Source organism: Vigna unguiculata, chromosome 10 (assembly GCF_037176805.1).
Source record: "Vigna unguiculata cultivar grain cowpea cultivar isolate G323 ecotype 2 chromosome 10, ASM3717680v1, whole genome shotgun sequence".
In the NCBI taxonomy this organism is placed as follows: domain Eukaryota; kingdom Viridiplantae; phylum Streptophyta; class Magnoliopsida; order Fabales; family Fabaceae; genus Vigna; species Vigna unguiculata.
This window is the reverse complement of record NC_140801.1, coordinates 38,460,298-38,532,386: the sequence shown is the minus strand read 5'-3', so window position 1 is coordinate 38,532,386 and position 72,089 is coordinate 38,460,298. Positions and strand designations below refer to the sequence as shown.

The window sequence follows — 72,089 nt, the reverse complement described above, 5'->3', positions numbered from 1 at the left end:
TTAATCGTTATATTTTTTATGTTGATAATGAATTTTACATAACCTTTATGATAAAGTTGAATAAAATTTTAAAATTACCATCTATATGAACTTGTGTGTTTCTTCGTTGAACTAGTATATATGAATTTGCACACTTAATTGAATCCAGGAATGCTTGTGTGTTTCTTACATAACTTAAATATGTCTTTATCCGTTACTAAAATTTATTCTTATTTATTATTATTATCAATACACTTTATTGTCAAACTTTTACAACTAAACTATAGCTAATACTATACTGTTTGTACAAGTATTGCTATAATTTACTCAAATAAGACGGTCAACGCAAACTAACCTTTTTCCTAACTCGAGTACCCCTTTAAAAAAATATTTGCCTCGTTACATTATTGGTTGGCATTATACGACAATAGTAGATAGTAACAAGTTCCTTTAACATAATTTTCAATTATGCAATCCTAATCTTTCACACTCCAACATGTATTTGGTCCATCATAAAGTGTCCTTCTCATAGAATTATGAATGATATTCCTTTTTTGCACTTCGTCCTTTTCACATACAGCAATCATTCTACACTCTGCATGTTCAAGAAGTAACAATAATCAATGATGTATTAAGCTAAGAAAAACTGATTAATAAGACACAACAAAATTAGCCACGATTAACTTTTATAAAAGGAAACTCGTATATATACATATATAATAATACTATTTACATGTTAATTATAGCAGTTTTCTTTCAATTGTTTTGTGAACAAAAATAGTATTATTAATATTTAACAACATTTTTAGGAGCACTTAATTAAGGATCAGCCTACCTCTGAATCACCTTTATTCTTGACAAATAAAATATTATAAACCCATAGACGTTATAAGGACGTTACACACATGTTGGACATAGCTGTGCAGCATATAAATATTTTTTAATTATTAATTTCTGTTACAAAGACTTTTGCTCTTACCAGTTCTTGCAAATAACATTCTTTTATAAGGTGTAGAGTATTCAAACTTGGTTAGTATCTCGGTTTATGCTCAAACAATTGAAATAAGGCGTGAATGATATTATCTTATAATTTTTCTATAAACACTTCTAAAAAATTTTTAAAAATCACAACTAGTTTCTTAGAAACTAAATTTAGCTTATATTTAAAATAAAAATTCGTTCAAATAAATTTATTAAATGTGTCAAAACTACAAGAAGTACACAAATACTCTTATTGCTTAGTTTTTGCATTAATTTCAATTTTGGTAATAAAAAAAATTTACTTCTTATATCCGTTATTCATATATACCGTATCCAAACTATAACCACTATGAATTGTATTTCATGCATATCAGGATTCTTGAACTTGCTCAAACATGATTTTATTCCATGGTACCTCAAAAGAGGAAACATAAATAGAAACAGAGTGGCACACTAAAGCCTTTTTCAAGAACAACAAGAACAACAATGATCAAACTCCTCAACATCCTTCAAAACACAACAATTAGTGGTAAACATAGACGTTGTACTCAATTGTGTTGTTCCTCGTTTGAGGATCAAAGGTGATGGTCGAGGACTCAACATAGCCCCTGGCAAATCTGAAAACACCGGTGCCACCAATTACAGGCATCTCTCTCACCTTTTGAGCGATGGGGCTTCTCCCCACGAACGTGATGGTGCTACCATTGTACTTCCCTTCGGTCAACGCGAAGTTCATAATGACCAAAAGGGCAAACTCCTTTTGTGAAGCAGAGGAGTACAACCCTTCGGCACTTCCCACAACCTTTGAGTACAACTCGGGTCCTAGGGTCAACACGTTGTCGAATACTCCCACAGAACCGAAGGTGGTGGTTGTGCTGTACTTTGGTTGTGGTGGAACGATTCTAACAGAGGAGGGGTTGCTTCCACTGAAGATTTCGTGCCAATAGAACCTGAAGTGGCTAAATGTGTGCTTCTTCTTGTAGCTTACGGACTTAGGATCAACTGGGCCCACGAAACCTGTTTCTTTGTCTGCTGAGATGGAGAGGACATAGCAGGAGATGAAAAGGAACGATAAGAGGAATTTGGTAGCCATGATTATGGTGGTTAGAGCAAGTGGAGTACGTGAAGAGAGCAATGAATGCAAGAATTTATAATGTGGGAAGAAATGGAGTAGGTGTGTGCGCTTCAGCTTCTCTTGCATGAGAGATTAATTCAACCTAACACCTTAGTTGTAGGAGACTTGATATGATATATTTTGGAGTTTGCATTAATAACAATAATATAGAAAGTTGTTAAAGGATAAAAAAAATTAATTTAAAATTTTGTTTACACAAATTTACGATATATATATATATATATATATATATATATATATATATATATATATATATATATCACCAGTGCAGGAAACACTTTCCACCACGGTTATTTTGGTCATTTGGCCTCGGTTTAAGACCTGAGACATATGCAGCCGAGGCAAAAGGGGTCATCTTTCTGTCTCGGTTTTCAACTGAGGCATATCCCATCATTACTGCCTCGGTTCTGATGGCAACCGAGGCATAATATACGTTAAAAATTACAAAAAAAGAAGTTGCAGAAATGATCTTTCTCTCATCTTCTCCGACCTTCCACTTCAGCCTTCCACACCATCTTCACCACACGAATGACGTCAGAACAATGCTGACGGAGCAAATCGAGAAGCGTGACCATGGGCAGATCGAGAATGACACAATACCTTCGAACCACCATTGGCGTAGCTTCGTTCACGTTCCTGCACTCACAAAATGAACCAATTCTTCGCCAAAATCCCGTTGCAGTAAGACGAAACGAACCCAGCAATCCAGAACACGCCATGGATTTTTCCACGCAGACAAACCACTACGAACCTAGCTAACACACGTCCACCACGCTAGAAAACTCAATGCTGCAACATCTGAACTAAACCGTCACGAACCCTAATCGTGAGATTCACTACATAGCAATGCCTCCATCAGATCTTCATAACCACCGCAACCAAAGTCACGAACACATCAAAGTCACGAACACATCAACGTCACGAACCCATTTAGAATGCAACGCTTTAGCCACGCCATTGCTACACTTCTCTGATAAAACTTACGCAAAGGATCGAAGAGGGAAATATGAGGGTTAGGGTTTTTGCACACCAAAGGAAGGAGATGGGTTGTTTATGGTTTTGAAGATTTTTATCCCACCTTCTACCTCGATTCAATTGAAAACCGAGGCATATCACCATCTTTTGCCTGGGTCCTAACACTGAAACCATAGAGCTGAAAAAAGAAAGAAAAAAACAATTGCTGACACTTTACTGCCTCGAGTCAGTAGCAACCAAGACATAAATTGGCTTACTGCCTTAGGTCAATAACAACCGAGGCATAAACTGACTTTACTACCTCAGGTCAATAACAACAGAGGCATAAAACATTGTATAAATTACAAAATTGCCACCGCGTGTTTATATGCCTCGTCTCGAGTTAGAAAGTCCAAAATGTACCGGTATATATATATATATATATATATATATATATATATATATATATATATATATATATATATATATATATATATATATATATATATATAAGTAGGTGTTAAGGTATTAAAATCTCATTTCATAAACAAATTTTATAAAATTAAATTTAGACTTAAAATTTATATTTTAAAATGGTATAAACATTTTTCGAAATCTATTATTGTAATCTCCATTACATAAATTATTAATACATAGTTTCAGCAAACAATCGATATACCCTTCTATTAAGAAATGTGTGGATTAATCCACAAGCAAGTTTCATCTTCTTTAATGAATAAGCTCGTAAAAGTAGAAAAAGACTAGTTCCTTACCAAACTCTTTAAATTTTGACCGGCTACAATGTGATTGATTTCTCTAATAGTATAAACTTTAATGACTTGTTGTAATAAAATATATTTTCCAAAAGATATAAACTTTATTTATTTTGCCTTTTTTGTATGTGACATCGTGGTCAGAGAAACTATAAAAGAGGTGATCTTTGTCTAGCATATGAAGTCGTGGAGATAACAATTGACAAACATATGTTTGGTTAGTGTCATTGTTTTCCATTTCTTCTAAAGAAATAAGAAATACTCTATATGATCAACATGGACAATGTCGTGTTTGGTTGTTGTTGCAATGTAATTATTTAATGGATTTGCGCTTCTATATGTAAGTTGGATTATTATAATAACCGACCACGCCAGTTGCCACCACGATATTATCGAAAATTATGTACATGTTGAAGAGAGTTTGAAGTTTTTGGGGGAGGGAAAGAGAATGAGAGGGAGATAATGGAAGAAGAAAAGAATTGAAAATTGTAGATTTAGTGTAGAAATAACAGGATTAAAAATTTAAATTTTCATTTTCATTTTAGTTCTTAAATTTGTAAATGTGTGATTGTTTATGTAAGAGCAAGAAGGTTGAAGAGTAAATTATTATTTTAGTTTTTTAAAGGGTAATGACAGTTCTTCCAAATAAGAAAATAATATTAAAGAAACTCTTGAAATTAAATTATTGTCTTGTACATGTACAACTCACACTCGTTATAGTTTCTAAATTTTAAAGTTCATCGCCGTTAAGGGACCTAGTGACAAGTAACCAAAAGGTTTCAGTTTCAATCATTTATTTGACATTCTTCTATAGTCAGAAAGTACTTTGGCAATACCTCACTCTTTAGAAACTAAAAGTTGTTTACTTTAGAATAAATAAAAAGTAATTATATCATATAGAATAATGAACATTTTTTTTATCCGCAAAGTGTATATATATATATATATATATATATATATATATATATATATATATATATATATATATATATATATATATATATATATATATATATATATAATGGAACATTTAAAATGCTCCAATAATTTTAAGAATGACTTAGCACTTTGTCTAATAGAAAAAGCATTCTGATTTAAGGAAAAAACTTGAAACTCATCACTTCCATCGTAGAAGGCTTTTGATAAAGCACACTAGTACAAAATTCACGTTTTACATCGGTTATTTACATGTTATTACATCGGTCTTGAACCCGATGTACATAATAACGATGTAATAAGGTTAACAATATTTAAATCGGTTCTACAACAACCGATGTAACCTATTGTATTACAGAAAAAAAAAATACATATATTCATTAATTACACTATGCTAGCAATCTTAACCGAAAACATCTGCAATGTCTATATTAACAAACCAATCTAGCTTTGAGGCAGGATCAATATAACCAAATATTGTCAATATAAATTTACAATTAAGCACTCACAGACGGGTATTCTTTAGCACAAGAAAATCAAATCAAAGATGTAAATTTTAATACATTAATCTCACCAACAACTCTCACTCTCTGTGACATTGGAAACTAGTCTAGCCAAGCCTTTTAACATGGCAAACCAGCATTGACGATGAATGGAACAATAGTAGCAGTGAACAGATCAACACTGACAACGACTAGAGTAGATCCGACGATGAGCATAATAGATCCAACGATGGCGGCGACGAACGAAGTAGATCTAGCAGTGGCGACGATAAGCGGAGCAGATCTAGCAGTGACAACTACACATGGAGCAGATTCAGGGACAACGACAAGGAGTGGAGTAGATCCAGCAGTGACGATGACGAACGAGGCAAATCCAGCAACCGTGACATCGAGTGAAGTAGATCTCGCACCTCCGATGACGAACAGAGTAGATCCAGCAACCGGAGCACCATCGACACCAAGCGGAACAACACCCGTGACGAGTGTAGTATAATCGGCAATGATCAGACCACAATCAACGTGAAGAGCAACGAGGGGCACACCAACCGTGTTAAACAAAGGTCTGACAGTAAAACAAAAATGAAAGATGAAAATGAAGATGAATAGGAAAGAAGGAAGTTACGGGAGAGCATTTAGAGCTTCGAAAATGAGAGAAAAATTTGAAGATGAAGAAAGAAGTGAGGCTTGCGTTGGTGTGGGAGAGTCTTTTGGAATTTTAATCAATTACTACATCGGTTCTAATATCAACCGTTCTAATATATGTTTTTAATTACAAAATTGCCACCGCGTATTTTATTACATCGTTTTTAATTAAACTGATGTAAAATATTGATGTAAAAGGATCATTTTGCACTAGTGGCACTACATATTTCATGGGTAATGGGTAAGCGTATGTAACACTTCATTATCTATGGGCTCATGGACATCATCAACCAGCGCTTGACTTTTTAATTTTTGGCATATCATTTGTCATATCCTACATCTGCCTTTGCAGGGGACTCACATGGTAGCTAAGATATGAGCTTTTTTTTCCCGCTCTGGAATATGCATATCCATTAGTTATGACCAAACATCATAGTTTGACTTTGTGAGTGTGATTTCAGCATTAAAAATGTCTTCTACTTGAACCACTATAGGGGTTGATTTTCTAGACATATTTTGAGAAGAAAAAAAAAAGGTTTTTCCTTCTCATACAATTTTGTACGGAAAAAATTACAAATCCCTTCTCGTACAATTTTTTATGGACAAAACTGCAAACCCTTCAACACTTCTTTCAAAGGGAGACTCTTGATACCATATTATAACACAATAACAGAGGCATAGTTGTAAGGTTTGGAAATTCCCCTTATGATAAGGAATCTTCAAGTGAGACAAATTTGAGGATAAATTCTCTTTAAGAAGGAGGGTATGATAGAAGACTATCTCCTAAATTTTAAGTAGTATGAATTTGAGGACAAATTCTCTCTTCAAGAAGGAAGGAATGATAGAGGACTGTCCCAAGATTCCATACAAGAAGAACTTGAAGATGAACCTTTACAATTTAAAGGACCTGTGATGTAAGACTCATGAAATTTAATTAATTAAATAAATAATTAATAAATAAATGCGGTTAGTGGAAGCCTTTAAGGCATTTAATTTTGACATGTATGATGTGAAAAAGTACAAGCTCAAGTAGTTGAAAGTATTGGATTGTGTGATAAGGCTTGGGTTAGAGTCCTATATATGTCATTTATATGTTATTTAATTTATAATTATTTTTAATAATTATGCTTGATGAGTGGTAATATAATTATAGAATTATAAGAATTATTGCAAAACATGAATTGGTTGAATGGTGGCTCATTGAATTGAACATTGGAATGGTTATGGGTTTGAACCTTGGTGGAACCAAATTAAACTTTTTTTGCCAAAATTTCCTTTGGCATGAAGGTGAAAGGGCAAGGAAGCCCTAGCAGCCAAGGGGGCTGGAAAACTATCATAGAAGGGTGCCATTGAATGATAATTAAACCCAATGTAATGATAATTTTCGTTTTGGGTCATTAAACCACCATTAAGGCTTGGTAATTAACCAATTAAGGACATTATGAGAGGGGAGAAATGGTTCCTCAAGCTACCAAACCATGAGTTTTGTAGAGAGGGTGTTTGAGTGCGTGCAAGGAGAGAAAAGTGAGAGTGAGAAGGTGTCTTAAAGGAGGAATCAAGATATAAGGCCTATTAGGATCAATGACTCAAAACTTTGCACACTTTTGGAGCAAGGAATCCAGGTTAGGGGAGTTGAACCCGTAACTTTAATTGGTTGTGATATATTGCAATTGTGTTTGTATAAAAATGCATGTTTTTCCTCTGTTAAACTCATAATTCTGGGTTTCTGGAAATTTTCCAGAAACTTCCTGGCGGGCCTTCAAAGCCGCCAGGCGACACACAGTTTTGCAAAATTTCTGGGTTCCTGAAGAGGAACTACCTGGCGGCATGACCCTGGCCGTCAGGCGACGCAAGCATAAAAACCCAGTTTCTGGGTTTCTGATGAACTGCCTGGCGGTTATGAAAACCCGCCAGGCGACGCGAACCAATTTTGGTTCAATTTTGATGCTCTAGATGTTTTGGGATGATTTTGATAGGGAAAAATGCTACTCTAACTGTGAGAATGATTATATATCATAGTCATTGGATTAAACGTAGTTTGGGGTCAAATTGGACAAAAATCTCATAGACGTCTTGTTAGGGTTGTGAATTTGAGATTTATAGTTGGATTAAATTGAATGGGTTAAATTAATGGAATTTCGGGTGATTGGAAGTTGTATGAAATGAATTACAAACCTAAACACTTGAGCTATGAGTACGGAGTCTAAAATCGAAGGGAATCAGAATTGTAGGGGTTGGAATAAGGTTCGCAGGTGTTGAGGAAATTTTTGGGTTCTTGGAACAGTAGGAACCGCCTAGCGGCACCCAATTGGCCGTCAGGCGCCATGCCAGTGATGCGTGGTGCTCTGATTCACGAAAAACGTTGTTTTTTGTCTTTTTCACAGAACAGGAACCGCCCGGCGCTAGTATAGTCCCGCCAAGCGCCACCTTCCTCACTTTTAGGCGCTAGGCGCCACCATTTTTTTTTTGTTTGCGTAGTTTTAGTAAAATTGCATTTCTCGGTTCGTTAATTGCCCGATTTAGATGAAATTTTGACAGATGGTCCACAACATGTAGTTCTTCACTTAGAACAGTGGAGATTTCATTTGGAGGTCAGTAGTTAGGGATATACGTTACTCAATAATGCTGATTTTGGAGTCTTTAGAATACATGAATAAGCTCTTGATAATTTCGAGTAACTTATAATAAAGCATGATTGAGTTATGTGGTAAGTCTCTATCAATTTGAATGTCCCTTTGGGTTAATCACATGTTGAGAATTGGTTATTGGTGAATGCATGTGTGTCAATATTAATTTGCATGGGTGCATGGGATCATATGCTTAAATTTATAGAGTGTTGTTGGTTATATTTGTTTGAGCATGCATTATTCATAAGTTCGAATTGAATGCTAGCATGGTTCAAAAGGGGGAAAATATATATATTAATATATATATATATATATATATATGAAATGTGAATGGAATTTTTTTACTTGTTTTGGGTGCTGAAAAACCAGTATTGCATAAGTACTGGCGTAGCGCCTGGCAGTGGTGTTTGACCGCCAGGCGATGGCTACAAAAATAGTAGAGAATTGAAGCATGTTGCACCTGGCGATAAGGGTTGTCCCATCAGGCGATACTTGTGGTCCCCCGCCAAGCGGTCTAGAAGCCTTTTGCGCCTGGCGACTCGTGTGGAGCACCATGCGATTTTTGATGAAGCAGACATTGTGTTTTTCTTTCTTTGGATGTGTGTGGTCTATGAGGCTTTAGGCGTTATCGCAAGGGTCAGATGCTGGAGTGTTCCTGGAGTTGTGGCTCAGGATGGAGGGTAATACAAGCATTCTTTGAGTTATGACTCGGAATAGCGAGTGTTCTCGCATGTGTTCTACAAGTGGTGGCTTGTAGGTTGGAAAACAACGATGGCTTAAGATTATCAACCAAAGACTTAGAACATGGATTACATGGTGGTGGCCATGGGTGATGAGACCAAAGGATGGAGTTCCTTTAATGTGTGTGTTTTGTTATATAAATTGTTTCATATGTTTATATTCCTTTAGCTCACCCTATCTACGTGTGTTTGGCGATGATCTTATACGCGGTAGACAGGAGCAGATGATGTTGCAAGTGGTTCTGTTGGAGCTTAAAGCCAGAGTGTGGGCTAGTTGAGAAACTTTGTGGCAACGTTTTATGATTTGATGAGTTTTAAGGATTTTATTGTAATCACTTGAATTATAGAACTTGACTTATAAGGAGACTTTTTTTTATAATGTATTGTGTTTATAAAAGTTGGTTTTATCAGTGTAATAAAGATTTAAATTCCCGCGGTTTTTGAGAAACAATTTATAATAAATGAAGTATTATTATTATGTTTTTGTTTTATTATTTAAATTCGTAATATTTGGACGTGATGTTACATTTGGTATTAGAGCAATGGTTTTCAAAAGATTTTTGGGGTCTTTGAGGAGTGAGTTTATCGTGTTCCGCTTACGAGCCAGTATGTTAATTCTTTTGTGTTAAACCTCTTGTTGCATAGTCATGACTTAAGTTGTGTGGTTTAATCCAGCTAAAATGTGGCGTGCACAAGCTTTGGCGATCAGGAGAAGAAGGGATAATACTGGGGCAGATGAGATTGCACATGCGATTCATCGAATGGTGAACGCGATGCAGCCTAATGCAGCGCAATCCAGAACCAGAGTCGTACCTACTCGTGTTGTGACTATGGAAGACTTCATGAGGCACATGCCATCTAATTTCACTGGTAAGGCCACTCCAGACGAAGCGGATGCATGGCTGAAGGAGCGTGAGAAGATATGCCGAGCGATTGGGTGCACTGATACACAGAAGTTGACCTTTGTCACATTTCTTCTTGTGGCGGACGTTGAGTACTGGTGGATGGGGATGCAGCAGCTAATGCAGACCCGCGAAGAGCAGATGAATTGGGCTAACTTCAGGACACGATTCTTAGAGAAATACTTTCCTGACAATGCCAAATATGAGAGGGAAGCGAAATTCCTTACCTTGCAACAGGGGACTATGACGGTGTAAGTATATACTGATTGGTTTGAGTACTTGGCGAGGTTCTACTCGCAGGCTGTCACTGAAGAATGGCGCTGTAGAAAATTTGAGGGTGGTCTAAACCATGAGTTGCGTCGATTCCTCGTATCTCTGAGGATTCGAGAGTTCCCTGTATTGGTGGAATAGGCCAAGATGGTGGAACGACTGGAGAGGGACCTAAGTAGGGTCATGAGGGCACATCCTAACAACAGTAGTATCAACGAGAAACGATAAGAGAAACCCTACACCACACCTCAATGTGAAGGACGAGGGACAATGGAGTGTTTCGAGTGTGGGGGAAACAATTTTCGGCGAGTTTGTCTAGAACTTTCGGGAGCAAAGCCGGATGAGAAAAAATGTTACATTTGTCGCAAGCCGGGTCATTACGCGAAATCTTGCCCATAACGAGGAAAGTCTGGAGTGTCGCGACAACAAGGTAAAATCTGAATTGAATTTTTGCCTTTTGCAGTAGTGAAGCATGTTATGTTAGTTGGTATGATGTATGCTCGAAATTCGTTCATACCATGAAACCAGGTTGTACTTTTACTCAAAAGACTTAGGGAAGTCGGGTAAAAGGGAGTTTTGGTTTACTGTAAGACTTTGATCTAAGCTTAGTAACAATGTCCTTGCTGTGTTTTGTTGAGTAGACAAGGAATATTGCTTGTGAGGCTTAGGAAAAGTTGTGCTCTTACCGGGTTTTGGTGAACAGGTAAGGGTGGGACTCTTGTTGGGTTTTGTTGAACAAACAAGAGTTGTGTTTGTGAGACTCAGGGGAAGCAACACTCTTACCAGGTTTTGGTGAGCAGGTAAGTGGTGGGCTCTTGCTGGGTTTCGATGAGCAGGCAAGGGTTGTTGTTGTGAGTCTCAGGGTAAGCAATGTCCTTATCGGGTTTTGGTGAGCAAGTAAGGGTGATACTCTTGCTAAGTTTTGGTGAGCAGGCAAGAGTTGTTGCTTATGGGTCTTAGTGGAAGCAACACTCTTATCGGGTTTTGGTGAGCAAGTAAGGGTGGTACTCTTGCTGGGTTTTGGTGAACATGCAAGAGTGGTTGCACGTAAGACCTAAGGAAAAGTAGTACTCCTACCAAGTTTTGGTGAACACGTAAGGGTTATGGCTCTTGTCGGGTTTTGTTGAGCAGACAAGAGTTGTTGTTTGTAAACCTCAAGGAAGCAATGCTCTTACCGGGTTTTGGTGAACAGGTAAGGGCGGGACTCTTGTCGGGTTTTGTTGAATAGACAAGAGTTGTGTTTGTTAATCGTGCTATTTAGGTGAAATTTTGACAGGTGGTCCATAACATGTAGTTCTTCACTTTGAACGGTGGAAATTTGATTTGAAGGTCAGTAGCTAGGGATATAAGTTACTCAATATTGCTTATTTTGGAGTCTTTAGAATGCATGAATAAACTTTTGATAATTTCAAGTAACTTATAATGAAGCATGATTGGGTTATGTGGTAAGTCTCTATCAATTTGAATGTCCCTTTGGGTTAGTCACATGTTGAGAATTAGTTATTGGTGAATGCATGTGTGTCAATATTAATTTGCATGGGTGCAAGGGATCATATGCTTAAATTTATAGAGTGTTGTTGCTTATATTTGTTTGAGCATGCATTATTCATAAGTTAGAATTGAATGCATGCTAGCATGGTTTAAAAGGGGGAGAATATATATATATATATATATATATATATATATATACACGAAATGTGAATGGATTGTTTTTACTTGTTTTGGGTGCTGAAAAACCAGTACTGCATAAGTACTGGTGTAGCGCCTGGCGGTGGTGTTTGACCGTCAGGCGATGGCTACAAAACCAGTAGAGAATTGAAGCATGTTGCGCCTGGCGATAAGGGTTGTCCCGCAGGGCGATATGTTTGGAAACATTAGCATCAGAGATGCTTGGCACATAGCGACACGTGTCCCCTGCTAGGCGGTTTGGAAGCCTTTTGTGCCTGGCGACTCGTGTGGAGTGCCAAGCGATTTTTGATGAAGCAGACATTGTGTTTTGCTTGCTTTGGATGTCCGTGGTCTACGAGGCTTTGGGCGATATCTCAAGGGTCAGATACTGGAGTATTCCAGAAGTTGTGGCTGAGGATGAAGGGTAATACAAGCATTCTTTGAGTTGGGGCTCGGAATAATAAGTGTTCCCGTATGTGTGCTACAAGTGGTGGCTTGCAGGTTGGACATCAACGATGGCTAAAGATTATCAACCAAAGATGTAGAACAGGGATTACATGGTGGTGGCCATGGGTGATGAGACCAAAGGATGGATTTCCTTTAATGTGTGTGTTTTGTTATATAAATTGTTGCATATGTTTATATTCCTTTAGCCTGCGTGTGTTTGGCGATGATCGTGTACACGGTACACAGGAGCAAATGATGTTGCAAGTGGTTCTGGTGGAGCTTAAAGCCAGAGCGTGGGCTAGTTGGGAAATTTTGTGGCAGCATTTTATCATTTGATGAGTTTTAAGGATTTTATTGTAATCACTTGAATTATAGAACTTGACTTATAAGGAGACTATTTTTTCATAATGTATTGTGTTTATAAAAGTTGGTTTGATCAGTGTAATAAAGATTTAAATTTCCGCGGTTTTTGGGAAATGATTTATAATAAATGAAGTATTATTATTATGTTTTTGTCTTATTATTTAAATTCATAATATCCGGACGAGATGTTACATATGATAAGGGCAATGAGTAAGAGATTGGAAGATCAAATCTATTCAAGGCTCCTAATGCTACAAGCAATCTAAAATTCAAAGAATATGAAGATCATGGGTTTTCTTTTAGAAATTAGTTATGTTATATGTTTTTGAGCTTTGGGATTTCTTTTATAAATTAGTTTATGTTTTTATGTTTTGAGCTTGGGTCTTCTTGTAAGGTTCTCAGATTTTCTTAAACTTACATGCCTATATATAGAGGTACCAAAAATATATGGACACTTTTAGTCATATATAGAATTTGATTTCATTAAAGATAGGATTCTCTTTGTTCTTGGCTTAGGTCTCCGGTTCTTATCAAAGATTAACATCTTTGTGGCGAATCTTCAATTGACTTATCAATCTATTAGATTGTGGCATCCTCCATCTCTGTCTAATTCTGCGTACTTCTCTGATTTATTCGTGTCATGCCTCTTGAGGATTCAAATTCATAAATGATCATACTCTTTCCTAGATAGGATGGTATCACCTTACATTTCCATATCACAGAATAATAAATATATAGTTAATATATGAGGATTTTCAATCCTAAACCTACATTTTCTTATTAATCTAGTGACATGTTGTCTATGACTAATTTACAGGAAACATATTATTAAGAAATCCTAAAAAATAAAAGGGATTTATACTATTGACAATCAAACTAATCGTTATTTCTAGTTTACATTTTGTGTGTTTAAATATATTTTTCATTTCTACTTTGAGAATTATTTTTTTAGTCCTTCAATTTTTTTTTCACAAAAAGCTAATCCTCTGAAAAAATAAATGCTCTTTACTTTTTCAGAAAAAAAATATTAAAATCCATTATTTTTATTAGAAAGAAATAAGACTTAATTACGTTTTAAGTTCCTACTAAATTTAGAAACTTTAATAAATTTTTACAGTTTAATGAGTATTCAATAAATTTAATTTTTTAAACTAGCTTCCTACCATTAACTTTTTATGTTAATGGAGTGATGTGGTCATCAAGAGATTGATGAAGTTATTATCTTGCCATGTCTTCTTGTTAACTTGTCGCCACATGTCATTTTATTATTTTATTATTTTAAAATTTTACAATTTTACAATTTTATAATTTTATAATTTTATAATTTTATATTTTTATAATTTTAATATTTTAATTCAAAATTGTATAATTATAAAATTATTATTTTATGAAATATAAAAGTTATGATATATTTTAAAATTTTATTCAAATCATAAATCATAATTTTATAATTATATAATTTTGAATTATAATAATTAAATTATAAAATTATACAATTATACAATTATAAATTTATATAATTTAAAAATTATAAAATTATAAAACAATAATATTATAAAATGATACGTAATGACAACTTGAGAATGTGACATGTAAAATAATAATCACATAAGTCTCTCAACTCACTTATCACTTTATTAACCTAAAAAATTAATAGTAGTGACTTAATTAAAAAAATATAAATTGATATAATTATATAATTTTGAATTATAATAAAAAGATTATGAAAATATAAAATCATACAACTATAAAATTTTAAACTTATAACTATAAAATTTTAAACTTATAAAATTTAAAAATTATAAAATTATAAAATGATACTTAGTGACAACTTGAGAATGTGACATGTAAGATAATAATAGTCTCTTAACTCACACATCACCTTATTAACATAAAAAATTAACACTAGGGTACTTAATTAAAAAAATATAAATTGATTAAATTTTTTAATTTATCAAAAACTCAATTGAAAGTTTTTTAATTTATTATAAACTTAAAACATAATTAAACAAATCAATAAAAACACAAACATATTTGAACATAATGTAATTGTTTGTTATAAACCAATTTGAGCATCTAATGTATTTTATATATTTTTGTTTGTTGTTGATAAAAAAATGTGAACATAGTCCAACAAATGGGGAAGATGATTTTTGCGGTCTTCACTCGTCCAAACAATTTCATTTTACAGAAAAGATACACGTAGTCCATTTTCTCATCTATGTTATGCTTTAATAGAAAATTATGAAAATAAATTAAAAATATATATATATATATATATATATATATATATATATATATATATATATATAATATTTTGTTTTATACTAAATTCATTAATGTCAGTGCCGTGTCGAGTATATATAATAGTCAAATTCATTCTTATTCTTTTTGTTTTTTTACATTTTTATTTTTTTATGTGTCAATAGTGTCATTATTGTATGTGAGTATTACTCTCCTGTACTAATGTCAATGTTATGTTTTAGTTTAGTTGCATCATTATTAGTATTAGTATCACGTGTCAATGTTTTTATTAAATTCAGATTTTATATTTATTATTTAACTCAATTGAATTCCAAAAATATAAATATAGGTTAAATTTAGTTTATTATTGATAAACTTATCAATAAAAATAAATAAATTATAAATCTTGTTTTATTTTATGAAAAATTTTAAAAAGGTAATTATTCAAAAGATGTAAAATACATTATTTAAAATTTCAAAAATATTTTATAAAAAGTTAAGTTAAAATATTTAAAATATATTAATAATTTAGTTTAACTTTGACGTGAATATTAACATTTTTTTTCTTTAATTAATGTCATATGAATTAAATTAAATATGTAAAATATATTAATAATTTAGTTTAACTTTTACGTTAATATTAACTGTATTTTCTGTAATTAATATCATATGAATCAAATTTATAAATAAGCTAAAAAAAGAAAATACATTTTTTTTAAACATTAACATTTCATCATAACTTTACATTTACAATTACAATTTTATAAAATGAATAATACTTTTTTAACTTAATTTGTCTACTTAAATCAATTTATAAATTAAATATTTTTCTTTCAATTTCTCATAAAATAGAGCAATTTTTGTTATTTGTTTATTTTTATCGGTAAGTAAACCTGATTCAAGTTATTTTTAAGTGAGTTAGTTCTAGTTAATTTGAACCAACGGGTAGGGATAACATTGTCTGATTTTAAACAAAATTGGGACTTAATTAAGTCACAAAATAAGTATAGAGATTGAATTCAATACAAGACATTGACATTACATACTAAAGAGTTAGTATTATTAGTGCAGAAAACACATGAAATCGTCTAATAGGCTTTGATTTAAAAAAAAAAGGAAGTCTTTCAAATTGCGATGACATTTTTAGAATTATGTGCACAACTATCGACTTTAGTTCTTTAAACAATCAAAGCTTATACTAATATAAGTTTCGATTGATTAAAAAATCGAGGCCTATAGTTGTGCACATAATTTAAAAAATGTTAATGGTGGCATTTTTATAATTATTTGTACAACTATAAGATGCAATTTTAGGAAGAACTGAAACCTATTCTTTTGCCTAGGGTTAAAGTTTTAGAAAAGTTATTTCTCTGTCACAACATTGCGTCGATGTCCATTGCAACTACGTAGGTCTTTTGCCATTTTTGAAAGTTACTTCTCCATTGTTGGTCTCCAATGCGAAGTATCTTATTCTGTTCTCCTCTCCTCGAGAAGTATCTTGTTATCCTCTCTTCTCCATTTCCATTCTTGGTCACCACAAACCATCTCTTGTTGCTTGAATGCTCATTTTTCTCTTTCTCATATTTGTTTTGATCTGTTTAATGTTTAATTTTTCTTTTATATTGCATGTAGGCTTTGGTTTTGAGAACTAAAACCTATATTTGAAGGATATGCTTCAGTTAGAACCGAAGCCTAAAGCCTCCTTTTTTACCTTGCCTTGATATGCTTCAGTTGTAGAAATCAAAGTAAAACCCTAAATATAACAAGGTGGGTCAAATTGCACTAAATATAACCTTCTACTAGTTTGACAATATAACCTTTGAACTAAATAATTTGGATAGTAGAATTTGATATAGGAGTGAGAAAATGAGTTATTGTCAACAGGTCAACGCGTTAGCCCACCAAAACAAGGTGGGTCAAATTGCAATTTTCAACTTGTTAATCCATTTGGCCTAGCTTGCCTAGCCTGCTTAATTGGTGGGCCAAGGATAAGGCAGCTCGTCCTTGCCCGTTGGTTCATTTTTTTTATTTTTTTTAAATTAAAAAAGAATTTAAAAAATTAAGTTTTGTATATTATATTTTTTTAAAGATGTAAATATGCAATAATATTATTATTTAAATCATTAACACTTACAAATAAAATTCAAATTATTGGTTATAATAAAATAATTTAACATATAAATATAATAATTATTTTATTTTATCTAATTAAAAATATTAATTAATTAATTAAAAACTTAAAAAATATTCAATATATATATATATATATATATATATAAATTATAAAAATTAAAAATTAAAAAACAAAGTGGCGACCCCATGTCACTAGTTCGCTAGTCTGCTAGCTTGCTATGTGATAGGACATGTTACAATCTCTAGTCCTTTTTTAGTGACAAATTAGCCCTATCCAACTTGTTTTCTACAAACCAAGAACGGGTTAGGAAAAAATATGTGGAACTTTGACCCATTTTGTCACTCTAATGTGATATATTGTTTAGAAAATTACTTGAGTGAAATAAAGTTAAATTTATCATTACATTTATGAATAAAGATTAAAAATTAATTAACATTGTATGAAATTTAAAATCTACCGGACATATTAAAAATTTCGTTTGATTTTCTAATATTTAGTAGTTATACCACTAATATTGGATAATAAAAGTTTACTTTCTCTTATTAAAGCAATGTCCCCACCAAAGATTGATTTTAATAAACAAAACGTGCCTTGGCAACAATCAAAGACTTGCCAACAAAATAGAGTAGTCAACCTTACGTGACAATTTCTTATCAAGTGATTTTTTTTTTTGAAGAGAATCATAATAAATTAATAAATTTATCCGCATGCAGATTAAAAATAAAAATTAAAAAAGAAATGAAAAATATTTTGCACTCCTTCACTTGGGGCAATGACTAACTATGAAAAAATATTTCTTTTTTATTCTGCCGACAGAGAAACTCATAATTGAGAGATATATGTTAATTATCCTTTCGTAATATTCAAATAGTCTCTAATCTAAAGTAGTCAGAATTGCCACCTTGGTCTTGATTAATTATTTAGAAAAACCAGCTTTACTTTTTCCTTTTTTAATCATCAATTATTCAGTCTCACGTTCTCTGTGTCTTTACATGTTATTACGTTAAGATTTTCAAATCAGAGGTAGTTGGTTAATGTTAAATAACTTGTTTGCATGTTTAAAAAATTAAGATTAAAATATTAAATATAAATGAGAGTAAAGTTAGATTCAAAATTGTATCATTTTAATATAATATTAGAATTTATCATATAAAAATTAGTTTTATTATTATGATATCATTTCTGGCACACTCAATAATTTTACATTGTTTAAGAGTCAAATTTAGTAAAACTTTAAATATTTCTTTTTTCTTCCATTACGTAAAAAAAAAATAACGGTGTTAGAGCTTTAGACTTTAAAACAAAAATATAATGATGAATTTGACACACTTGATGTTAAATATTCCACTTATATATATTAGAAATAAAATTAATTTATAAAATAATCTTACCTTATTAACTATTTTTATAATATATCGTGATAGGGTGTGTTATATATTTTACATATATTAAAGATAAAATTATTTTTTAGAGAAAATAATGTTATTTAGCTAACCAGTTTTATCAGCATTATAGAATTAAATTAAACTTAAATTTCTATTAATTTATTCATTGATTAAGTTTCCACTGTTAGGCAAACCTACCAACCAATATTCCTTACGTCTTATTTCTTTGAAAACAAAGGTGTTTATCTTTTTTTATTGGCACCACATTCATTCCCATTATTCTAGAAGCATACGTTTCCACGAAATTAATAAACAGGTTACAGCAAGACCAACAAACAATGACACATATCTAAAGTTGACTTGGATTCTTTTTTTCTTATTATAATACCTATTAAACTTTATTTGTTCATTGTCTAAACTAAGCCAATTGCATCAGAAAGTAAAATTTAACGATGGTGGCAAATTTATATTTTGTTCAAGTTTATGGTCACCACTAAACGATAAATGCTTAACGACTGTTACAAAATTGTTATTATAACTATTTCATAATTTATTTATCTATTTTAATTTAAAATTTTTAGAAATTGCGAGTAATGATTGTTTGTTTTAGGAAAAAAAATGTAAAGACACTTTAGAAACCAACATTTCAATAATTTGGTATTAAAAATAATTTATTATAATAAAACTATAGAGCTTTACTAGCATTTTCATATCATGTAATATTATTAATTGGAATATTAGTTTAATATAATATTTATAATGTTTATTTTTTTAACTTTGAAGCAATTATAATATTAAAATTTGTAATTGTTTCAGAAATTTAGTATTTATATTAAAAATGTAGGTAAGAATTTAATTATATGTATTACTTTATAGTTTTATAAAAAAAAACTTTAAATTCGAAGAAAAACGGGTTTCAGCTAGAAAAGATAATAATTACAGTGTATATTAAAAATTAATTTAATTTTCTTGACTAAAAAACAATATTGCTAATAAATGCACACAATTCAAAACAATGTAAAAATATGAAGCAAAACGATAAAACTTCATGAAAATAAATTAATGAAATAATAAAGGTTGAATTATATATTTAGTCCCTATTTTTATCTAATTATGTCAATTTAGTCCTAATATGTTTTTTTTAATTAGGTCCTAATTTTTGTCAATTTTATTCAATTTGCTCTTTTTTACTAACTACATTTAAATAATTAACTAATTCAGATTCAATTCATTTCTTTTGTGGTTGTTTTTTAATATTTTAAACTTTTTTAATGTTTGAAAAAATATCCACGTGTCAACTTAGCAACCTACCACGTGTTAGAATCAATGTTTTATATTCAATTTGATCTCTATATTTGTTATTTTTGTTCAATTTATTCCTAATATTTTTTAAATAGAGCAATTTTGTCTCTCTCCAAATTTAGACCAAATTTAATTTTTCTATACATGTTATATAATGTTTTTATTAAAATTCACAATTTTATTAAAAAAAAAATTGGTTAGGATTACAATTAGTTTAAAATTAGAATGAAAATTTTAAGGATGAAGACTAATATCATTAATATAAAATTTTAAGAGATTAAAAATTACATAATGCCATAAAATAATTGTGTTACACACACACACATACACAAGCACATAGACACACACAAAGACACACATACACATACACACAAACATAAACACACACACACACACATATACACAGACACAAATAAACACAAACACACACATACATACACAAACAGACACAAACACACACACACACACACACACACACACATAAAGACACACACATAAAGTTACTATTGTAGGTAAGCTCTACTAGAGGTAACACTTTGTCTTACACTCCTAAGTGGTATAACATACACATCTTCAACAAATCTTCTAGACATAAAAGTATTCTCTCGCTTTAACCATCAGTTTGAGGATGATAAACATAACTCATCTTGAACATAACTCATCTTAAACCTACTAGAGGTAACACTTTGTCTTACACCCCTAAGTGGTCTAACATGCACGTCTTCAACAAATCTTCCAGACATGAAAGTATTCTCTTGCTTTAACCATCAGTTTGAGGATGATAAATATAACTCATCTTGAACCTACTCTTCAAAGCTTCATGCAACGTTTCCATAATCTTAAAGTAAACCTTGGGTCCTAATCTGACACAATATTGTTTGGCACTCCATGCAATCTTACCCCATCATTGGTATACAATTATGATAACTTGGATACAAACATCTTTTGGTTCAATGGTAGAAAGTAAGTACCTTTTGTCAATTTGTCTACTATAACCCACACAAGATCGTGTACTTGCACCATCCTTAGAAAATGAGTAAAAAAAATCCATCAAAAAGCTATTCCACTTACATTTCAAAATATCCAATTGTTACAACATACCACCTGGTCTTTGATACTCCACCTTAACTTTTTGACATGTTAAACATAAAGCAACAAACTTAGCCACATCCCTCTTCTTATCGGCCCACCAAAATAGTTGTTTTAGATACTTATACAACTTAGTCATGCCTAGATGCACACTAAGACAACTCTTATGCCCTTCCTCGAAAATCATCCTTTTTATCTCTTTCTTCTCTAGAATACATCCTTTACCTAATAATCTCAAAACCCCATCACCGCCTACCCTAAAATCCACGTGAATAAGGGAGTTATTCACTCCTATACATTTTGAACACTAGAAAATAATATTGAGCAATGCCTCCAGCCTCTAGAATAAGTCTCTGCCGTATCTTTCTCAGAGTTAGTTTCATATGCTCTAAGGGCGTGTCTTGCTAACTATGTATGTAACATCCCTACCGGATATTACGGATTTAAATAAAAGAATAAGAAAATAAAAAATACGTTGCATTTAATAAAACCTCATTTCCCAAAAACGCGAGAAATTTAAATACTTTTATTCATATAAGCCAATATCCATAGTTTATAAAAGGAATGGAAAATAGTCTAAAACATCTCATAAGAGTTTACATCTAATTTCAAAATCATAAAATAAATAAACTCCCATGATATGCCCACTCCGGCACTAAGCCTCACCAGAACCACCTGCAACAACATCATCTACTCACGTGAACCGCGTACACGATCATCGCCAAACACAAGCAGATAGGGTGAGCTTAATAGATAAAACATACAATTATATACTCACACACACATATATATATATATATATATATATATATATATATATATAATACACTCATATATATATATATATATATATATATATATATATATATATATATATATATATATATATATATATAACACATCATTCTCATCAAGGAAAATTAATTTCGTTAATTTCATACCACATGGCCACCACCATGTGAATCATGTTCTACATCTTCTAGTGATTACCCCAAGGTGACTTGCTGCCATACCTATCGGCCACAACCAATAGAACACATGCGGAAAATCATTGCTACGGATCACACACCGTAACGCCAGGTGGAGTTCCCAAATATGAATATAGTTCGCATTGTCCCAAGACTACCAAACTCGTCAGTCAACTACTAAGAAGGGCAATCTATTTGGACCCATCCGTACTGGCCACAACCAGGACACTCACACCGGCAACACTCGCCAACCCGAGCTCAACTCAAGGGTTCCTCGTGTTCATCCGCCATCCCGAGCTAAACTCGAGGGATGCCATTTCAAGCTCAACTCGAGGAATGCCACATGCTTAACCCCTATCCCGAGCTCAACTCAAGGGATACGTTCTGAGGTCAACTCAAGGAACACCAGCAATCTCATGCATAGATGAAACATATATAGTTATGGTTCATGAATAAAATGGAAATGCCAATGAAACCAAAATTTATATAGAAGAAATAGAAATATATAACAAAATGTGAAAGAAAAGGAATTCATGTGAAGAAGCATCAAGCAAAAATCATATGTGGTAGGATTTGTTTAAGAACAAAACAAAAATATATAGCAATGCTCTTACGTGATCTGCACCTAGAAGACTTTTAAGCAGGAGAAAAGTAAATTGATATATGGTAAAAAAAATAACAAAGTTGCAGTGTTGAATCAATGAAACAAAACTGTAAAGCACCCTAGCACTATATTACCATGGAAACTAATTTGCACCTTTAACAATTAGGGATAAGGGTTTTGACCCATTAAATGCATGGCCAATCAATTTGTGAGTGAAAGTAGCACCTAGAAAACCCCAACATGATATTAAAATCTTATACTACCGAAGGAAGACTCTACACTCCTAACCATCAACGCATGCCACCCAAATATCAAAGATAAATGTGTAAAACAGAAAAAAAAAAAAAAAACTAGCTTCCCCTACACTACACATGCATGCTTTTCAAGTTTCATTCATCAAGCAAACAAAACAGAAAGTAAAGTCAGCTTCAAAAATAGAAACAATGTCAATTTTCCCTACCTTTTGTAGTTGTGCTCTCTCTTGGCTCCACGCCTTACTCACGATTTCTCTCCTCTTCATCTCCCTTTTTTCCTCCCGTTATAGAACCCCAAATAACCTAGAGTGGTTTTATCAAAAACCCTAGCCTTCACATAATACTAATACCCTCCCGTTTTGGGTTTTTGAATATTTGGTTAAGATTCTATAAATTAAAAATCTCTCCCTTTTCATTATCTTCACGTAGCATCAAAGATTTGAAAACAAAAACAAAATGTAAATGTTGTAGGTTGCAGCAACTGAAAAAAAAAGGAACTAAAAATTAAAAAATATAATATAAAATGCACTTTCATTTTCAATCAACCAATGTTCGAACACAGTCCCCTATGCACAAAACAAATACAATCAACCACCAAACTATAAGCTTTCTCATAGTATATTACGCACCAATAAATTATAAACGCATAAGTTGCACATGCTATAAATAAAATAAACAAAACACAATTCTAATTAATCAATTATGTATTCCATATGTCATATAATTAAATTACATAATCAATTAAATTCATCAACAATATTAATCAAACTATTAATTTTTCCTACAATTTTCTCTTTCTTCTATTTTTTTCCCAGGTCTTACAACGAGCCTGACCTTGTGCCTCACGATTTCTCCATCAACATTTACCTTGACCTTATAGATCCATTTGAGAGCAATAAGCTTCTTGTTTAGTGGTAGCTCTACCAACTCCCAAGTGTTGTTCCTCTTAATAGAGTCAATCTCCTCCTCCATAGCTCTCCACCAATGTCCATCCCTGGTTGCCTCCTCAAATGTGATCGGTTCTGATTCAGCAATTAGTGCAAAATGCATTAAATTCCCGTCAGATGTTACGATAGTATCATGAGTAACATTATAGTCTCGAAGATATGACGGAAGTCGTGATCTTCGTCCTGATTTTCTCAAGGCCAAATCAATTGTGTCTTGCTTTACTGAATCATCTTCTAAGACTATTTTCGAAGTGTTGTTGGCTTATGTGCTTGCCACCGTCCAATCCCAGCTAGATGACTCATCAACATACACATCTCTGCTAGTGGACACGTGCTCTGAATTAGGGTCATACAGTTTGTAGCCACCTATCTCATGGTAGCCAATCAACACCTGGGGTGTGCTCTTATCATCTAACTTCCTTCTCAAAGGATCATGAACGTGTTTGTAGCATAGGGACCCAAAAATCCTGTGGTGTGAAATGTCAGGTTTGAAACTTGTCCAGGCTTCCTCAGGTGTCATCAACTTCAGTCTTCTCGTTGGTGATTTGTTCAACACATATGTCGCTGCACTTACTACCTCACCCCATAAGAAACTTGGCACTTTCTTGGTTTTCAGCATACACCTAACCATGTTAAGTAAGGTCTTATTTCTTCTTTCTGCAACCCCATTATGTTAAGGAGTATAGGGAGGAGTGAACTCATGAACAATCCCTTCTTTTTCACGGAACCTATTGAATTCTATTGCTGCATATTCCCTTCCTACATTAGACCTTAGGATCTTGATGTTACTCCCACTCTATCGTTCCACCATGCTTTTTAACTTTCTAAACACCGACAACACCTCACTCTTCCTTTTAATTAGATAGATCCATATTTTCCTAGTAAGATCATCTATGAATGTCAGAATGTACCTGTTCCCACTAGGAGTTTCCACTTGCATTGGACCGCAAACATCTGAGTAGACTACTCCTAGCTTCTCAGTGGCTTTCGTAGGGATGAACTTTTGGAACTTGGGCCTGGTCTGTTTGCATTGTATGCATTCTCTACACACCTATTCTGGAATCTTGATTCGTGGAAGCTCTTAGACTATCTTCTTCTCACTTAGATCAAACAATTCAGATGTCCAAATCTGTTGTGCCATATCCACTCATCCTTGTTCACTACTATGGCGAAACACTGATGTTTTTGAGTATTCATTGCAATATGAAAGGTTCTATTCTCAAATAGATTTGCATGAACAACCAATCTTTTTGATTGATCGTAAAAATTTAGACCATTCTCCTTCATTTCCATGATAAACCTTTCTGCAACAATTGACCAAGACTAAGCAGGTTTGTCTTTAAACCTGGTACATACAGAACACCATCAATTACCACTTCTCTGTCACTTGAATCCCGTAACACCACACAACCAATGCCTTCTGAATTTAGGCTGCTATCATCAGCAATCCTAATTTTTCCCTATAAAGAATCATCAACCTTGATAAACCAATCATGTATACCTGTCATATGCATGGAGCACCACGAATCTAGATACCAGGAAGATTTTTCCTTTGAATATGTGCTACTGGTTTTGGCCATAAGCATCACAACATCTAAATCAGAAGAAGTCTCGTTATAAGCCAAATTATCTTGGTTCTTTGGCCTATTCTTAAATGAGATATATTTCTATTATGAATTGAAATGTAGAAAACATATTTATACAGAAAAGTGTAACTATTATAGCTAACAGATATAATAGAATCTATTTTTGGTTTGACTTCTTACAACATGGATCCCAAGATTCAGTTCCACCAAAGGTGTTTCACCTCCACCCAGCACGCCTACACACACAACACCTTCAACATCCAGGTCCCCATCAACAAAAAATTCACAACCATTAGGTTTTCTCAGTTCATATCAATGACAAATGGAAGCATGGGTCTCAATTCTTTCTAGGTAAAGTCACCAATCTAGTTAGGATGGCACAAATGGGGTACGAAATCTGAAGCCTTCGTAATATCAAGACAGGGCTTCAATTCGTGGGAATCCACTAGTGCATTAATGACATTTTACTTTGACTATTATGCCTCGGTTCCCCAAAAAACGAGGCATATCAAAACACGGTGGCATTTTTGAAATTTTAGCGAACTTTTATACCTCGGTTCGAATAATAACCGCTGCATAAAAGCTTATATGCCTCGGTTCATATCCACTCGAGGCATAAAGCCTGAAAAATAATTTCAAAACTCCCGCTCTTTTCACGTTTTAAAATTGGACGTTGCAGATTATGTCTCGATTTTTAAATACCCGAGGCATAAAGGACTTATGGCCTCAGTTGTCTACTACCCGATACATATAAGTTAATTAATTTCAAAAAAATAAAAACTATTTTAATTAAATTGCAGTAGGTTTATGCCTCGGTTGTAATTGAACCGAGGCAGAAGGTGGTATATGCCTCGGTTGTAACTGAACCGAGGCAGAAGGTTGTATATGCCTCGGTTGTAATTGAACCGAGGCAGAAACGTTTATTTAGGGTTTAAAATTGGGACAGATCTTCTTCTTCCTCGGGTGATTTTCTTCTTCGTTGAGAGAAAGAAGATCCCTCCTTTGCGCGCGTCGTTCCTGCTGCCTCCGCATCCACTGCCACCGTCGTTCCCGCCGATGTAAGATCACGTGTCCACCGCCTCTTCCACCACTGCTATTGTTGTTTAATGAGGGAGGTCGCGAGCTGCACGTTGAAATCACCACTGGTTCGTGGTTTTTTTTTTCTGTATTTTTTTATTGTTTTGGATGAGTTGGTTATGGCGCCCTATATGCCTCCCGTGGGTTAGGGTTTCGAACGTCGATGTGTGTGTCGAAGTGGCGATTTGGCTCACGGTGGTTCAGTCGTGGGTGGTTTCACGTTTTCTGTTCAGATATGGTGGCGAAGAGAGGTTGTTTTGTGTCACCGACGGGATGAATGAAGGCTTCGTGAAGCTGTTCCGACGTGATGCGATGGTCAAAGATGGTGGTAACGACACACTAGCGGCATTTAGGGTTTGAATGGTGGTTAGGGTTTCTGATTTGGGAGAAGGTTGAAGATGATGGTGTGGCACACTGTGGTTGGTGTATGTGTGTGTACAAGGATCATGGCTATATGTCATGTTGTTATTGGGTCAGAAAGTACATTTTTTTTTTTAAATTTGCGATGCACATTAGGCCTCGGTTCTCTCTAGAACCGAGGTAGTAACCCTCGTATATGCTTCGGTTCATAACCGAGGCATAAACATATCCTTTTTTACCTCGCCAGTATATGTCTCGGGTCTAAAACCGAAGCCAAAAGGTCAAAATAACCGCGGCATAATCTCTTTATTGCACTAGTGATCACTGCTGCAATTTTTGCCTTCGGCTTTGTGCTCACAATCGTCGTCCAACTTCGAAATTCCAAAGGGGAAGGGGAGCTGTGTTTTTACAATGGTGTTTCGCAAGAGAAGGAAGTGAGAGACAGGGTTCCAACTACATTCTTTGCAAAGTGGGAGAAAGGGGGAAATGAATTTTTTCTACATGTTTTTTAACATATATGTTTAAGACTCTTTATTTATTTTTTAAATCTCATGTGATATTGCATCAACCATCCAACAATACTATTATTCCAAACGACTATAATAATTAAATATTTAATGTTAAATTCAATTTGTTTACCTCTTTGAATTGGACAAATATTTTATTTCCTTTTATTTTCATATTTTCTCATAAGGAGTCGATTAAGCCACACGATTTATTGAATTTTTTTTTGCATCCGTTTTCCGTCATATAAGTCAAAGCCAATCTTGTTGCACATTTAGCTGACACCACATTTTTGGCAGCAGTTAAATTCCTGCATTCTTGTTGTGTAATCCATAATTAAATTATAGTGAAATCGACCTTAGAAGCTTAGCCCTTCATAAATTTGATGGAATAAATGGTGAATGAAAGAAAAAGTAAAAAAGGTTGGAAAGAAAAGTGAGAGATGCAGTGGATGGTAGCTGCTCAAACCAAAGTCTTTTATGGACCAACATGGAAGGTAATGAAGTTAACACTTTTACTTAGATATTTTAATTAAGTGATTGTTAGAAATTTTGAATGAACTTCTTATGTTTTCAGGCTCTTCTAGATTAAAATTGGACAACGAAACTTTATATAATGTTGCAAGAGGTGAACATTGATGAAGTTAGTAATTTCTTTAATATTTCATTCAAAAATAAAATACAATATAAATTGTTAGTGATTTTTAATTTATTTGTTTTTCAGGAATCAATCGGAGAAAGTTAGTTCGTTGATCTAAGCACTAGTTATGGTTAAATATTTATTTTTTAAATATTTTTTTTTAAATACCCGTGGATATGAAAAAAATAAACGGGTACCCGCATAACGGATACCCGACGGATATGGATACGGGTACAGGCACTACAAGAAAATGTCTTATTAGTAACCAATTTTAGTGACTAAAAGTTGTTAGTCACTATAGTGACCAATTTAGATACCAATTTACAAAATTAAAATTTATCGGTTACTAAAATAGTCACTAATATAAATAAAAAATTATAGTTGGTCACTAAATTTGTCACTAATTAATTAGAGAGCAATTTAGTAACTAAGTTATTTTGGTAGCCAAAACTCAGGTAGCTAATTTTTAGTGACCAGTTTTCTTTGGTAACCAAAACTATGGTAGCTAATTTTAAAAACCAATTTAGTGACCAATTATAATTTTTTATTCATAATAGTAACTATTTTAGTAACCAATGATTTTTTTACTTTGTAAACTTGTATCTAAATTAGTAATTATAGTAACTAACAACTTTTGGTCACTAAAATTGGTTACTATTGAAGCATTCTCTTCTAGTGGGGGCGAATATTTATCCAGCGGGTAGGGTACGAGTACCCGTACCCTACCCGCCCTGTTGACATCCTTATCTGTGTGTACCCATTTTTTAATATCCTATTATTGTAATTTTCCAAATTTAGTTAATTTAATTCATAAACAGTAAAATGAAATGCTAAACATGTCTGAAAATAATGAATATTTAATTAAATTATTAGAAAAAGTAATTTTTTTGGAACTATGAGTGCAAAGAACAGAGAATGCAGATTAAAAGTTTTAAATTAATAAAAGTAACGAAATTATAAAGGTGACAAAATGTGAGTTACAAAAATATTACCAAATAAAATATAAATAATTTTTAGTAAAAATTTTAATCCAAATTTGAAAGTACAACAAACAACAAAGAATTACCACAAAATATAAATAATTTTTAAAAATTTTAATCCAAATTTTAAAGTTCAACAAACCGCACTTGTTCACTCTCTTTTCTGTTTTACTTTTTCAGTAACCATTTTTTATATCCTAGCCATGGATCTTACAATAATTCCTTCACAATTAACTTTTTACCCGTCATTCATATTCTTTGCAATTCTTTGTATTTGGACATCATTTGGTATGCATTTCACTCTCATTTAATTTAATGAAGTATGATTTTTAAACCCTAAATTATCATGAAGTTCAATTTCATTTTAAATTTTAGTTTTGGCTTTCTATCCTTCTCTCTCTAGTAATATTCTTCCCATGTTTTCGATGTAAGTGAACAATAGTTAATAATTATAAAAAAGAAAGAAGAAGCCAAATATAACCTGAAAAACAACAAACACAATTAGAATATTAAGAAGTACCTATAAATGAACCTTGAAACCAATAAATAAGAAGAAATAAAAATCAGTTGACCAAAATAAAAAAGGAGAGTAAAATTGAAATTAGTGTGAATTTTATACAATTGCCCTTAAAAATATAAGTTAAGAATATTATACTATTAAGGGAAAAATAGAAAAGTAAAAGTGTACATAAAAGAAATTTATCTCTTCATATATAAAGTAGTGAAAATACATCTGTTACGCGTATCTATCTTTATTTTTTTTATATTAAAAAATAATAAAATTATTATTATTGCATGTGTGTTATTTTTTTACGATAATAAAAAAATAATTATTTATTATTAGTATTATAATTATGAAATTAAAGATAAATATTTTATAATTTTATTGTAAATAATTTTTATTTATTTAATAGGTAATTTTATAATTAAAATAGTGGTTAAGTTTAAAATTCGGTAAAATTGAAAAGAAAAGATATTAAGCTTAAAAGAGGGTAAAATTTATAAAAAAGTTATTTTAATTTAATTTATTTTTATTTAAATAATCAATTTTAAAATAAATGTAAACACCAAAAAGAGAACCCTTATATATATATATATATATATATATATATATATATATATATATATATATATATATATATATATATATATATATATATATATATATAAGTATAGATAAAATCTATAGTTAAGTGAAAAAAAATCAGTTACACATTAATCATCAAAGACAATTTTCTTTATACATAGATATTATCTTGACTTACATAAAGAAAATCATTTTTAAGTCAATTAAAAGAAGATCACGAGATAAAAGGAGATATATTCATGCTTTTTATCAATATAAAAAAGTTATAAATAATTTGAAATAAAAGTATATCGCAATCCAAAATATATTGTATAGACTTAAAATATATATTTATTAAAAATAAAATTATAATATTATCTATACTACACTTTTTAAACTATAATATAATTACTTTCCTTACTATTTATAATATAAAATTATTGAAGAAAAATCTTTCTGCTGTTCTTTTAAAATTTATTATTGAAGAAAATCCTATATATTTCTATAATCTAGATTATTAATTCTAAATTATACGTAATATGTTGAATTTAAATTAAGAGAAAAATATATTTTAAGAATCACTTCAAAAACATGAATTTCTAAATTAAACATTTTAAATTATATTTCATAATTTTAAATAACATAAATTAAATAAAAACATTACATTTCTTTGTTTTGATTTATTGCGGAAACAATTTTATTTTTCATTGATTTTTTTAATTTATCTTCCATTATCATAATTAATGTTTTAAGTTGAGTTCAGTAAATAAAAAATGTTTAAAACGGCTTGATGAGTTATTATATAATAAATTATCAATTTCCGTCTTTTCAACACTTAATTAAACCAATTATCTAATCAATGTACTGATAAAAAAAATTCTGGCTGAAATTTGTGTTTCGTTTACAGTTATTTTCTTTGTGTACGTTATCCATCTTTATGTTATCCATCATTATTTTCTTAAAAAAAAAATCGTTTACATTCACCACCATCTTTATTTTCATTTATCTATTTTTTTATTTATATTTAGCTGATAACAATTGTTTTTTGTAAGCCTTCTTTTCAGAGCCTTAGAGTTTTTGGGCCTGGCCTTTTCAGAGGCCCAAGGCCCTGTCCTACAGAAGGGCACCCTACCCTACCAGCCACCCTCACTTTTCTCACTTGTTTCTGTTTCAGAAAAGCAGCTGCTCTCAACTTCTCTAAGAAAGGCAGGAGCTCTGCTAGGGCACGTATCACCTCCCATCTTCCAAGCTAGCCTAAGCCATTCGGTACTCTAGGTAAGTTAGAACTCACGATCTTAGTCCGTTTTTCTCCTTTTCTTTTTCTTGAACGTTGGTATGGGTAGAGTTTAACTCTGTACTCGTGTTTCTGTCCTGGTCTCCATGTTTCTAGCTCATTTCCTTGGTTCTGGAACTGCCATTTTCGTAGAGTTGCGGGTCTGTTGTTTTTGGTGCTCAAACGAAGGTAAGGGAAGCTAGATTCATCTGTTTTGAGTTGTCCTTGGCTGTTTTTGGTCGCTTTCGTGTTTATATGCCTGTATGATGTGTTTTATTGAGAGAAATGGAGTTGCATGTGTGTTTGGGTGTGGATCCGGGCTGGTTCAGCCATTGCATGTGGTTGGGCAGTGGCGAACTCTGCTATTTTCGCCCAAGCGAGCTTGTCTCGCCTAGGCGAGAGTACCAGAGAGCCCCCCTGCCACGAGAACTCGCCTAGGCGGCCCTTTTTCGTCTTGAGCGACGCATAGTCTCGCTCAGGCGAGAAGGCTTCGCCTGAGCGAGATATCGTGAAGCTGCCACGTTGCGCATCTCGCTTAAGCGAGAAATCGTGGAAAACCCCACGTTGCGCATCTCGCCTGAGCGAGAATACGTGAAGACCCCTGTATCTCATCTCGCTTAAGCGAGAATTCGCTGCATCTGGAAGGTCAGCGTCTCGCCTGAGCGAGTGTGCGAGTAGGGGTCATGTTTCCTTGGCTGTTAAATGATTTATTGTATGCATTGCTTTGATGATTCCTCTTGAATATGATACGAGTAAATATGTTTGGGTGTTTGCATGAGTTATATGTACCAAACTCCGTATGATAGCATGAAAAATGTATGAAGTTGTGTTTGGATGGTTAATAATGAGCATGAGAAATTAATGTTGAGGTCGCAAGTGGAGTTTATGTGGTATGAACCATGAGATTGGTGTGAAATAGGCGTAATTCCATGAGCCTCATGGGGAGACTTTATGGTGGCGTGTAGTGTATATGTTAAGATATGGATTCAAGTAAGGATTGCATCCCGAAACTCTAAAGGGTCAGTGAGTCTCAAGTAGAGCAAACTGACCCAAGTGGTGAGAGTAGCGGGAGGCCCTAGTCTTTGGCAGGATAATGGCCTTAGACGCTTGAAGGCTAACCTCGTGAGTGGTAGGGTGAAACCCATTGGCAATGGCTCTGCAGAGCAGTAGAGGCCACCACGAGTGCAGGCATCCAGTGAATCCGATCTTAATATATGTATCCGGATAATTGAGTCATAGTGTCTTGCTTGTTTGCCATAACATGATCTATGTGCCTATGTGTTGTATGTCTGGAACATTTATGTATTTATCCCTTTATGCCATGATAAGTATTATAATACACTAGCTTACCCTTGCATTTCTGTTTGTGTCCTATTGTATGTTCTCTTTTGCGATGATCACCTTCTGGTGGGAGCAGATGGGAGGAATGATCGGGATGGATCTGAGAGGAGCAGCGGTGCGGCCTAGACCCCTTGTCAGGACGTATTAGGAGAAATTCTAGGGCCATGAGGCCTTTTGTACTAGTTGCCTTAGTGGCAACCCTTTTGCAAAACTGTTGCTTTCCTTTTAAAAATTTCCTTTTGCTTAGGACTGGTTGGTATGCCTAAGTTTCCTTTCAAGTAATTCCGGATGACTGTAGCAGATACCATTTCTACGTTTTATATTCATCTGAGTGCCTCTCTTTATTATAACCGTGTGATATTTTATTTAGTAGTTAATCTATTAAAATGGGATGTCACACTTTTATGGTATCAGAGCCTTCGTTCCTAAGTGTCTGTGGGCTATGTGTTTACTTAGCTTTCGTTGTGTCTTTCCTGTCGTGTTTGGATGAGTTTCCAATCTAACCCAGTTTCTAACGGTTCTTTCTGTGTGTCCAGTAATATGGCACCCCCTCGTGTAGCTCCTCCTCAACCTTCTCAGGGTGACGGACAAGACCTAACTAGGGCGATCGAGGCTATGGCTGCAGCCTTGACGCAGCAGAGCAATGCCATGATGCAACAGCATGAGGCGACAATGCAGCGCCAGGAGGCCTCTCTTGAGCAGCAGAACTTCATGATGCAGCAGATGGAAGCTGCTAGGCAGGCTGCAGAGGACGCTCAGAGGCAGCATGTGGATGCTCTCCGTCAGTTAGGGGAGAATGCTGCTGGTGCTCAGGTGTATGGTCCTCATCCCCAACCTCCACCCCCTGAATGGAGTTTGGAAGACTTTTTGAAGCACCAACCTGCCAAGTTTGATGGCAAGAAGAGTCCCGACCAAGCAGACCAATGGATGAAAGACATGGAGCGCATCTTTGATGCCAAGAGGTGCCCGGATGAGAGCAGGCTGGCTTTCACTGTTTACATGCTCACTGGGGAGGCTGAGCATTGGTGGGCCAGCATGAAGCTGGTGATGGAAGAGAAACATGAGGACATCACATGGAGGGCCTTCAAGAAGAGGTTCTTGTCTGAGTATTTCCCTGATAGCGTGAGGTACGCTAAGGAGGTAGAGTTCCTCCAGCTGACACAGGGGAACAAGTCAGTGGCCGAGTACGCCGAGCAGTTCAAGCACCTGGGGCGCTTCTATACCATGCCACTAGATGAGGAGTGGCGCTGCAGGAAGTTCGAGAATGGTCTCAGAGGAGACATCCGCTTGATGGTAGCTCCACTGTCCATCAAGGACTTTGCGGCCTTAGTGGAAAAGGCCAGGGTCGTGGAACGTATGAAGGTGGAAGTGGAGGCTCAGCAGCAGCCACAGCAGAGAGTTAGCGGATCATCTGGGTCCAGGCCACGAGTTGAAGAAAGGAGGAAGCCTTATGCTAGACCTCACCCACAGTCACAGGGGTCTAGAGGTTTTTCTTCCCCACCCAGCAGGATCCAGTGCCACCACTGCGGAGGACCGCACGTGAAGAGTTTTTGCCCGCAGCTATCGGGTTTCCGCAGGTGCAACCATTGTGGCAGAGAGGGCCACTTTGGCAGGGATTGTCCTACTCTGAGGAGGGCAGTAGCACGACCTTCACCACACACTCCGAGTCAGAGTTCAGGCCAGACTCAGCAGAGAGGAGGAGGCAGCAGGCCTCAGGCTACAGGCAGGGTCTTTGCGATGACTGGGTCAGAGGCAGCAGGTTCAGGTAACCTAGTTATTGGTTGTTGTGTGATATCTGGCAAGTCCTGTTGTGTTCTTTTTGATTCTGGAGCGACACACTCATTTGTGTCAGAGTCTTGTGTGCGGGAGTTGGGTCTGCCGGTGTGTGAGCTACAGTTTGATCTCGTGGTATCGACTCCGGCATCTGGGTTGGTTAGGACTTCTTCTGTGTGTGCTAGATGTTCAGTTGAGGTAGAGGGGCGCGTATACAAAGTCAACCTTATATGCCTCCCTCTGCAAGGGTTAGATGTGATCTTGGGAATGGATTGGCTCTCTGCCAATCACGTTCTCATAGACTGTCGGGAGAAGAAGCTGTTGTTCTCAAACTCAGAGGAGCCTGAGTTGTTGTCTTCTAATGAGGTTATGAAGGAAATTCAGAGCGGCGCGCAGTGTTATATGGTCTTTGCCAGGATGGAAGTTAAGAAAGAAGAAAGGATAACAGAGATACCAGTGGTCAGGGACTTTGAGGATGTGTTCCCTGAAGAGGTACCGGGTTTGCCCCCGAGGAGAGAAGTTGAATTCTCCATAGACTTGGTACCAGGAGCCGGACCTGTGTCGATAGCTCCTTACCGTATGGCCCCAGCAGAGTTGGTGGAGTTGAAGAAGCAGATAGAGGAATTGCTTGAGAAACAGTTCATACGGCCGAGTGCTTCGCCGTGGGGAGCGCCTGTTTTGTTGGTAAAGAAGAAGGACGGTGGCTCAAGGTTGTGTGTGGACTATAGACAGCTGAACAAGCTGACTATCAAAAATAAGTACCCCTTGCCAAGAATAGATGATTTGATGGATCAGCTTCATGGGGCGTCAGTGTTCTCCAAGATTGATCTCCGGTCGGGTTATCATCAGATTCTGGTGAAGGCGGAAGATGTTGAGAAGACTGCTTTCAGATCCAGGTACGGGCATTACGAGTATGTTGTCATGCCATTTGGTGTGACTAATGCTCCGGCCTTGTTCATGGATTATATGAACCGGATCTTCCGCCCGTTTCTAGATAAGTTTGTCGTGGTCTTCATAGACGACATTCTCATCTACTCCAGGACGCATGAGGAACATGCCGAGCATCTAAGGATAGTGCTTAGCATTTTGAGGGAGAAACAGCTGTTTGCCAAGTTGTCAAAGTGCGACTTCTGGATGAGAGAGGTGCAGTTCTTGGGGCACGTTATATCAGCTCAGGGTATAGCTGTGGATCCAGCTAAGGTAGAGGCCGTGATACAGTGGGAATGTCCCAAGACGGTGACTGAGATTCGGAGCTTCGTGGGTTTGGCTGGCTACTACAGGAGATTTATAGAGGGATTCTCTAAGATAGTAGCACCCTTGACACAGCTAACCAGGAAAGATCAACGTTTGTATGGACTGATAGATGTGAAGGGAGCTTCAGAGAGCTTAAGCAGAGGTTGACGAGTGCTCCAGTTCTGATAATTCCGGATGTGAGTAAACCCTTTGAGGTCTACTGTGATGCCTCTCATCAGGGCCTTGGATGTGTCTTGATGCAAGAGAGGAAGGTGGTGGCTTATGCTTCGAGGCAGTTGAAGGTTCATGAGAAGAACTACCCTACTCATGACCTAGAGTTAGCAGCAGTGGTTTTTGCTTTGAAGATATGGAGGCACTACTTGTATGGTGCACAGTTTCGTGTGTTTAGTGACCACAAGAGTTTGAAGTACCTCTTCGATCAGAAAGAGTTAAATATGAGGCAGAGGCGGTGGATAGAGTTTTTAAAGGATTACGGCTTCGAGCTTCTCTATCATCCAGGGAAGGCGAATGTGGTGGCAGACGCATTGAGTAGGAAGGCAGTGCATGTGGCACACTTGATGATGAAAGAGTTGGAGTTGCTTGAGGGTTTCAGGGACATGAAACTACAATTTGAGTTGGAGCCAGAATTCATTAGGTGTAGCACCTTGGTTATATCTAGTGACTTCTTGGGCTTAATCAAGGAAAGGCAAGCAAGGGATGCTAGTCTACAGAAGGTAAAAGAGTTACTGGGATCGGATCAAGCCAAGGAGTTTGCCTTGGGCAGTGATGGTGTGTTGAGGTTCAGAGGCAGGGTTTGTGTACCAGAGGATGTTGAGTTGAGGAAGTTGATCCTTGAGGAGGGACACAAGAGTCGTCTTAGTCTGCACCCTGGCATGACTAAGATGTACCAAGACCTCAAGGAGAACTTTTGGTGGCAGGGCATGAAAAAGGAGGTTGCACAGTTTGTATCCGCTTGCTTGACGTGTCAAAAGGCTAAGGTGGAGCATCAGAAACCCGGTGGAACGCTTCAACCCTTGGATATTCCGGTGTGGAAGTGGGATAGCATAGCCATGGATTTTGTTACCCACTTGCCTCGCACCGTGAGAGGACATGATGCTATATGGGTAGTGGTGGATCGTTTGACGAAAAGTGCTCACTTTTTGGCCGTGAATCTCAGGATGTCTATGACCAAGTTGGCTCAGCTCTACGTCCGAGAGATAGTGAGACTTCATGGAGTGCCTAGTAGCATAGTGTCTGACAGAGACCCTCGGTTCACTTCCAGGTTCTGGCAGGCATTGCAGGAGGCTATGGGTAGCAGGTTGAGGATGAGTTCTGCTTATCATCCTCAGACGGATGGTCAGTCAGAGAGGGTAATTCAGTCCTTGGAGGACTTGTTGAGGACGTGTATCTTGGACCACCTTGGTAGTTGGGACGAGGTGTTACCGCTGGTAGAGTTTACCTACAACAACAGTTACCAAGCGAGTATAGGGATGGCACCCTATGAGGCTTTGTATGGGAGGAGATGTAGGACTCCCTTATGTTGGTACCAGGACGGTGAGTCAGTTTTGGTAGGACCTGAGTTGTTGCAACAAACCACAGAAAAGGTGCAGTTAGTGAGAGACAGGTTGCAAGCATCTCAGAGTCGGCAGAAAGCTTATGCAGACAGGAGGAGAAGACCCCTAGAGTTTGAGGCTGGGGAGCATGTGTTCTTGAGGGTGACCCGAACCACTGGTGTGGGGAGGGCTATCCGCTCGAGGAAGTTGTCACCTAAGTTCTTGGGCCCGTATCAAATCTTGAGGAGGATAGGGCCCGTGGCTTATGAGGTTGCATTGCCACCCCAGTTAGCTAATCTACACCCAGTCTTTCATGTCTCACAACTACGAAAGTATGTTTTTGACCCATCGCATGTCTTGGAGGCTGAAGATGTGGAAGTCAGGGAGAATCTCCAGGTAGTGGTACAGCCCGTGGCTATAGAAGATCGCCAAGTGAAGGAGCGCAAGGGAAGAGCCACCAGTCTTGTTAAAGTCTTATGGGACCGGAGGACAGGTGACTCTACTTGGGAGCTAGAGGAGGACATGAGGAGTTCATACCCACATCTGTTCTGGTAAGTCTAATTTTTCGAGGACGAAAAATTTTTGTTGTTGGGGAGATATTGTAAGCCTTCTTTTCAGAGCCTTAGAGTTTTTGGGCCTGGCCTTTTCGGAGGCCCAAGGCCCTGTCCTACAGAAGGGCACCCTACCCTACCAGCCACCCTCACTTTTCCCACTTGTTTCTGTTTCAGAAAAGCAGCTGCTCTCAACTTCTCTAAGAAAGGCAGGAGCTCTGCTAGGGCACGTATCACCTCCCATCTTCCAAGCTAGCCTAAGCCATTCGGTACTCTAGGTAAGTTAGAACTCACGATCTTAGTCCGTTTTTCTCCTTTTCTTTTTCTTGAACGTTGGTCTGGGTAGAGTTTAACTCTGTACTCGTGTTTCTGTCCTGGTCTCCATGTTTCTAGCTCATTTCCTTGGTTCTGGAACTGCCATTTTCGTAGAGTTGCGGGTCTGTTGTTTTTGGTGCTCAAACGAAGGTAAGGGAAGCTAGATTCATCTGTTTTGAGTTGTCCTTGGCTGTTTTTGGTCGCTTTCGTGTTTATATGCCTGTATGATGTGTTTTATTGAGAGAAATGGAGTTGCATGTGTGTTTGGGTGTGGATCCGGGCTGGTTCAGCCATTGCATGTGGTTGGGCAGTGGCGAACTCTGCTATTTTCGCCCAAGCGAGCTTGTCTCGCCTAGGCGAGAGTACCAGAGAGCCCCCCTGCCACGAGAACTCGCCTAGGCGGCCCTTTTTCGTCTTGAGCGACGCATAGTCTCGCTCAGGCGAGAAGGCTTCGCCTGAGCGAGATATCGTGAAGCTGCCACGTTGCGCATCTCGCTTAAGCGAGAAATCGTGGAAAACCCCACGTTGCGCATCTCGCCTGAGCGAGAATACGTGAAGACCCCTGTATCTCATCTCGCTTAAGCGAGAATTCGCTGCATCTGGAAGGTCAGCGTCTCGCCTGAGCGAGTGTGCGAGTAGGGGTCATGTTTCCTTGGCTGTTAAATGATTTATTGTATGCATTGCTTTGATGATTCCTCTTGAATATGATACGAGTAAATATGTTTGGGTGTTTGCATGAGTTATATGTACCAAACTCCGTATGATAGCATGAAAAATGTATGAAGTTGTGTTTGGATGGTTAATAATGAGCATGAGAAATTAATGTTGAGGTCGCAAGTGGAGTTTATGTGGTATGAACCATGAGATTGGTGTGAAATAGGCGTAATTCCATGAGCCTCATGGGGAGACTTTATGGTGGCGTGTAGTGTATATGTTAAGATATGGATTCAAGTAAGGATTGCATCCCGAAACTCTAAAGGGTCAGTGAGTCTCAAGTAGAGCAAACTGACCCAAGTGGTGAGAGTAGCGGGAGGCCCTAGTCTTTGGCAGGATAATGGCCTTAGACGCTTGAAGGCTAACCTCGTGAGTGGTAGGGTGAAACCCATTGGCAATGGCTCTGCAGAGCAGTAGAGGCCACCACGAGTGCAGGCATCCAGTGAATCCGATCTTAATATATGTATCCGGATAATTGAGTCATAGTGTCTTGCTTGTTTGCCATAACATGATCTATGTGCCTATGTGTTGTATGTCTGGAACATTTATGTATTTATCCCTTTATGCCATGATAAGTATTATAATACACTAGCTTACCCTTGCATTTCTGTTTGTGTCCTATTGTATGTTCTCTTTTGCGATGATCACCTTCTGGTGGGAGCAGATGGGAGGAATGATCGGGATGGATCTGAGAGGAGCAGCGGTGCGGCCTAGACCCCTTGTCAGGACGTATTAGGAGAAATTCTAGGGCCATGAGGCCTTTTGTACTAGTTGCCTTAGTGGCAACCCTTTTGCAAAACTGTTGCTTTCCTTTTAAAAATTTCCTTTTGCTTAGGACTGGTTGGTATGCCTAAGTTTCCTTTCAAGTAATTCCGGATGACTGTAGCAGATACCATTTCTACGTTTTATATTCATCTGAGTGCCTCTCTTTATTATAACCGTGTGATATTTTATTTAGTAGTTAATCTATTAAAATGGGATGTCACACTTTTTCTTCTTGTAGTATTTCTGAATCGGACGTTTTAGCTGCTATTATTTGAACTAAAATTAAAATATATTTTAATTTCATTTTAGTAGCGGAAATTAAAATATCATTTAAATTAATTTCAACAGTATATTTTCTACATATATTTTCCATTCGTGCTTCAGTTATCATATCCTTATAAACTTATATTTAAGATTTTTACCAATATAAAATAAAATTATGAATAATTTAAAATAAAAGTATATGGCAATCCAAAATATAATACAAGCATTAAAAATATCTATTTATCAAAACATAAAATTACAATATTATTTATATTACATTTTTGAAACTATGATATAATTTATATTACTTTACTTACTATTTATACTATAAATGATTGTAGAAAAATATTTCTATTTGTTCTTTTACATATTTTCATCATCGAACTCATCATGTTTTTTAGTACTGAATGTATGTATAAAAAAATTAAATTTCATTAAGAGATTATTCAAATGAAATGTGAAGAAGAACAACAGGTTACATCGTGAATATTAACCTTTTTTTTTAGTAATACCAACATTTACACATTTATGATGAACTAGAACCAAAATCCTATATATTCCTATAATCTATATATATATATATATATATATATATATATATATATATATATATATATTAATTCTAAATCAAAAAACTAATCTTAAATCCTATATTTTACTTTTTCTCGTCCTTCTTTTTCTTTGTTAAAAATTTAAGTACAATGGATAGATTTAAGAGAATAAATCCTTTCTTGTTTCCTTCTTTCATTTTGATTGTAGTTTCCATCTTAGTTACAGCAGCAGAATGCACATGTGACCAAGAAGACGAAGGTCATCATAGAGGAAAAACTATGAGGTACAAAATAAAAACTGTACTGTCAATCTTTATATCACATTCAATTGGGGGTGTCTATTGTTGAGTCCAAGAACAATATTGTGTTGAGTCCAAGAACAATAGTTTTTTCATTGTAAAAGCTTTTGCTGCGAGCGTGATTCTGGCTACGGGGGTACATTCACGTGTTACCGGATGCTTTTGAGAACCTGACCTCACCTCGCTTGAAGGATACATGGGGAATTCTTCCTTCACTGGATTCGTTGCAATGTGCACTATCATGGGGGGACGAATTTGCAATGTACTGGATTTTTTGTGATGATCTTCTGCTGTGTTTTCATAATACACTCTCATGGTGAATATTTCCGTCTTTTCTTTGTATCAACGCATGGGGCCATACATGGCAGACTAAATTTGGCACAAACTCAGTGAAGGGAAAATCTCCGATGGATAATCCTTCAAGCAAGTGAGGTCAGGTTATCAAAAGCACGGGTAACAAGTGAATAAACTCTGTAGCCAGAATCGCACCTGTAGCAAAAGCTTTTACAATGAAGAAAATATCATTACAGAACTCAACCCAATATCACCTTATGTCATAACAGAACTCAAAAGGGACAACATATTTAGATGATTGAAAGGAATGCCGATTTGATTTGGTCATTGAATTGAACTGCAAACAAATTTTTGACAGCTTTATGGCTTGAAACTCATTAATCCTTAAAAAACGGTCGTATAGTAGATTACTTACAATCTCACCAAGTCGTGTATAAGCTGGATCATTTATGTATGTAAAGGAGGTAGCAGAGTCAAATATTGCATGAAACTCAAGATCAGCAACTAGATCTTCCACAATAATTTGGGTTATGCTGATGTTATAAGTTGGACTGCAGGGATTAATTAAGCACCAGCACAGTTAGACACAAGAATTTTTGTTGCTTCTGTTGTAAAGAGTCCAAATATCCACATACTGCAATTTGTGAAGGTTGAATGCTGTTTTTCTTTGGTCTGGTTTGCCAGTATCACCAAACGTGATTCTTCCAACACCCTCAGATCCAAAACATCCGAAACATTTGCAAAAATGCAAACTGAAATCCAAATAATGAGGAAATATTATTAGTACACAAAGCAACATATTAAGTTTTAGTTTTTGGATGAACAAATTTAATCAGTTTTAGTCTCTGTTATCAACTGTTTTCAGAAAAAGAACATTAATTTCAACCGTTCAGAAACCAAAACGCGATAAGATTTGCTCGTTCGGATATTAAAACTTACTATTATTACATACAGATTGAGCGATTCTTAAAACATAAAATGTGAACAAGTATCAAAATAACAACTAAACCAAACCTTTTTCTTTAACTGAAGAAACCTTTGGCATCAGAGTTCACTCTAAAATACATAAAGTGGTAGATCTTTTCAAGCAAAAGAAATTACATCTACATATTCAAGGAAGGAAGGAGCTGATACTGTCATACTTATAACGAACGAGCGAAAGTGGGTTTTCTTTGAGAAAGAGAGAAAGTCCGATACGGCAGGAAATGAACAAAGTGGAAACCAGATTTTAATAGGATTTCTTAAAAAAATCTGGTTATTCACGAGGATTTCTAAAAGGGAGATGATACATCGACTTTTTGATAAACTTTTTACAAATAACTATTTTTGGTAAAAAAACCCTAAAATTTTATTATTTTATTATCTTATCTTTCATTAAAAAATAAAAAAGTTACTCTATTTGATAAAGTTGACAAAATTATTAAATACAGCAATTTTTTTATATTCTAATAGAAGTTAAGATAATAAAATAATAAAATTTTAGAGTTTTTTTACCAAAAATAGTTATTTGTCAAAACAATTTTTATCATCTTCCAACCACTTCAGGTGTATTATATATAATTCCAACTAGAATTACATATTTTTTAATGTAAAAAGTATAGATATTTACTATATAACTAAACATAACAAACCCAATAATATATATTGAAAATAAAATAAAATTTATGCTTAGAAATATATTTAAAGTTAGTATAAGTCTACATAAAATAAAGTAAAGGAGAAGAGAGTGTATAATTGAATTGAAAAATGAATAATTAAGTAAATTAGAATTATATTTTAGTATTTTGACTATTCATTATATTATTTTATATGTTTTTTATTTTGATTTTCACGATTTTTTTAACATATTTAATTTGTACGATTTTACATATTAAAAATATAATATTTTCCTTTGATATAGGTATAAAATTAGATAAAAAATTGAAGGTAAATGATTGATTTAACATCTTTATATGAAAGAAAAAGGAGTTCTTTAACTTACATTTAATAGTTTTGCTGAAAGAAAGTTACATATCGCCCATGGAGAAAATGTAACAACGGTATATATCTTTCAATTTAAAGTGATATATAGAAAGTACTTGATCATTTCTGAGAAAAAAAAAACATCATATTATATGGAATTTTCACCAAAAAATAACAAAGGAATATAATAAAAATAAAAGTACACAAACTTTTAATGGGATTGGTAATATGTCACATCATCTTAGAAATACTATCAATACTAAATCTCTAAAGAAAGAAAAAAACAAATTATATGACATTCAAAGAATAAAGTATATAACAAAATAGTCAAATTTTATAAGTTTCTAGAAGATTACGAACATGTATTATCTCGTGACGAAAATTATCGATACACATGCTTCCCTATCTGAAAAAATATTGCACCAGAATCATCATTTTATTATATTATTTTATTATTCTGTATACATTGGTTTTTTTTATTTAAAGAAATTGAAAAAGTAAAAACTGAAATAGTTTTTACAAAATTATGATAAAGGTGACGACTAATATTAAATGTTATATTTTAACAAAGGAATATTTATTAACTGTAAAGTAATAATTCATAAATTTATAAATCATTTATAAATTTTAGAAAAAATTATATCGTTTTGTTCCTTGAAATATTACGTAAAATTGGATATAGTTCCTAGTCAAAATTTGCGTATCGGTTGGTCCTTTGTTTTTTAAAACATTGGTTTTCGTCTTTATTTTTTTAATGGTATCAAAGTTTATCTTTGGTGACAAACAACACATTGTTCCTGCGGAAACAATCACATAATGTCAGGAAACACAATTCACATCTTACCCCAATCACTGACTTCTCGGACTGGTTACTCCTTAGTTTGGATGTGTCTTCTCCTAATGTTGGTAGTTTGGACTCTTAAGGGGTTACTTTCGGAAAGGACTCTGACGATCAAGTCAGCAAAGGCTCTCAAAAGTCAAAGCATAAATTAGTGAATTAATGAAAGCGTACATTTAATTGTTGGGGTCCATATGTATTTATAGAGTCATTAATTATGTTCTTCCCTTCTTATGGGTTGGGCCCTAACAGAATGTCAAGGAACACAGATCACATCTTACCCCAGTCACTGACTTCTCAGACTGGTTACTCCTCGGTTTGGATGTGTCTTCTTCTAATGTTGCAGTTTGGACCCTTAAAGGGTTACCTGCGAAAATGACTCCGACGACCAAGTCAGCAAAGACTCTCAAAAGTCAAATCACAGATTAGTGAATTAATGAAAGCGTACCTTTAATTGTTAGGGTCAACATGCATTTAGAGAGTCAATAATTATGTTCCTCCCTTCTTATGGGTTGGGCCCTCTTTATTGCGTTGGGATAATGTGCAAGCTTTGAATGGGCCTAGGCCAGACCCAAGTCCTATGCTAGTGACTGACGCTGGAGGCCCCATTATAATTTACTAAGTTTGGGTTTAGCGGCTCTTACTTATGCACTATTCTTTGGAGCTGATGGCCTTTGTAAGACCCGTGAAATTCAAATAATTAAATAAATAATTATTTAATAAATACGAGTAGTGAAGCTTTTATGGCATTTAATTCTAACATGTATGATGTGGAAAAGTATTAGCTCAAGTGGTTGAGAGTACTTTGATTGTACAAGAGGACTTGGGTTCAAGTCCTATTTATGCCATTTATGTAATTTATTATTATTTTAAATATGTAATGGATCATGATGAGTGATAATATAATCATAGAATTATATAAATTATCATGAAACATGAATTGGTTGAATAGTTATGCATTGATTTGACAATTGGCATAGTATGGGTTTCAAACCTTCGTGAACTTAAACTAAACTTTAATTTTGCCAAAATTTTATTTGGCATGAAGGTGGAAGGGCAAAGGAAACCCTAGCAGCCAAGAGGGGCTGGAAAACATCCACTAATGGACCTTCAATGACAATTAAACTCTAAGTTTAATGTCATTTTCGTTTTCCTTCATCATTGCCATTAAGACAACAATTAGTGACCAAATAAGGCAGAGTGAGAGTGTTTTTGGTGGCTGTCATTGTGGTTGGAGAGCAGAGAACGAAATTAGAGAGTGTGTTGAGAGGATTGAGTGAAGCAAGGACCTGTATTGGGATAAAGTCAAAGGAGGATCATTGGTGATCAAGAGGGAATTCACAACAAGTCCAAAATAAGCTAAGGAAACTAGGTTAGGGGTGTTGTCATCACGTTTAAATGTTAAATTATTGCATGAATTGTGTAATGCATGTATATCGATCTTGTACCCTCTGGTTTTCTCTAGATTTCACGAGTTTCTAGAAATTTTCAGAAACCGACTGGCGGACTAATGATCAGTCACCAGGAGACATATCAATTTCTGCATAATATTGGATTCCTAAAGAGGGACTGCCTGGCGGTAAGGTCCCGATCGCCAGGTGACGCGTGACTAATTCACTTTATTTTTTAGGTTTTGTTGACTTGCATGGCGGTGATGAACACCCGCCAGGCGACGCGAACCAATTTTGGTTCAATATTGATGATTTTGGAGTTCTAGGAGGATTCTGATTGGGGAACAATCATGTCCTAATTGTTTAGAATGGTGAGGCATCATATAGCCTTGAAATCCATGTGATTGGGAGTTAATTGGATGAAAAATTTGTGTATAGGATTTTAAGGTTCGAGAATTTGGGACTTTTCGTATTGATTTAATTAAGTAAAAATAAGGAAATTCTATGTGTTTGGAGGTTTAACATAGGATTATTAATCATAAGTATATGATGAAGGTAAATTGAGTGGAAAATTGATGAACATGGATGGTTTATTAGAGTTAGAATTCGCGCAGTGTGCGAGACCAAATTCTGGATTTTCTAAGAAATGATGCATCGCCTGGCGGCAAGATGTAAGCCGCCAGGCGATGGCGGTGCCAATGGGTTTGGTGACTGGTGTAGAGGGGTTCGAGTAGAAGGGTCTTTCACTTGAGAGTTCAAGTGGAATAGAATAAGGGAAAAATATGCTAAATTGGAAATACTGTAATTAGGATGCTTTAAGATGTAATTGTAAGGCATGAGATGGGTTGAAGTTTGAGGGAATATAGCTTTTGGGGTTACGTCTTGAAGGTAAAGCAAAATGGATAAAGTTCGCAGGTGCTGAGGAAATTTCTGGGTTCCTAGAACAATAGGAACCGCCTGGCGATGCCATGGCCGCCAGGCACCAAACCAGAGATGCGGGGTGTTCAGATTCACGAAAAATGATGTTTTTCGTATTTTTGCAGAACAGGAACCGCTCGATGCTGGTTTTGTACTGCCAGGCTTCAGGCTTCAGGCTCCTAATTTCTGGGCGCAAGGCGCCACCGTTTTCTCGTTCGTGCAATTTTTGTAAAACTACATTTCCTGGTTCGTTAATTGTTCGATTTAGGTGAAATTTTGAGAGGTGGTCCATAACATGTGGTTCTTTAACTTGAACGGTGGAGATTTGCTTTGGAGGTCAGTAGCTAGAAATATACGTTACTCAATATTGCTGATTTTAGAGTCTTTAAAATACTGAATAAACTCTTGATAAGTCAAATAACTCTTAATGAAGCATGATTGGGTTATGTGGTAAGTCTCTATCAATTTGATTGTTCCTTTGGGTTAGTCACATGTGGAGAATTGATTATTGGTGAAGGCGTGTGGGTCAATATTAATTTGCATTGGTACACATGATCATGTGTTTAAATTGTTAGACTGTTGCTACCTATATTTTGTTTGAGCATGCATTATTAATAAGTTAGAATTGAATGCTAACATGGTTTTAAAGGGGAAATATATATATATATATATATATATATGTATATATATATATATATATATGTATATATATATATATACATATATATATATATATATATATATATATATATATATATATATTAAATGTGAATGGATTGATTTTAGTTTATTCTGGGTGCTTAAAAACTAGTACTGCGCAAGTACTGGTGTAGTGCCTTGCAATGGTGTATATGTGCCATTTTTCTCAGCAACATATGCGGATGTCCTTCGACGACTTTACGATAGGGGTACTTCACTTACTCAACGTCGCCCCTACCCAACTACATCTTAATAGCTGGGGTTATTTTCAAGCATTCTGGGTGTTATGTTGGTCTCTATACCTCTAGTCATCGTTGCGATGCTTTCTATATTTCTATGACACTCGGCCTAAGAGTCAAATTACCTAGTTGTCATTGATAAACCACCCAGGGATAAGCAAATTAGACGCCTTTTCCCAATCATTCAAACATTTCAAAGATGAGTTTTTTCAAAGTGGTGGTAAAGGAGTCGAGACGCCCACTATTTTACAATGACGATGGATGTACAAAATTCTCGTTTAGTTGGACTGACAACCCGTGGAGGTATAAGGATTGTAGAGGGAAGAGTTGTTGGTGGCTGATAGGGAGGTGGTGGATGTGTTGATGAGATTTAGCGATAAGATGCCCATTAAGGGTCTAGTTAGGGTTTATTTATTCATGCACCCACTTGTTGATTTAGAAGGTATCATTTCGTATTTTTACCACCATGTTGTATTCGAGAGAAATAACCAATATTGCTTACTTTGCAGGTCTCATGGCCCAACTTTGCAAGAAGAATTTGAACCTGCTCAAGGCTTTACGCAAGAAGCAAGTTGAAAAGGCCAAGAATGTCGGGAATATTGGTGTTCCAGATCTCCAAGAACCGTTGGTCGAGGTTCACGTCCACGAAGGATCGAAGAGGAAGGCGACTGTGCCAACAAAGCAAGGTGTTGGGAAGGACCTGAAGCGAGTCAGGGCCACCTTGTTGGGGTCAGGATCCACTTTTGGGGTGAAAAAGCATGAAGCCTGCCTAATTGAGCTACTGAAGATGATCGTGCACCGTGATATTGAGATATCGTTGGCTGAATCCTTGGTTTCCTCTATAGATAATACGGAGCCTACTCAATGATTAGGCCACAGGGTGGGCACTCTATTGCAAAGGGAAATCAAGGAAGGTGGGCGGGCTAAGGTGGAGGAGCTCTAGGAGGAATTGAAAGTTTAGGCCGCCAAGCCTTCTAAGGAGAAAGCGGCTTGGAAAAGGAACGAGAGGAGTGGATGGTAGAGAGGAAGCGGTTGGGGTCGTGGAAGGTGAGATGTCTGAACTCCGAGAAGAAGCTAAATGGATGGTTCCCCTATCTTGACTGTTATCATTGCTTTCGCCCCATATACTAAACTGAAGGGAGATTCATTCGTAGTTCCTCCGACCATCTACCTTTTGCCCCATCTAATCTTTTGCGCAACTCAACTAGTATGACTTTGTTGGTGGCTTCCGCTTGTCCATTGATTTGTGGATGCTCTACTGAGCTGGTGATATGTTTGATTTCTAGACCGGTATAGAATTTGGCGAGTTCCTGATCGATGAATTGTCGTCCATTGTCAATTATGATGGTGTGCGACACCCCATACCGGAATATTATATTCTTCCATACAAATTGTTGGACCTATTGTACTATGATTTTTGCTAGCGGTTTAGCCTCTATCTACTTTGTGAACTAATTAATTCCTATAATGAGGAACTTGGCTTGCCCCTTATTAGGGGTAAACGGTCCCAAAATATCCATCCCCCACTCTGCGAATGGTCACAGAGAGAGTATGGAGTGCAACTGTTCTTATTTTTGGTGAATGAGATTGCCATGTTTCTAACATGGTATACACTTCTTGACGAAGGCATGACAATCTGCTTCCATGGTTGGCCAAAAGTAGCCGACTCTAAGTATTCTAGTCATCATGGTCCGTGAGCCCGAGTAGTATCCGCATATCCCTTCATGGATTTCCCTGGTTACGTAATATTTTTCTTCCTTCGTAATGCACTTAAGAAGAGGCTATCTGTATCCTTGCTTGTATAAATCGTCGTCAACCATTGTGTGTCGTGCTGCTTTGGATGGCCATACCTTGTCGGCGTTGGCTGGGAGGTTTCTATTTTTCAGATATTGGATATAGGGAGTCATCCAGGTGTCAGCCTTGTCTAAGTTTAGTCATATGTTTGTTGTTGAGGGTATCGCTAACGTATGTTGTAGGAGGGACTTGTGTCATCCCTTATGCTTTATACTTGCCAATTTGGACAGGGTGTCCGCTCGCGTATTATTCCCGCTTGGTATATGTCGTATCTTTACTTCATCGAAGTCGAATTTTATGATGTTACGGACCAGGTGGTAGTATTGGAGTAGTGTTGCATCTTTAATCTGAAACTCGTCGTTGGGGTGTCCCACCGTTAATTTGGAGTTCATTTTACATGTCAACGCGCGTACTCTGACTTCTCGTGCCAAGGATAGGCCAGCCAGGATGTCTTCATATTCGACCTGATTGTTGGAGGTTTTGAAGGCGAAGTGTAAGGATTTTTCGATGAGTATATGGTTTGGGCCTTCTAGAACGATGCCAGCGCCTACTCCTTTTGGGTTGGAGGAACCATGAACATATAGTGTCCATTTTTCCTCTTTCGAGGTGTGTTGAAGGTCGTTGACGAAGTCAAGTAAGCATTGGGCTTTGATCAGGCCGTGCAGTTCATAGCGGATGTTGAATTTATATAGCTCTATGACCTAAGACGACATTCGTCCCGCTAGATCGGATTTCTGGAGGATCTTTTGAATGCAAAAGTATGTTTTGACGACAATTTGGTTGTTCTGAAAGTAGGGACGAAGCTTTCTTAACGCATTTATTAAAGACAAGGCTAATTTTTCCACCATCTGATATCTGGTTTCCAGGTCTTTTAAACTACACTAGATACTGGATACTGGCCAACTCTTGGACCAAGGCAGCACTAATTGTATGGTTAGTGGCTGTGATATATACTAGTAGTGGAAGGCCTATGTCTAGTTTGCGTAGGATCGACGAGAATGTCAGGGTGGTTTTAAGGTTTTGGAAAATGCGCACACATCTTGGCTCCAAGAGAACTTCGTGGATTTTTTTAGGAGTTGGATGATGGATCGAGTTTGATCCGCTAACTTTGGTAAGAATCTAGATATGACGGTGAGGCAACCCACTAAACGTTGTACTTCTTTGACATTGGTTGGGCTGCACATTTCAATTATAGCTTTGCATTTCTCGAGGTTTGCCTTGAATCCTCGCTGCGTTAACATGAAGCCTAAAAATTTCCCGCTCTCTACGCCGAAAATGCATTTTTTGGGGTTAAGTTTGAGGTTATATTTTCTAAGTGCAGAAAATACTTCGGACAAGTCCTTTGAATGTTGCAGATGGCTGGGGGATTTGACAACCATGTCGTCGACGTACACTTCGACACACTTGCCCATCAAGTGGTTATACACTTTATCCATTAACCTCTGATAGGTAGCGCCTGCGTTTTTAAGTCCGAAGGGCATGACTCTATCGAAGTAGTTGGCGTCTTCAGTTATGATGACAATTTTGATCATGTCAGACGAAGCCATATGTATTTGATTGTATCTGGACTAGGCGTCTAGGAAGCTGAGCACTTTGTTCCTGGTTGCACCGTCTACTAACCTATCAATGCTGGGTAGAGGATATGCGTCTTTGGGGCATGCCTTATTTAGGTATGCAGAGTTAACACATATCCGCCATTTGCCGCTAGATTTCTTGACAAGGACAACATTGGCCAACTAGGTCGTGTAGTGGGCCTCAACGATGAATCTAACATCCAGTAATTTTTTGACTTCTGTTTTTGCTACTAGCCTTCGTTTTTCTCCTATCTTTCTCTTCTTTTGGGAGGAGTACCTAGCTTCCTTGTGTATGGATAATTCATGAACGACAACTTGACGATCAACACCAGGCAAGTCTACAGCTGATCAGGCAAAGAAGTCAGCATTGTTTGTTAGTGTGGGTGCGATTATGTCATGGTCATCTTATTGCAAGCCCGTTTCTAGTTTAAGAATTCTTATGGGTGATAGCTCTAAGGCTTTTGTATCTTCTATTGGCTCGATACGCGAATTTCACCCTATTCTGGGTTCCAAGTCTTCACCAAATTGTGTTAGGCCTGAGCCAGGTTATCGTTCAATACTAGGGGTTTGGAGAACGGGCACCTAGGGTCTCAAACTCGTAATGTAGCATTCACGCACAAGTCTTTGGTCACCATGGATGGTGATGATGTCGCCAGAGAAGGACTGAAACTTCATAGCTAAGTGAGGTGCGAAGACCATTGCTCCTAGGGTGTTAAAGGAAGGTCGGCCTGAAAGGACGTTGTAGGATGTGGGTGCCTCAACGATCAAGAAACTGATGGGTACAATTTTTGTTTGGTGTCCTTCACGTAATACGACATGAAGATCAATGTACTCCCGCGTGGATACTTTTCCCCCGAAAAATCCATAAAAGAGCTCATCGTAGGGTACCATAGCTATGGTAGGGAGTTGAAGTTTTTGGTAGGTCGTCCAATACAGGATGTCTACTAAGCTCCCTTGGTCTATACGAACCTTTTTGACCCCGAAGTTCTTGAGCTCTATGGTGATGACCATGGGGTCATTCTGCTATTGGTCGACTCCATGAAAGTCTGCATTAGTGAAATTTATGGGTTGCATTCTCCGTCTATGGTGTGAGCAGGTAATGAGGTTGATGGATTGGATGCTGCAGAGGTGGTTTTTTTTCTGCAGATGAGGTGGAGCCTTCTCCCGCTAACCCACTGGATATGGTGTTTATGGTGCCACGTAGATAGGGTGGATCTGTGTGGTTGATGTCGGTATGGGTTGGGGGGTGGTCTCTACGAATATTATCTTGTTGGCGGGTATTGTTGTAGTGATCGCATGTAGGGTGCGGTTGTCGGATGGCTTGGGGTTGTGTTGTCCGTCCTTTTTGACGAATCGTCACACTATTGAGTTCCCCTATTTGTAATTGCAATGCTGCTCTCTGTATTATTTGGTGTAGAATTTGTGGTATGTTTTGATGGGTAAAATAATAAGTTGATAGTGAATGGCCTCAATAGTGAATAAAGACATGATCTTAATAGTGAAACCATTGTTTATATAAATGTGTGAATTGTGATTCAGTCATATGACTATGACTGGATAAGTATTTGTGCCATTATGAACTGTATGTTAGGTGCTTGGGATTTTGTAGAACCTGCCTATACTTGTTGGAAAACTAGTAGCATGCGTGCTACTAGTATGGAGTCTGGCGGCATGGGCAAGCCGCTAGGCGATAGGGGAAGAAATCAATGATAGTGGCCACTGAACCCGCGTGACGCTTGGCAGTAGGGGAGGCTCCACCAGTCGGTGAGTGCTAGTAGAGATGTGTAAGGCACATGGCACCCGGCGGGTTGTGGTCTCCGCCAGGTTGTTTGGAGCTGCATTTCGCCTGGCGGCTCAAGAGTAGGGCCAGGCGATAATACAGTGGAAAAATCTTGATTGTGCTTTGGAAGGGCGTGATCTACAAGGCTTTGGGCGACATCTCAAAGGTCAGTTGCTGGAGTGATCCTGGAGTTGTGACTTAGAATGTATTCATGGAGTTGTGGCTCGGGATAGAGGGTAAACACGAGCATTCTTTGAGTTTTGGCTCGAAATAGCGAGTGTTCTCGCATGTATTCTACAAGTGGTGGCTTGTAGGTTGGGCAACAACGATATCTTGAGATTATCAACCAAAGACGTAGAATATGGATTATATGGTGGTGGCCATGTGGGATGAGACTAAAGGATGGAGTTCCTTTGACGTGTGTGTTTTGTTATATAAATTGTTGCATATGTTTATATTCCTTTAGCTCACCCTATCTGCTTGTGTTTGGCGATGATCGTGTACGCACTACACGGGAGCAGATGACGTTATAGGTGGTTCTGGTGAAGCGTAGAGCCGGAGCGGGACTAGACTTGGGAGAAGGATTTTCTCAGAGTTTTATATTATTTTTATGATTTCAAATAAATTGTAACATAGATATTACTAGACTTTTGGACAATTATAATAGTATTTATTATCATGGATTTTTGGATTATTGTTGAAGTAATAAAAGTTTTAAAATTTCCCGCGTTTTTGGGAAATGATATTTCAGTAAATGTAGTTTAATTATATTTTCTCTATTTTAATATTTAAATCCGTAACATTCGGACGGGATGTTACACATATCACTCATTCGAGAAGCCTCCCTAATTATGATGAAACAAAACATTCTTCCGAGTAGCCTATATTTTAAATTTTAAATATTTTATATATTAATAATTTCTATACAAATGTTAGAGTTGGTTTAAAACTAACAACTTTATAAATTCAAATGTATAGTTTTAAAATAGTTTTATAATAATTTAAAATAAATAAATTTATATATATATATATATATATATATATATATATATATATATATATATATATATATATATATATATATATATATATATATGTTTATTTAAAACAAGATTTAAATAAAATCCAATGTAAAATATAAATTTAAATAAACTTAATCTTGTTAAAATTGTCAATTTTAATAAAAATATCATTATAATATTTATATAAAAGTTAATTTGGTCTTAATTTAGAGAATGATCAAATTGTTTCAGTTTAAAACAAAATTGGGACTGAATTAAGACAAAATAACAAATATAAGGACTAAATTGAGATTTTTCACATGACAGTTGTCCCAATCGTGTGGCATTGTCACTACCACGTCAAACTGCTACTATCACGTGGAATGACTCTTCATTTAACACGTGGCAATTTTTGAGAAAAATATTTTTAAAAAAATATACCAAAAAATCAACGAGTTGACACATGACACATTAGTTAATATCATTAATACTACATGAACGAAGATAACCAAATTGTAAAACATTTTAAAAAATGAGGACCAAATTAAGATTTATGAAAATATCATAATCTAATTGACATTTTTGATCAAAAACGAAGATCAACCGAGGATCTAAATCTAAATAAATTAGAATTTTAAGTTTTTAAATTAATTTCCTAAAATAAAATAAAGATAAAATACTTTTTAATTTATTTATCATATTATAACTTTTGTACCAAATTGATTTGGCACATAATTACATCATTAACATATTTAAATCAATTAACATAATATAATTTTAAAATTTATGTGGTAAATTTCATAAAATTAAAATTTTAATGAATTCAAATGAAAAATACATTGTTCTGATCCTAAGTCTATTCCCATGGAATTTGGGTGTGGTAAGGGATCGATGGTTCGTCTTAGAACCTCATTATTGAAGAAGGAGGGAGGAGGAAGATGGCGGCGACGAAGAAGAAAATGAAAGAGGGAAGAGGAACAATGCATGTTATTTATCGATGGATTTTTTGGTAATTACTGACAGATTTTTCTGTCGGTAAAATTTTACTAACAAGAGTTTTACTGACAGATTTTGGAGGGTGCAATTCTATCACGATTTTGTCCTTAAAAGGTGTCTTAGAGGGTGGAAGGAGGAATGAGTATTTAAACTGCCTTTGGCTTCGACTCCTAAGCGATGTGGAACTATTGGACGTGATAGGAACATAGAAAACACCCCTTGCTCTCAAATGGGATGCTTGTTCTGATACATCCAATAGTCACACATCGTTTAGGAGTCAATATCAAGCGTAGTTTAAATACTCTTTCAACCCTTAGATGCACTTTTTAAAAATAAAGCTCTATGCTAAAAAATGGACAATATCTCAAGAACGCGGTTTTTGATTGTAACAATGATGTCGAACTTGTTGTTTGAACAAATAAAATATACAATGATACCAAATTATACCAGAATGAGAGTTTAAAATACAGTTTTTTTCTCCAATCTCATCGTTCTATTATCTGGAAACGGACTTTCTAAACTTTCTACATATAACTAGTATTCTAAAATTTGAAAAAATATAGTATTGGACATTCATATTCGAATCACATGAGCAAACCGTACTAGCCAGGTATACAATTCTTCCTATCCTCACAACACTAAAAACAAACAGTATAACATTATAACCCAGTAAACAATGTTCCCACACACCCAATCCTAGAAGGAAACATGCAAATTCGAAACAGTGTGACACAGAATAAGTAACTAACCCAAACAATACGTTAGTTTAACTCATCAGTAGTGGGAAACATAAATGTTGTATTCAATGGTGTCCCTCGTTTTTGGATCAAGAAAAATGGTATTAGTCTCTGCATATCCCGTGGCAAATCTGAACAATCCAGTGCCACCAATCACAGGAATCTCCCTGACCTTTTGTGCGATGCTGTTCCTCCCCAACAAAGTGATGGTGCTCCCATTGTACTTCCCTTCGGTTAACACGAAGTTCAGAATCACCGACAAGGTAAAAACCCTCTGCGACGTTGCTGCAACCAAGCCCTCGATTCTTCCCACAACCTTGGAGGTTGGCTCCGGTCCCACTGTCAAGGTGGTGTCCAAGACCCCCACCGTGCCGAAAGAGGTGGTGGAGTTGAACTTGGGTACAGGCGGAACTACAAAGACGGAGGTGGGGTTGCTTCCGGAGAACCTCTCGTGGAAGTAAAACCGGAAATGGCTAAAACTTTTTTTTTTCTTTAAACCTAATGTCTTGGGATCTGGTGAACGTACGAAACCTGTGTCTGTGTCTTGGGCTGTGGTGAAAGTGAGGGTGCTGCAGAAGATGACAAGGGTGAGAATGAGGAATTGGGTAGCCATAGTTGATGAAGATTGGTCTTGTGGCAATGGTGTGAGAAGATGGAATGAAGAGAGAAAGAAGTGCATGAGGGATAATTTTGATTCTATGTTTATTTATAGAGTGGTATTACGTTATTTACAACCCACACTACAGGAATTATTAGATTTAGTAACATTTTTCTATTACATTTATCTTAAATGTTACCTTATGAATAGTTATAGTAATACTTTTAGAAAATGTTATCCTAAGTAATTAAAAATGTTACCTTATCAATAGTTATAGTAATACTTTTAGAAAATGTTATCCTAAGTAATTAAAAATGTTATTATAAATATTGTTACTATGATATTGTAACATTTTTAAATAAATGTTACTATAAATAAATAAATAATTTTCATTTTTTTACCTTAATTTTAAAATTTTAAAAATGATAACAATAAATTTATAATTAATTAATTTCATTATAATATTAAAATAATTAATATTAATTTAATATTTAATATTTTAAAGTAATATTTTAATTTATTTAAAAATAAATTTAAAGTAATATTTTAATTTATTTAATAATAAATTTAAAAACCTTTTTAAATATTTAAATTCTACGTGGTTTCAAATCTTTTAAATTAATATTTTAATTCATTTAACATAAATTTAATAGTTTTAACAACATTTTTTTACTTTTCTTAAAAATGTTATCCTATCTATACTTAGTCATACTTTTTAAAAAAGAATTCCTGTAGTTATGTATATTTAGTCATACTTTTTAAAAAAGAATTCCTGTAGTTATCAAAAGTAACGATACCTAACAATCTAAAGTCTCGTATATTTCTTTTCAAACCAAACCTTCCGTACGTAGTGTTACCAAAACATCTCCTGTGTTGCTCGAAACATCTTCCCGTGTTGCTCGAAACATCTTCAACGATTTTTCTTCAAACTGTCCTTAATAGTGCTTGAGTCATCTTCATCGTTGCTCGTCCTTCGCAACCTGCTTCTTGAAGGCATTGACTTCCATTTCCATCTTCTGGTATTCAAAATCTTCTTCCCATACACCTCTTTCAATTTCGCGAAACCTAATGGATCTTCCAAATTTTTCATATTCTTTTCCTCTAATTTCAATATATCTCTTTATTATTAAGAAATTATTGATTCACTATTTTAATTTCTCTTCACATCAGCACAAATCGGTGAAGCATCCCAAAATAGGAGGGATTTCTCTGCATTTTTGAAGATTTTGTGAAGGTTAGTAAATCTCTGCAATCGGTAAAGCAATTTATGACTTTCTTTGTTGGTGGTTCAGACGTTGAGATCTGCCATTATGAGTATAGAATTATAGATTGCTATTTTGTTGCTTCTCTTTGAGTCTGGGCTTGTAGTCCATAGCGTGAATTGGTGCTTGTAACCTTCTGTGGTGTCTTATTTGTTCTCTTTCTTCAAATGTACTCTTGGGATCATAGCAACCAAGTAGAAATTCCCAAACTTCTCCCCTAATAGATGGACTCCCTGATTCAAAAATTTTAATAAAACAACCATCAATGCTCAACTCAGGAAAAAAAGGAGGAAGATGTTTCACAAGAAGAATGCATATGAGAATATGTGGAAAAAGGAATTTCAATTTTATCCCAATCAACAATATCTTGAAAACTGCAGTTGGCAGAACTTGGCCAGCTTGATTTATTTTTGATAATTAGTTGTCTGTACTTCAATCTCAGCCATGATAATGGAATCTCATGCTTTAAAGAGAACCAAATTATACCCATACCAAAAAGTTGTTAGATTCCAAGAGTCAGTTCAACCATACAAAACAGACAGCCTTATGTTTTCCAGCTAGCCAGAGTTCCCCATGGCACTCAGTACACCATTACGGAATGTAGGAGAGACTAATTTCCATATCCTCAAACATATTGAACCAGCATTTTAACTATAAAAAACAATTACCCCACGGTAGATTCGGCTTAGAGTCTTGCCTATATCTAGATACCCTTCTTGAGTAAATGTAGCATGCCACTATCTTGCACTTAGTGTTTTACCAGCCTGGACCACATAACAAAAAGAAGTTCAAAATAAATGAACATTGTATAAGTATCACGAGATTAGAAATTCAACTAACTGTACTAGTTCTCAGCTGAAGGCAAATGATTAACAATAACAATTAGAATTTAATCTGTTAATAATTTGAAAAAGAGCTTGAAAGGTGTCTTAGTAATTAAAACACACATGATATAGAAGTTTATCTTTCTGAATAAAAGGTGTGAATTAATAGATTGGAAGATAGCAATGGAATAGTTGTGTATCCTATTGTTTGTTTGTTACTTTTTCCGATTTGGTGTACTTCCCAAATATATCAACACTGGGATCTTTCTCTTGAAGAGGACCACCACTTTCATTTTCCAATCTTCAATCACCTCGTTGTTGCATGGTTAATTTTTGTTTATTCCATTAAACCCCACTTGGTTAATTTTTTGTGTTCTTATTACATTACATCATGCACTGGCATAAAGTTAATGGTCATTTTTTTATCATTTTCTACACAATAATAAATTTTTTCATTGTGGAAATAGGAAGAATCCAAAGAAATGAAGTTTTCCTAATGTAGGACGTAATGGTGGGGCAACGAGTAGAGAAGAGAGAAAACTCTGCAAAAAGAGAACTGAACATACCAAAGTTTTACAATTACTTCATCTATATATTATTTTTTATACAATCCTATCCTTTCGTTGTTTTCTTTTGGATAATGAACTATGGAATAAAATAAAAACACACATCCCACCACTCCTATCTTTATATGTTCCTCTGAATCATGCAAAATTAAAGTATTGTGTACCAAAGTTGATGTGAAAAAACAGAGTCTTAAAACTTCCAGAAGGTTCACGGGAAGTATCTATGCCTCAATCTTCGTCAGTTTATTTATTTACATATCAATCTATGCCTCAATCTTCGTCAGTTTATTTATTTACATATCACGAGCAGTGATAGTAATATTTGTCTTTATTTACATATTTTGTATGCCACTTAATTAATACAAGTCCATTTTGATATTTATACAGTTACAATTCATAATTTTAAGAGTAAAATAGGTTTTCACGAATTCCCGCATCTTATTTAATTTCAATGATAAAAAATTTTCTGAACCGGTGTCTCATTTAGGGGTCTCATCTCATTCACAATTTTCAGTTGTTTATTTAGACTAAAAGATTTTGGTCCCTTGACCCTTCTGGAATGTTTTCACGAAATCATTTTCAGCATTTCAAGCTCTTTTTTTTTTTTTAAATATAAAACTAGTTTCTATCTTGAAATTCTCTTTTGTATACTCAAAGCTAAAGTCTAAATTTTTATTCAGGGTGAGGTGCTTAATAGAACATATTACATGTTTTGTGTAATTCTCGTTCATTTTTCATTCTTCGTTGAAAGGTAGAACATTTAATCTTGGATCAATCTTTAATGGGGTTCCTCTTCTAAACAGGGTTGCTTCACTCTGCAGTTGCACTGTGATTGTCCACCGTTTTCTGGTTTCTCTTTGGCTGTGTTCGCTCATCTCTGAAGAAATATGGCTGCCAATTTCTGGACATCATCTCATTAGTATGTTTCATCTCCTCCCCAAGATTCCTTCTTTCTCTCTGTGTGCATCTGTGTTGTAATTTGGTATTCTTGGGGTTATGAACCTTGCAGCAAGCATCTTCTGGACCAGGAAGATGTGGATATGGTGAATACACTTGACAAGGAAAAAGGTATCACACTGGAGGATTTTAAGCTCATTAAGATGCATATGGCCAGTTGTATGATCTCTTTTTCTATGTCTTTCTTCAATTTTTATCATACTTTTTATATATATTCCCCTCATGCCACAACACTGTTTTTGTTTTCTCTAACCTTTTGTTTCTGGCTATTGCTTATGATTATCGTTCTTATACTTGTTGATGTGGTGTCCGATTCTGAATTTCTAGTTGCTGTTGTCATCCTTAGTTTTGAGTGCTAGAATTGGTTTCGGAGGGAATTTCTTTTGATGCTTTTATGTTTTTTTTTTTCTGCATGTTGTTGTATATACAATGTTCTGAAAGATGTTTATAAAGAATAAATCATTAGGGCTATCGTTATTGATATCCTTCGTCAGCTATAAAAGTGTTTGATTTTTGTTCTTTATCTGTGCTGAATTTCTTCTTTTACCTTTCTTGCTTGAGCAGATATTTTGAAATTGGCACAAGTAAAAGTGAGACAGAGGTGTGAACTGTATTTCTTGAATAGGCACAAGTCATCTCTTTTATGTTTATAATTTATAGGACAGAAAAGTTCTTTAGCAAAAGGTAATTGCAAATAACTTATTCTGTCATGATGATAACCTTTGTGCTTCACCTTAAGGACTTTCAATGTACAAAAATGAACTCTTGCATGCAACATGAATTTTCTTATGAGCCTAAATTTAGGGTATGCAGTTAAATTTACAGTCTTTTTTTGTTTAATTGACAAAGCTAAAGGGGTTAAAACTGCAAATGGGTATATTTACCTTACGACAAATCAAATAACTTCAACAAAGCCAACAAAATTGGAGAAGGAGGGTTTGGTCCTATGTACAAGGTAATTTGGATAATATGGCATACCCCCTCAATTATTATGAGTCTATTTTAATTGAAGATATTACTTTTGAGGGAAAAATCAGCATTCCAACCCAACAACTATATTGCATTGCTCCATATGCAGGGAAATTTATCAGATGGGAAAATAATAGCAGTGAAGCAGCTTTCTTCCAAATCAAGGCAGGGGAATGTTTTGTATGCATGATATGATTACACTATGAAGCAATAAGCCAGAGAGGTTATTAAATTGCAGATCTTGTTGAATCAGATTTAGCCAATTATAGTTAATGATTAAAAAGCAATTGAGGATGCAAAAGTTTGAGCAATTAACACGTTTCTTAAATCAATGTAGCTCATAGAACTTGTTTTGGGCAGTGGATACATATATCATGTGTGCATCATAGGGTCTGATATGTCCATATCACCTTGCAGGCCGGTCTACCCAGTGCTTACATTATTAAAACGCTTTATATTGGCAGGTATCATGTTGAGAGAATTCTTTTTTTACCACCATTATTGTCGTTGAGTAGTTACTATGATAGTATTCCATTGTTTTACACTCTATATGCAGTTAACATGAGCTGAATTCTCAAACTTTTCAGGTGGATAGGTTAAAGATGAAAGCTTAGGCATGCAGAGAATATTTATAGAGCATTGGAGAGGGCTTTCAACACGCCATTGGGAGCTTTGCCTCGTTTTCCTCCATATCTCCCTCTATACGATAGTATATCACTACAAAAGGGAGACATTTGATGCAGATTGCAAGTGGTTGGTGTTTGAAAAGGTTGGAACAATGAAAGTAAACAAACTTGAAAGGATAATTTGTTCAGGATTTAAAATGACCTTAATAAAGTTAGTTGGCCATCTGTTTTTCTTAAATTGTTCTGGTTTGGCACTTGTGAACTTGAGGCTCAACTTGACATGGCTTTGACATGAGGTTTCAGATTACATGGTTGCTCTTGCTTTGCTTTTGAGAAATACAATACATTACTAGTATTTCTATGTTTTAACATAATTTTATAAAAAATAAATAGCAAAATAGATTAGATTGCTGAATTTTCCTTATGTGTAGCAAGTAGATAAATTAGTAACAATTTTAAAATGTTACAAAAAGATAATTTGTAACATTTTTTAATTGTTACAAAAAGACAATTTGTAACATTTTTTAATGGTTACAAAACAAGATTATTGGTAACATTTATTGAAATGTTAGAATATATATAGAGGTAACATTTTTTTTAAATGCTAGAAGATGTATTGGTAACATTTTCCAAGTGTTACAAAAAACTAAATTTGTAACATTTTTCTAATGTTAGTAAAGACACTAATTAGTAACATTTTTAAAATGATACTAAATATACATAAAAATGTTGCTAAAGCCTTTTTGTAACATGTACTATACACAACATGTGTATAAATGTTACCTTTGCAAATGGTAACATTTTTTTAGGTTTTAGCAACATTTTTTAAATGTTATTAAAATTCATATATCTAGTAGTGCCAGAATCATATTATTTTAATTATTTTTTATTTTTTATTTTTTAATTTAAAGTTCTTGTAGACATTATTATATTAGTAAATGGAGTGTCAAGGGTTGTATTTTCTAAAGAGTGTCAAAATATTATTTTTTTTTATAAATACAAACTTAACTCGGATAGTATTTGGGTTAAGATTAATTTAATTGTTTAAGATCAAATGTCAACCTTAATATTATACATAATTAAAATTGTAAAATAAACACAAAATTAAATCACAGTATATTTTAAAATAAATGGTATCCTTATGAATATAATAATATATCATTTGAATAAAAGCATCAATAGATAATTATTAAAAAACCTTATGATTTCGAATAATATAGGAATTTTAATCCATGACACAAATTGAATCTCTCATCAAAATACTTTTCACGAATTTTTAAAACCTAAAAAAGACAATTATATGCTTAAATAATCCGAAATAAATTTTAGTGGGAGTTATGGGCAATTATAATTAAAGTGATAAATATATCATATAGAACACATCAAATTGTAAATAAATAACATAAGAGAGATAAAAAAAAATTGTAAGAGTACTGAATAAAATTATACATACTTCTTATTTATTGTGTTTACAAAATTTGTAATTTTGTATTACTAACACGCTTTGACTTTTAAGGAGTTTTTTTTTTCCGGTGAGAAATAACAATCATCAGTGAATATCAAAATGGATGTAAAACAATTTTGAATGTCAAAATATCATTTTCAAACTATAAAAAAAAAAAAAATGAATGTCAAAATAGTATTGTCCTTCTTTTATTGCATAGCATAAGTAATTTTCATACGTATACTAATTAAGAATTACTTATCGCTACATATCATGATATTGATCAAATGTCTGCATATTAAGAATTGTTTTTCGTTAACATATCCTTCTAAGTTAATGAGAAATTTATTATCATAATAATCATTAAATGCTGATTAATTTAAATTATGTAAATTCAACTATTATTCTTAGGTTTAATAAAAATTCAAGTATATCTTACTGAGTAAGTGTTTAAAATATGTTTTTACTTTTATTTAAGTATTATGTTGTTTATTTGTTATCTAAAGTTTTTTTGTGTTGATTAGTGAACTGGGGGATATTAGAAAAATTTAATATTAGAAAAAAAGAAGATAAAAATAAGTATGATACCATCTAGTAATTACATAAATTAAATGACATCATATACAGAAAAAATAAAATAAAATATTTATTATGTAATCCAAAATTATAATAAATACTTAATTTAAAATATTCAAATTTATAAATTAGTTAAAATTTGATTAATTATTATTATTATTATTATTATTATTATTTTAATAAGAACGTGGAACAGTTGAACATCACATCCAAGTTAACGTGTTACTATTAATTAAATACTTAAAACTGTTTGACAAAAATATAAAATAAATTATATTTTAGGCTTCAACTATTCTGAGTTGTTGGACGGCGACATTATATATTAAGAAATTTAAGTGTTTATTACAACCAAAATAAAACTATTATTTTTTCTGTCATGTTTTAACTTGTAAGCATTACTTATGTTAAGGTCGTAACTTTCATATATACTGCGCACATATTAATTATTAATAATGTAGGAGTTAGCTTTATTATTTTCAGCATTAGAATATATTTTTATTCTCAATAAAAAAAATACTCCATTTAACTAACGTGGAAGTAATAAATTATTACTTCTACAGATATAAATCCACGTGAATTATTAAAAGTACGAACATCCTAATCAACCCAAAGTTTACTCCATTATTCTATTCGTATAATTTACATTAATTTAAAAGTTCTTTAATTGTATTTTACTTTTCTGTGTGAACATCTGTATTCTGAGCTTCTATTTGTTTACTTCAATTTAATTTTACAATTAAAAGCTTTGAAGTATATGCCCAGAAATTATAAAGAAACAACTAAAGAAAATTAAAAAATATAACGAGTCCCTTGCTTGCTGCTAAAGAATGCACCCAACATGTTTATTTCAATAAAATCCGGTCAGAGGATTATATGCAAAACAAGTTGGGTTTTTCAATTAACAAATTGGTAATTTTGCCCCAATACTTAGGCGTGGTTGAGTTTCAAAAAAATTATAAAAAAGACAGGTAACATATATTTACAAGAATACCTTTAAAATGAATAAGTCGTATTTATGAATAAGTCCTATTTGGAACATACTTTTAGTTTAAGTAAAATAGGAATTGTGCTTTAAAATATAATTTTTTTATTTAACTTTTTACATATATATATATATATATATATATATATATATATATATATATATATATATATATATATATATATATATATATAAAGCTATGTACAAATGTACGACTTCTTTTTTCTTTCAAAAGACAAGTTTGTATAATGAGATTTCAATTAAATTTTTTATCTTTAAAATTCTTGTTTGCATGTACTACATTAGGTACTCTTTCATTGTTTGTTGTATTTTTTATTTTTTTTTAAATTTGGTTGTGTTGTATAATATTTTTGAAAATTCTTAGAAAATGGTTAGGAACAAAAGTTATCTTTGATCTTGAATATTTCATTGTTAAAATTTAAAGTTTATAAATTGAAAAATCTGATTTTTCAAGTTTCATTTCATAAAGATCATAATCTCTCCAAAATTATTTTTATGCATGAGTAAAGTATTATTGCTTGCATGTAACTTGATTAGGTTTAAGATGAATTTTCGATTGTCTATAATTGTCAAGATACGTTCAAATTAATGATTTGAATTTTATGTGTATTGGTATTGTATCTTGTGAGAGTGGAAGCTCTTTTGGAGGCAAGAGGCTTAATACAAGTAAGAAAAACTAGTTTAATTTTGATAGTATTATAGGGCAGAGGAATTGAATTTAGAAGTTGAATGGTCATACATTTTTGGATTTTATATAAGTTTGATGTGTTTTATTTAATTTAATATGTCTTAATTTAATTTGAGTGTCATATGTTGAGTATCCTCATAGTTTTAATTTATGATCAATTAGGTCAAATTGGTTCAACTTGATATTATTTGGACTAAGTATATCCTTTTTGGTACAATAATTGAAGAACAAAAAAATCAATCTGAACCAATTTGAACAATAAAAACTATTATAAAAATGCAATTTAGTCACCGATATTAACCACCAAAATAATTTAGTCGCAAATTGTGACTGAATTAGCCATCGATTTAACGATTGAATAAATGTACAATAATTTTTATTCCTATAGCCACTGAAATAATGACTAGATTTTTATTTCAATCCTTACAACCCAACAATACCATCCTATGCACCTAATTCATGAAATTTCAGGATAACATAGCAAACCACAACTTAATCAGGAAACCAAAGCACGAATCTTCACTATTCTCGCTTAGGCTAGAAGCCTTCGCCCAAGCGAGTATGTCTGTCTTGCTCAAGCTAGGCTCCCTCGCTTGAGCGAGTGAGTTATAGTGGTTCTCCGCAAGCTCTCGCTTAGGCGAGACCTTCTTGCTTGAGCGAGGTCCTCCTTCGCACAAAAAAATAGTCCCTCGCCTAGACGAGGATTCAAATAAAGAACGCGATTGATTTCTTCGAGTGCTCGCCTGGGCGAGCCGTTCTCGCTTGAGCGAGATAACGCGTCGCTCAACACCAGAGCTGGTTGCCTAAGCGAGACACTCGAGCATAATTATGGTTGATTCTCTGCTATTTTCACCTAGGCGAGACTTGCTCGCTTGAGCAAAAATAACAGATGTCTTCCCTGTTCACGCACACAATAACCAACAACAATACCAAACCACATTTTATACATTACCAAGTCGTTTATAACAGTGAGCAAAATTCATGACTATGATTTAAACCCAGTTGAACCCCCAAAACTTGGGATGGAACCATGAACAACCATACAATACGAAAACCCTCCATCATATTCACACAAGAGCATACGAGGTTTTTCAAACAACATCAAAAACAACAAACCTCTAATCCCATCACACAGAGCATGAAATTCATGGCATGCAAGTATAATATCATGAGAGCAGGACTCATAATCATAACATTTATCATTCAATTTACAAACATATGGACGCCGCCTAACCTGAATTCCTTTGCTTCAAATTGTAGACTTTGAGGGTTCTTCTTTGATTCCCTAGACCACCTAGCACTTTCACCCAATTTCGCTCCCACTAACACTCAATTCTCTCTACCCCCTATTTGAATTCGTGTTCTTTCTCTTATGCAGCAAAAGAGCCCCAAAAGCCCCCTTTGCTCCTTACGCTAGGTTTTCCTTTGCCCTTTCACATTCACGCCAAAGCTAAATTAAAATAAAGTTTAATTCAAGTCTATCAAGGTTTGAACACACAACCATCCAATCATCAAGTCAATGCACGACCATTATGCAAAATTCGTATTTCTTACTAATTCATAAAATTCTAAGATTAAGTAATCACTCATCATGATTCATTACATTATTAAAATAATATAATTACAACACTTAAATGGCATACATAAGACTCAAACCCAAGTCCTCTCACACAATCAAGTACTCTCAACCACTTGAGCTAGTACTTTTCCACGTCATATATGTCATAATTAAATTCCATAAAGGCTACTACTACCCACATTTATTAATTATTTATTTATTTAATTAATTAAATTTCACGGGCCTTACAACCACCACAACCACCCAACACCACCATCACCACCACATCCACCACCACCACCACCACAACCTCTACGACCACCATAACCAACACCATCACCACCACATCCACCACAACCACCTTCACCACCACCATCATCACCACAATCTCCACCACCACCATAACCAAATCACCACCACCACCACCACCATAACCAACATCACCACCACCACCATAACCAACATCACCACCACCAACACCACCATCAGCACCACATCCACCACCACCACCACAACCTCCATCACTACCATAACCAACATCACCACCACCACCACACCACTACCATTGCCACCACCACTACCACCATTGCCACCACCACCTTCATCACCAACATTACCACCACCACCACCACCGATTAGGAGAAATTGACAATTAGGTGAAAAAAATATTTTAAATTTAAATATTATAAAAAAAACATATTGGGACTAGATTTATTTGTGTTTACAAATTTAAGATGAATTTAAAATATTTGATTTTCCTTCATTTAAGTCATTATCCTCCATCTAGGTCTAATATAAACTAATTTACTGACCATGAAACATATTTACTATTATTACAATTCTTTCGTAAACATGTATTTATTATATTATGATTGCTTTTTTTTCAATTTCTCACTAAGATATTTTGATTTTAAATTTTATTATTGAACTAATGACAATAAATAAATTGGTGATTTTTTATTTAAAAAGTTAAAATTAATATATAATTAGATTAAATTCATAAGAAGTAAATTTTATATTAATATATTGTAGTTAATTAAATTATTTAGTTTCATAATTTCAAATTCCCACTAAAACTTTTAAATTTTTTGTCTTACATTCTTCGCAGTTTATTGTTAGCTCCAAATTTTGGATTTTATTATTTGCTCAAAATCCATTTTTCTCTTCTTTTATTTTCTTTAATCTTTCTCTTATTCACCATACACATATTTCATTCTTCAACAATTTTTCATTCAAATTTCACCTTTTTCTTTGACAACTCGAATCATTTCTCCATTTCTCTCTTGACCCTAAGTGAAAAGCCCTAATTTTGAGTTTATTTGCTTGCCAATCACGAATTTAGTTTTGTTTCAATGTGAATGGTTTGATAATACTCCTAATATATGAACCAAAGTAGATAATAATAATATATATCAATATGACTTTGATTTCTAATAATTGTAGTGATGAGAGGTAAGATATTTGTACCTGATCGATACTATTTGAGTACGGAACCAGACGATCTCAAGAACCCTCTGTGTCGAACCTCCTTTTGTTCCTCTCTGGACTCCTCCTGGATCACCCTGCCGAATGCACTCGGAGGGTGCGGGTACCTGCAGGCACTCCGACGCTCAAGTCAAACTGTAATTCGATATGAGGTATATGTGGTTAAGTGAGAAAAGCATGCCTTTACGTGTTCATTAGGTCTTAATTTATACTAGTCTCTTAATGGATCTGTTATTGTTACTTGCGAGCCGTTTGTATTCGAGGATCCACTCTCTCCTTTCTGGCTAAGTTTATACGCGTCGGTTCTTTCCTTATTGACTGAGATTGCATGTTGCCACTTTGTCAAAGATCAACTCTTTCCTTTTTGGTTTGGGATTTGTTCGTCTGTACTTCTCCAAATATCAACTCTTTCCTTTTTGGCTAAGATTCGTTCATCTTTACTTCTCCAAATATCAACTCCTTCCTTCTTGGTTGGGATTTGTCCGTTTGTACTCCTCCAAATATCAACTCTTTCCTTTTTGGTTGAGATTGCGCACTGCTCCTCTGTACCTCTGCACCATAATCCCATTTTCCATCTGTCACATCATTGGGTTGGGATGTACACGGCTAAAAGGGGTCGGGATATATCCGACCATCACACTTATTGAGCCCTTTGTGTTGTGCTGGAGAAAAGGTGAAAAGCAGGTACTTTAGTGACTGAGCCACAACGATAGTGCCCTATACTTGGGCCGGGGTGATCCTGGCCATTTCTGTCTCATTGGGCCGGGACGTACCCGGCCATACACCAACATCAGCCCCCCAGTCTCGTAGTGAACGAAGTGAAATAAGAGGTTGAAATGTGTAAAATCGAGTATGAAGGAAAGAAATAGTGTGGTTGGCCTAGATGTACCTGGCCATTCCTGGTCGGGATGTGGCTGTGACGCTGGCAACATGTTTCTTGGTCGAGATGTACCCGACCATTCCTATCTGGGATGTGGCTCTAACGCTGCCAACATGTGTTTTGGCCGAGATGTACTAGGCCAATCCTGGTCGGATGTGGCCGGCCTCTTGCCTTCCTAGGATAGTAAGTCTGCCTTTGTGTGTTGGTGTGTGTCATCTTTGTCATATTTATTTTATCAATATGGGGGGATCATCTAGGGCGATGAAGCTTTCTTTCCCATTGATACAGATATGGGGAGATCATTTGGTTTGATGAAGCTTCCTTTCCCATATAGAAAATGTTAAAAAAGGATTTGATTGATGCACTTGATTTAAATTCGTGCGTGCTTTAGCGATGGAAAATGTAAGCATAGAGTAATAATGATGAAAAGTTATGCTTTATTTATTGCTATGATGCCTCGTTAAAACCTTCTTGACCAAAACTCTCCTTAGGGAAAAAAGATCAAGGTAGGAAAGAGTACACCACTTATTATGCAATCAATTCATAAATCATTCGTAAGATGTCTCAAAATTAAAAATATGCATTTAACAAACTAACTATAATAGAACTTGAGATGTGAGGTGTTCCAGGTTGCTAGAATAGGAACACGTGACAAGTGTTCCAATCTGCATGCGCCTTTACCCACAACTTCCTTGACACATAATGACATTCTTCCCAATTAGGTGAGAATTTTCCCTCGTATTTCTGGGCATCACTTGCCATTCTCCACACTAGATTTCCCTGGTGAAAAGACCTGGGTTTGATTTTGGTATTGTAGCAGCGTTGGACTCTCAGCTTGGTGTACTGGTCTTTCTCTCAGACTGTATGCATAGAATCTGCGCGCAGTTGGTTGGTCTACATGTACAATGATTATGTCTCCCGAAGTTGACGAAAATTTCATAGCTAACTGATATGTGGATACCACCGCACCAAGTATGTTCAACGAAGGTCTCCCTAGCAAAATATTATAGGAGGCATGAGCGTCAACAATAAGGTATCAAATTTTTACCGTTCGCGTCGTTCTCCCTTCTTCAAATTTGGTGAATAAATCAATGTAACCCATTGTATTCACTCGCTCCCTTGAGAAGCCTATGATCGACTCCGAGTATTGCTAGATTTTTGCCTCCGAAATTCTTACTTGTTTGAAAGTGCCCCAATACAGGATATCCACTGAACTACCCTAGTCCACCAAGGTTTTCCTTACTGCAAAGTCTTCAATCTTCACTGAGATCACCATTGGGTCATCGTGTTAGGGGTCAATGGCTTGGAAATGGTCATCACGGAATGTGATGGGTGGCATGTGCCGTCAGGGACATGTAGATATGACATTGACACTTTGAATGACTCGGACGTACTTTTTCCTTGCGGACACAGTCACTCCGCCTCCTGTGAAGCCTCTTGATATATAGTTGATAACCCCTCTCATGGTTTTTTCCTCACATCCTACTCCTCATCTTTATAGGGCTCAACCCTCCTTTCGGTGCCTTCTTCTCGCCTCTCCTGATACCTTGACGTTCTTCGTGGTCCCTCCTCGTATCTTCCTTCTCGGTCTTCTCTGGAAGAGAATCCCCCTTCCCTCGTTTGACAAATTTTCTAGGTGTCCTGCCTGTATAAGCTCTTCGATTTTATCCTTCAGGGAAAAATAATCCTCCATCGTGTGCCCATAATTTCGATGATACCTACAATGCTTAGTGGAATCCGCGTTTGGGGGAGTCGGGACCCTTTGAGGGGTTCCTATTAGGTAGGCATTTAGGACCTCCTCCAAAATTCTCGCTCTATTAGACACAAGGGGTGTATACCTGTTGTACTTTAGTTGACTAGAGTCCTTGAACCTACTGTCAGGTCGCGGTGCTAGCACCCTTTCCTTATCGATGTATTTCTTTTCCTGAGTGTCCGATCAGATTGTATTGCGAAACTCCTTTAATTCTTCCATCTGCATGAATTTGGTTGCCCTGGTTTGAAACTCGTCCAGATTGCTCACGGGCTTCTTGCACAGACTGCCAACAAATGGGCCAGGCTTGAATGCTATTATAAGGTGGTGCATGGTGACCTCAGGATTCAGATTGGAAACATTCAATGATATCTTCCCGAACCGCTCCATAAATTCTTGCAGAGATTCTCCCCCTCCTGTCGTATATTCATTAACGCCAGAGAGGTGAGATGATGTTGTTTACTAGGGGTGAACTGAATGCCAAAATGGGTGACCAACGTATCGAAACAATTGATAGAGTTGGGTGGTAATCGTGTGAACTAGTTGAGTGCAGGCCCCTTCAGGGATGTTGGGAAAACACGACAGAAAATTGCGTCATCTGAAGTATACAACCCTGTTTGGGTGGTGAATACGTCCATGTGCTCCTCTAGATCAGTAGTGCCATAGTACTGGCTCATAGTCAATCCCTTCCAGCGTGCGAGAAGTTCTACCTCCATGATCCCGTCCACGAAGGGGTGACGTTTGGTTGTTCTGGGTCTCGCGCCTGTTTCGTTGGTGGTGGTCTGTACCCTGGATTTCGTCTTGCCTTGTGCTGCCCTTTCCTTCTCCATTACTATGAGATTCTTCCCTTTGTTGGGAATTTTGCTCAATTTGCCTTCGTATCCGCTAGTTGTCCTCTCTTAAGGCATTTATCTCTTCCTCGTTATTGCGTCTCAATTCCTCTAATTGACGATTCATCTCTCGTTGCATCTTTGTTGCTACTGTATTTTGATCGACTGCTGCTCTTGTGGACACCATCCTTCTTGAGAATAGCCTGGCCCCACGGTGGGTGCTAATTATACCTGATCGATACTATTTGAGTACGGAACCAAACGATCTCAAGAACCCTCTGTGTCAAACCTCCTTCTGTTCCTCTTGGGATTCCTCCTGGATCTCCCTGCCGAATACACTCTGAGGGAGGGGGTACCTGTAAGCACTCCGACGCTCAAGTATAACTGTGATTCGATATGAGGTGTATGTGGCTAAGTGAGAAAAGCATACCTTTACGTGTTCACTAGGTCTTAATTTATACTAGTCTCTTAACGGACCTGTTATTGTTACTTGTGAGCCGTTTCTATTCGAGGATCCATTCTTCCTTTCTGGCTAAGTTTATACGCGTCGGTTTGTTCCTTATTGACTGAGATTGCATGTTGCCACTTTGTCAAAGATCAGCTCTTTCCTTTTTGGTTTGGGATTTGTTCGTCTATACTTCTCCAAATATGAACTCTTTCCTTTTTGCCTGAGATTCGTTCATCTGTACTTCTCCAAATATCAACTCCTTCCTTTTTGGCTGAGATTTGTCCGTCTCTACTCCTCCAAATATTAACTCTTTCCTTTTTGGCTGAGATTGCGCACTGCTCCTCTGTACCTTTGCACCATAATCCCATTTTCCATCTATCACATCATTGGATCGGGATGTACACGACTAAAAGGAGTCGAGATATACCCGGCCATCACACTTATTGGGCCCTTTGTGTTGTGCTGGAGAAAAGGTGAAAAGTAGGTACCCTAGTGATTGAGCCACAACGATTGTGCCCCATACTTGGGTCAGGTGATCCCGGCCATTTCTGTCTCATTGGGCTGGGACGTACCCGGCCATACTCAAACAATAACCAACACATTTGGTCATAGAAAACACAATTAGGTTTGAGTCTTTTTTATCATAATTAACTCAGTTTTTTGGTTGAAAATTGATTGTTCTAATTTCATATCTCTATCAAATGTTATACA

The 72,089-nt window shown here is 35.3% G+C and overlaps 2 protein-coding genes, 1 long non-coding RNA gene and 2 pseudogenes across 31 annotated transcripts; 2 read left to right on the top strand and 3 right to left on the bottom strand.

The window, feature by feature from the left end:
* Positions 1–1,435: 1,435 nt before the first annotated feature.
* Positions 1,436–2,099, bottom strand: LOC114166372 (dirigent protein 22 pseudogene; annotated as a pseudogene). Its single transcript, XR_014985229.1, has one exon. The product of XR_014985229.1 is annotated as a dirigent protein 22 pseudogene (transcript).
* Positions 2,100–33,213: 31,114 nt separating this feature from the next.
* LOC146882541 (uncharacterized) lies at positions 33,214–35,847 on the top strand. The gene is made up of 2 exons (XM_085667444.1): positions 33,214–33,458; positions 33,528–35,847. Exons 1-2 carry the CDS (start codon positions 33,214–33,216, stop codon positions 35,845–35,847), a joined length of 2,565 nt encoding a protein of 854 aa, XP_085523570.1.
* A 4,662-nt stretch (positions 35,848–40,509) lies between these two features.
* Positions 40,510–42,206, bottom strand: LOC114166227 (uncharacterized). Of its 2 annotated transcripts, XR_003599876.2 has the most exons (4): positions 42,000–42,206; positions 41,621–41,737; positions 41,401–41,536; positions 40,510–41,322 (listed from the first exon to the last, which is right to left on the bottom strand). It is a non-coding gene; the product is annotated as an uncharacterized LOC114166227 (long non-coding RNA). The 2 variants fall into 2 exon arrangements; XR_014985298.1 differs by having other exon boundaries at positions 40,510–41,536.
* Positions 42,207–54,618: 12,412 nt separating this feature from the next.
* Positions 54,619–55,585, bottom strand: LOC114167677 (dirigent protein 22 pseudogene; annotated as a pseudogene).
* Positions 55,586–56,318: 733 nt separating this feature from the next.
* On the top strand, positions 56,319–61,023 carry LOC146882540 (cyclin-C1-1-like). Of its 27 annotated transcripts, XM_085667662.1 has the most exons (8): positions 56,319–56,531; positions 56,683–56,746; positions 58,968–59,083; positions 59,174–59,280; positions 59,686–59,722; positions 59,969–60,076; positions 60,508–60,554; positions 60,678–61,023. In XM_085667662.1, the coding sequence occupies exons 3-8, from the start codon at positions 59,052–59,054 to the stop codon at positions 60,683–60,685; spliced, it is 339 nt and encodes a 112-aa protein (XP_085523788.1). In that variant the 5' UTR covers positions 56,319–56,531; positions 56,683–56,746; positions 58,968–59,051; the 3' UTR covers positions 60,686–61,023. The 27 variants fall into 27 exon arrangements, 7 of the variants coding, with proteins under 7 accessions (XP_085523788.1, XP_085523791.1, XP_085523789.1 ...); XR_014985064.1 differs by lacking the exons at positions 56,319–56,531; positions 56,683–56,746 and adding an exon at positions 60,200–60,313 and having other exon boundaries at positions 58,332–59,083; XR_014985066.1 differs by lacking the exons at positions 56,319–56,531; positions 56,683–56,746 and adding an exon at positions 60,200–60,313 and having other exon boundaries at positions 58,332–59,083; positions 60,451–60,554.
* The last annotated feature ends 11,066 nt before the right edge of the window (positions 61,024–72,089 follow it).

What these genes read in the sequence shown, in the direction of transcription:
- LOC146882540 (XM_085667662.1), top strand. Translation starts at nt 59,052, where the DNA reads ATGGCTGCCAATTTCTGGACATCATCTCATTA. An exon ending in CAAGTAAAAGTGAGACAGAG is followed by an intron (nt 59,723 to 59,968) that starts GTGTGAACTGTA and finishes TTTAATTGACAA; the next exon opens with AGCTAAAGGGGTTAAAACTG. An exon ending in GGTTTGGTCCTATGTACAAG is followed by an intron (nt 60,077 to 60,507) that starts GTAATTTGGATA and finishes ATCACCTTGCAG; the next exon opens with GCCGGTCTACCCAGTGCTTA.
- LOC146882541 (XM_085667444.1), top strand. Translation starts at nt 33,214, where the DNA reads ATGGCACCCCCTCGTGTAGCTCCTCCTCAACCTTCTCAGGGTGACGGA. An exon ending in CATGTGGATGCTCTCCGTCA is followed by an intron (nt 33,459 to 33,527) that starts GTTAGGGGAGAA and finishes CCCTGAATGGAG; the next exon opens with TTTGGAAGACTTTTTGAAGC.